This window comes from Pagrus pagrus (assembly GCF_965226575.1).
Source record: "Pagrus pagrus genome assembly, chromosome: 2".
In the NCBI taxonomy this organism is placed as follows: Eukaryota; Metazoa; Chordata; class Actinopteri; order Spariformes; family Sparidae; genus Pagrus; species Pagrus pagrus.
Genome location: NC_140186.1, coordinates 185,950 through 258,038, shown reverse-complemented (window position 1 = coordinate 258,038; position 72,089 = coordinate 185,950). Strand labels below are relative to the sequence as shown.

The window sequence follows — 72,089 nt, the reverse complement described above, 5'->3', positions numbered from 1 at the left end:
TGGTCTGTTTCTGAAATTATTAGAAAAAGGTATTGGAGGAAAAATCTACGACATCATCAAAACAATGTACATAAATAATAAATGTGCTGTAAAAATTGGAACCATGGAAACAGACTTCTTCGCCCAAAGTAGAGGCGTGAAGCAGGGCTGCAGTCTGAGCCCCACCCTGTTCAACGTCTACATCCATGAACTGGCCTAATCCCTGGAAGAGTCCGATATCCCTGGTCTCACCCTCTCTGACAGAGAAGTCAAACGCTTACTATTTGCAGATGACCTCATACTGCTCGCTCCATCAAAGAGGCTCTACAAAAGCAACTAGACCACCTGCAGAAGTTCTGTCAGACCTGGGCCCTGACCGTCAACCTGGAGAAGACAAAGGTCATGGTCTTCCAGAAACGACCTAAGAGCCAGAAACCAACACTGGTTCCACCTGGACTCTACGGACACAGAACACACACAGCTACACATATTTAGGACTAAACATCACATCCACGGGAAACTTCAACCTGGCCATTAAAGACCTGCGAGACAAGGACAGAAGAGCTTTCTGGACAATAAAAAAAACCTCAAACATGGACACACCTGTCCACATCTGGATCAACATATTTCAGTCCATAATCGAACCAATTATATTGTATGGTAGTGAAGTGTGGGGCCCTCTCATGAACCAAGACCTTGAAAAATGGGACAAACACCCAATGGACAGCCGGCACACAGAGATCTGCAGAAGATCCTCAGAGTCCACAGGAACACCCCCAACAACGGAGGCAGAGCTGAATTAGGCCAATTCCCCCTGTTGGATCCAAAAAAGAGCTTTAAAATTCTACCAACACCTCAAAGCCAGCGAGCCCGGGTCATACCACTACAAAGCCCTACAATGCCAAGAGGAGAGCAAAGACAGGAGTCCCCTCAGCCAGCTGGTCCAGAGGCTCAGCTCCAACAGCACCGGGCACCAAGACCGCCCTCACACGATCCGGCCCCACCAAATTATAGCAAAAGAAAAAGACAATTACATCGACTATTGGACATCAACAACCAAAACCCAAAGCAAACTCATTTGGCCCTAAACAGACAATACTCCATGGCAGAACACCTGAGCTCTGGTACCGACCCGAGACTGAGGAGAACGTTGACTACGTACAGACTCAGCAGCCACAGCCGGGCCCTGGAGAGCGGCCGGCACAGACAGACGTGGCTGCCCAGAGAGGAGCGGCTGTGTCGGCTCGGTCCACACAGACACTTCCTGCTGCACTGTGACACACACAGACATCAGAACACAACTCTACAACAACATCACACACACAACCACACATTTACACAAACTCTCAGACACAGAACAAATACATCATCTGCTGGGAGAGAAAAGAGCCACTGCTGCAGACGCAGCAAGAGACGTTAGTGCTGCCACAGAAGAAGAGAAGCTGCCAACACCTGACATGATCTCCTCCACTTACCTGCACACTGACACACACACACATTGATTAATTAATTTTTTTTTCTTCTTTTCTTTATTAATTTATTTGTTTTATTATTAGTAGTATTATTATTACTATTAGTATTATAATTGTTATTACTATTATTATTACTATTATTATTACTATTATTATAACTATTGTTATTACTATTACTATTATTATTATTAATTATATATGTATTATTTATTCTGTAATCTTTTACTTTGACTGTATATTGTGTTTTGATGCTTTGGCAAAATTGTTGAGACTTTCATGCCAATAAAGCTCATTTGAATTTGAATTTGAGAGAGAGAGAGAGAGAGAGAGAGAGAAGCTCCAAACTCTGCTCCTGTAAATATTGTAAATATGTTGTGATCACAATGATTTTCTTCTTTTTTTCCTTTTCTGTGTGTAGATTGATAAATGTCTCAATTGTTAAGTTGCTTATATTTTATTGTTATGTTTATATTTTGCGATTGACTGTCATTAATCATCTGTTTATTTTTATTATTATTATTTTTATTAATATTATTTTATTGTTATATGCTTTGGCAATATAAGCACTGCCTTGTCATGCCAATAAAGCTATTGAAATTGAAATTGAGAGAGAGAGACAGGTGGAAAAGCTCAGACAATCTGATGACGAGCTGCAGACTCAGTTGACACAGTAGGTTTATATATGAACATATATGAAATATATATATATATGTGTATATATATATATGTATATATATATATGTATATATAGCCACTGCTGCAGATGCAGCAAGATATGTTAGTGTTGCCACAGAAGAAGAGAAGCTGCCAACACCTGACATCATCTCCTCCACTTACCTGCACACTGATACGGATACGCACACACACACACACACACACACACACACACACACACACACACAGACACTTAACTTTATTTTTTTATTAATTAAATTTTTTTTTTAGAGCTGGAGCAGAGAAACACCTCACAGTCATGTGACGCGGGAGTGAACGCGCACAAAACACAACGTGAGAGGAGGAGCAGACACACCTGGCGACAGGTGAGACAGGCTGTCTGTCAAACACATGAAGCGTCACACAGCTAGCCTGCTGCTAAGCTAACACAGCCTCGGTACACAGGCTGTGACGTACCTTGTAGACGTCACCATACGTGCCGCTGCCGACGCGCTGGATCAGCTGGAAGTCGTCCTGCGGGTTCCGGCGGGAGATGTCCGGACAGCAGCTCATCTCCCCGGCTGTTCAGACCGAACTGAGCCGGACTCTGTGACTCAGACTGAGCCGGGCCGAACCGGACTCACAGACACTAACAGACGCTGTCAACACAACTTTAACATGGCTTCTTCCGCGAGTATAGCGCATGCGCACTGCTCCACACAGGGACTGACTGGTTGGACGAGGATGCCTTCAGGGGCAGTGGGAGAAGTTGGAATTTCTAAAACAATCTATATGGAACTAACAGTGGGGAATATTAGAGTGACGTCATACAATAATGACCAATTTAAAGCTATGTTTTCCACTGATAGGTTCAAGTACCTCCTGGAAATCAAACTACTTCTGATAGAAACTCACAGTTGGGTTTAATGAGTAGTTATTATTCTGTGATGTTTGGACGGGAAGCTGAAGATTATTGTCACTGTTTGTTTTCTGTTTGATGTCAGTTGTTTAGACTTTAGATGTCAGAACAAAGTAAAAACATCAACAGTTCAAACCTCAGAGATAGAAACACACAATATTCTTCATTTTTCGTGCTTCATGGACTCTTAATAAATGTTTGACTTCTGTTTAAACAGGAAAATACTGGAATGATCTGCACATGACTGTGTGGAGGTGTGGGTCCATCAAGACATTTAGGGCTCATCAGCTGTTTGACTCTACTAAGACTCTACTAGACTCTACAACTGAGACTCTACTAGACTCTACAACTGAGACTCTACTAAGACTCTACTGACTACTGACTCTACTAAGACTCTACTAAGACTCTACTGACTCTACTAAGACTCTACTGACTCTACAACTGAGACTCTACTAAGACTCTACTGACTACTGACTCTACTAAGACTCTACTAAGACTCTACTGACTCTACTAAGACTCTACTGACTCTACTGACTCTACTGACTACTGACTCTACTGAGACTCTACTGACTACTGACTCTACTAAGACTCTACTGACTCTACAACTGAGACTCTACTAAGACTCTACTGACTACTGACTCTACTGAGACTCTACTGACTCTACTGAGACTCTATTAAGACTCTACTGACTCTACTAAGACTACTGAGACTCTACTGACTACTGACTCTACTGAGACTCTACTGACTCTACTGAGACTCTATTAAGACTCTACTGACTCTACTAAGACTACTGAGACTCTACTGACTACTAAGACTCTACTAAGACTCTACTGACTCTACAACTGAGACTCTACTGACTCAACAACTGAGACTCTACTGACTCTACTGAGACTCTATTAAGACTCTACTGACTCTACTAAGACTACTGAGACTCTACTGACTCTACTGAGACTCTATTAAGACTCTACTGACTCTACTAAGACTACTGAGACTCTACTGACTACTAAGACTCTACTAAGACTCTACTGACTCTACAACTGAGACTCTACTGACTCAACAACTGAGACTCTACTGACTCTACAACTGAGACTCTACTGAGACTCTACTGACTCTACTGACTACTGACTCTACTGAGACTCTACTGACTCTACTAAGACTCTACTGACTACTGACTCTACTGAGACTCTACTGACTCTACAACTGAGACTCTACTGAGACTCTACTGACTACTGACTCTACTGAAACTCTACTGACTCTTCTAAGACTCTACTGACTACTGACTCTACTGAGACTCTACTAACTCTACTAAGACTCTACTGACTACTGACTCTACTGAAACTCTACTGACTCTTCTAAGACTCTACTGACTACTGACTCTACTGAGACTCTACTAACTCTACTAAGACTCTACTGAGACTCTACTGACTCTACAACTGAGACTCTACTGAGACTCTACTGACTACTGAGACTCTACTGACTACTAACTCTACTGAGACTCTACTGACTACTGACTCTACAACTGAGACTCTACTGACTCTACTGAGCAGGCACGTGCACACATAGGGCCCAAGGGGTGCTTGAGCCCCTGCCCTTTTTGCCTCGTATTAAAAAGTGCCCTTTTTGTGTGTTGAGCATAGGGATGTAAAAAAATGGCGGTATAAAAACGCCACGGTTATCTACCGTACGCATTTCCTTGTAATACGGTGCTGTGTGTGTTGAGCCACTTCTCTGTCCGCTGCGACTCTCCGTCTGTCTCTCACAGAGGGGAGAGAGAGAGAGAGAGAGAGAGAGAGTCAGAGACAGAGAGGTAGAGAGAGAGAGAGTCAGAGACAGAGAGAGAGACAGAGAGAGAGAGAGAGAGAGAGAGAGAGAGAGATCCACCACGCACATAGATGAGACGCGACAGTGGAGCGACTTGAACCTTTGTGAGTTATAAATCCATTAACATAACTTCCTTGTGGGGGCAAGTCGCCTTCCACTCATTCAACGTGCTTAAATATGAGTCATATTTCAGAAAAGCGCCCATTTGTGCTTGTTAAGCTAACTGCTTGTTAATGAGAGTTCAGAATAATCTAATATGTCAGCTGTCTGTGTAAGCTGTTTATCTTGCCACATATCTTAAACTTCTTCCAGATATTGAGTTTATTGTGACTTTGCTGTTGTGAACATTGCTGTTCCTGCTAACAGTAGCAGTCACAGTAGTAACTTCTTGGTTTTGTCACATTTTTAGATGTATAGCCTGTATTTCTAGTTTGCACTTGCCCTCCCATGATTTTCTTTTTTTTTAACAATGTCTTTTTATTTGAGATTTTCATCAAATATAAAATACAAGCATAATACAAACAGTAACTAATCCCTAGTCACCACCCGCCACCCACCAGACCTATACCGCTACATCAAAGACAGTCATATTGTGTACTTGTTGATAAGGTGAGTCATATGTAGACACATATAGCAGAGACAGAAAGAACATATGTGACAATACCAGTAAGGGGTTCACATGTATTACAGGGTTACATTCTCTGCTTCCATTTGATCCACAAAAGCCAAGAAAGGCTGCCAGGTTGTATACAATTTCAAAACAGACACTTGGAGAGAGTATCCTATTTTTTCTAGCTTCAGATGTTGCATAGTCTCTCTAATCCAGTGGGAATATGAAGGAGGAAGAGGGTCTCACCATCTGAACAGAATTAGACGTCTGGCCAGTGGTGTACAAAAGGCCACCACACTGGACTTAGAATTACTTAAATTCATAGCCTGCGGAGTGACACCAAATAGAGCAGTAAGAGGGGATGGAACTATCGGCTCCATTAATATTTTAGAGAGAGTATTAAAAATTGACTGCCAGAAGTGGTGTAGTTTTGGACATGTCCAAAATGTGTGTAATAGAGTTGCATGAGTTTGCTTGCATCTATCGCAGGAAGGGTTTAACTCCGGTCTAATTTTGGACAGCCTAACCTTTGACCAGTGGAGTCGGTGGAATCTTAAATTGTACAACTGTATGCCTTTGACAAATAGATGATGTGTGAATCCTCCTAATAACTTTCTGCCATACTGTATCTGGGATCTGTTAATTTAAATCCTCTTCCCATTTGTGTTTGAGATAATCTAAAGTTGACAAGTCAAATAGATTGAGAAGGCCATATATCTTACCTATAATCTGCTTTAAGTTTTTCCCCAGCTTGAAGATGGAGTCTAACAAAGTTACACGGGGATATAAGGGGAAGCAGCTGGAATGTGAGGCTATAAAATTTCGCAATTGTAGATATCTAAAGAAGTGGGATCTAGGAGTATTAAATCTATCTACTCTATATTTTCTGCAGATACGTTGATCGGCATTAATTCACTTTTTTGAAGATTTATTTTATAACCTGATATTTTGCCAAAATGTTTCAATGTGCCCAGCAGTTTAGGGAGACTTAACAAAGGATCTGAAATATACAGCAGCAAATCATCTGCATAAAGCGATACTTTACACTGTAATCCCCCTCTATCGATTCCCTTGATATCAATATCCTATCGAATAGCTAATGCTAGCGGTTCTATGGCAATTGCAAATAAGAGCGGAGACATTGGGCAGCCTTGTCTGGTGTCTCTTTGCAGTTTAAAGTAGGGAGAGAGGTTATTGTTGGTACGTACTGCTGCCATCGGAGAGGAGTAAAGAGCTTTAATCCAGGACACAAATTTTGGACCAAGGCCAAATTTTTTAAGAGTGTAAAAAAGGTAGTCCCACTCCACTCTGTCAAAAGCTTTTTCAGCATCGAGAGATAGTAAAATCTCTGGAGTGTCAGATAGAGAGGGACTATAAAGGATATTAAGAAGGCATCTAATATTAAAAAATGAATATCGGTTTTTCATGAAGCCTGTCTGATCAGCTGAAATAATCCAAGGAAGAGCTACCTCAAGATGTTGGGCCAAGAGCTTTACATCTGTATTTAAAAGGGAAATCGGATGATATGAACTACAGTGAAGGGGATTTTTATCTTTATTTAAAATAAGGGACATGATTGCCTCTCACATTGTTGGAGGGAGTGAATTTGAAGAGAGTGATTCCTTGAAGACTGATAAGAGGAGAGGGGCAAGCGTTACTGAAATTGTCTTAAAAAACTCTGATGGATAGCCATCAGGCCCCGGAGATTTGCCACTTTGTATCTTCCCAATCACCTCTGTGACCTCTTTGGCGGAGAAATCATCCTCTAGCATCTTGGCTAGCTCAGGATCTATTCTGGGAGCATCTAAATTGCAAAAGAACTCATCTAATGCGGACACATTCTCTGGTGATTCAGAGGTAGAGGCAGGAATAATATTGAAAAAAAACAAGAATTTATTTCCTGATGTTCTCTATGTTTTAAATCATTTTCATCACTTATCTCAGTTATATACTGATTGGCAGTCTTCTGACGCAACTGATGTGCTAAAATCTTCCCTGCCTTTTCTCCATGCTCATATGCACTATGTCTGGACTTTAAAATGAGGTTCTCTGCTTGGTGCGTTGAGAGGAGGTCAAACTCTGTTTTAAGCAATAGACCCCTGCCACCTAACTGAACACAGCAGCTACAATACCCTTCATAAACACAACCACACATTAAGTGATGGTAATGGGGAACAACTTAGTGTCAAGTAGGCTGGCTCCTGCCCAACCTTGTACTCATTGGAGTAAAAGCGCAACAAGTCTTTAAACGACTATTAGTGCCCGTGGAGCAATGTCTTGTGTAATAAAATTAAAATTAAAATTAAATAGATAAGAGTAAGTAATTAAGAAAAAAAAAAATAAACATATATTGAAAAAATGTAAATAATAAATAAATAAATATCTCTAGGCATGTACCTATATACATGTATCTGAACAGAGATATCCATAGGTGCCACTTAACAGAGGGATCATCTGTATATTGATCTTTAAGTCAAAGAAAATAACCAAAAAACAAATCAAGTTCGGGTGTGAGAGCCACGACATGTAATGTACTGGCAAATGATCTTGCCAACTCATTCATTTTTAAGCAATCGGTCTGGGATTACATGCATAAGCACATATGTAAATGAAAATTAACATTATTCACAAAAATATACAAGTAAAGAAGTAAATAAGTAAATGGTCCTTGAGTGGGATTATAATACCGTCCACACTCTAGTATTTATCCAAAAGCAAGGAGTTGAGAACAAAACCTCACTGCCTTCACTTCGCAACTTCCGCTGCCGGGATAATAGTCTTAGCGTAGGCCATCGCCTTCTCCGGGTACAGGAAGTCTTTGTTATCTCCGTTGTAGGAGATGCGGAGTCGAGCTGGGAACATAATCCCATAGCGGATCTCTTGTTGACCTCGGAGTAGGTTCCTGACATTGTTGAACGCAGCCCGGGCCTTAGCGACGCTCGTGGTGTAGTCTGGAAATATAGCCACTGGGTCTCCCTTGTACCGAAGTGGGCCTCCCTCTCTGGCTCAGCGCAGTACATCGATGCAGTCCTGATAATAATGCAGCTTGGCGACAATGACCCGGGGTTTTCCATTGGGCTTTCTCGGTGCAAGTCCTCTGTGAGAACGATCAACCAGAATATCCTTATCCAAACGCAGAACTTCCTTCAGTAGCTTAGAGATTGAAGCAGTGGAGCAGGAGCCAGGCTCCTCCGCCACTCCCACGATACGAACATTGCACCGTCTCATTCGCCCCTCCATGTCCTCCGTCTTCTCCCTCAGATTAGCCAGCTCCGTTTTGAGTTAACCTCACCTGAAGCTACGTGCACAGTTCAAACTTGCTCCAGGGTGTTCCAGTTACAGAAGTAAATGAAATATGCAACAATTCTGCAGAAAGTGCGCTTTAAAATAATATTTTTCGAAAAGTTAGGGAGGAGCTCCCCTGGTTTAGCTTATTGTCTAGTTAATATAGGTCTAAGGCTACGTTAGCTATGTGTGTGTGTGTGTGTGTGTGTGTGTGTGTGTGACCAAGCAGCAATGATACTGTACCATTTTATATACTGGTTTACTGTAGGGTTGCTTTATTAGTAGTAGTACTAGTAGTAGGCTAGTACTAGTAGTAGTTGTAGTTGCATGAATGCAGAAGTATTCTACTACTGCCACTACTACTGTAGGCTAATAAAATAAATTGCAATTGCATATCACTCACAGCTACACAGGACACACAGCTAAGTAGTTAGCTTTCTATAAGTACTTTGTTTATTAATTTTACATTAATCTACATATTGTGTTACTAAGGCCAGAAAAAAAAATGTGGCGCGCGCTATGCACGCACGCACACATGTTGCCCTTTTCTGACTTTGAGCCCCTGCCCCTCTATAATCATGTGCACGTCCCTGCTACTGTGGCTCTACTGACTCTACAACTGAGACTCTACTGCGACTCTACTGACATTACTGAGACTCTATTGACTCTGCAACTGAGACTCTACTGAGACTCTACTGAGACTCTGCTGACTCTACAACGGAGACTCTACTGAGACTCTGCTGACTCTACAACGGAGACTCTACTGACTCTACAACTGAGACTCTACTGACTTTACTGAGACTCTACTGACTCTACAACTGAGACTCTACTGACTACTGAGACTCTACTGACTTTACTGAGACTCTACTGACTCTACAACTGAGACTCAACTGACTCTACTGAGACTCTTCTGACTCTACAACTGGGACTCTACTGAGGCTCTACTGACTCTACTGCGACTCTACTGACTCTACTGAGACTCTGCTGACTCTACTGACTCTACAACTGAGACTCTACTGATTTTACTGAGACTCTATTGACTCTAGAACTGAGACTCTACTGAGACTCTACTGACTCTACAACTGAGACTCTACTGACTCTAGAACTGAGACTCTACTGATTTTACTGAGACTCTATTGACTCTAGAACTGAGACTCTACTGACTCTACTGACTCTACAACTGAGACTCTACTGACTCTAGAACTGAGACTCTGCTGATTTTACTGAGACTCTATTGACTCTAGAACTGAGACTCTACTGACTCTACTGACTCTACAACTGAGACTCTACTGAGACTCTACTGATTTTACTGAGACTACTGACTCTACAACTGAGACTCTGCTGACTCTACTGACTTTACTGAGACTCTACTGACTTTACAACGGAGACTCTACTGACTCTACTGAGACTCTACTGACTCTACTAAGACTCTACTGACTCTACTGAGACTCTACTGACTCTACAACTGAGACTCTGCTGACTCTACTGACTCTACTGAGACTCTACTGACTCTACAACGGAGACTCTGCTGACTCTACTGACTCTACTGAGACTCTACTGACTCTACAACGGAGACTCTACCGACTCTACTGAGACTCTGCTGACTCTACAACGGAGACTCTACCGACTCCTCTGAGACTCTGCTGACTCTACAACGGAGACTCTACTGACTCTACAACGGAGACTCTACTGACTTTATAACGGAGACTCTACTGAGACTCTACTGACTCTACAACGGAGACTCTACTGACTTTATAACGGAGACTCTACTGACTTTATAACGGAGACTCTACTGAGACTCTACTGACTCTACAACGGAGACTCTACTGACTTTATAACGGAGACTCTACTGAGACTCTACTGACTCTACAACGGAGACTCTACTGACTCTACTGAGACTCTACTGACTCTACAACTGAGACTCTGCTGACTCTACTGACTCTACTGAGACTCTGAGACTGTCCTCAGACCCTTCTGCAGGACCATCATCAGTGATTTTGTGAAAACATTTCTTCAGTTTTGTTTTGTTTTAAATTAAAAACATGTGTAATGTGACACTTCATTAATACACTGTCACCACCGTTATATCTTTCTATCATTAACATGTTTATATTGTCTCTATTCATACATTGTATATACTGTCAGGTTTAAACTGTTATATAATCGTCATTATTATTAGCAATCGGTGTTGGTGTGCAGAGGCTGAGGAGAGAGAGACATAGACAGACAGCAGGAGAGAGAGAGAGTCCACACCCAGCTCAGTGAGGCGCTTCACATAGTCAAGACAGCCGCTGTGACATCACATCAGCACGTCCGGTCTCTGATTTCACAATAAGACTCAATGTTCATGTTGTTAGATTTTGACAGTCACGTGTTTTTAGATGTTCTTTATTTTCTTCTAATTGAGTTTTTAAACTTTTATTTTGGTGGGCATGGACACAGGACTTCTGGGAAGTCCCGGTGGTGTCTGGCACTAGTGGACACTCCCGACAGATCCTTTGAGTCCCAGCTGTTGCCAGGTGGCGTCTACATGGGTTGGACTTTATTTTTTTATTATACTATTTTCATCCCACAAGGGGAAATTCTTTTTATTTTATTTTATCACTCACATTACACACACATGCACACCCACACACAGTGTATAGAGGAGAATGAGTGAAAGGGCTGCCACATGCAACGGCGTCCAACGAGCAGTGTTAGGGGTCGGTGCCTTGCTCAAGGGCACCTAGGCAATGCCCAGGATGTGAACCAGTATTCTCCATTACTAGTCCACATCAAACTTTTTTTTTTTTGGTCCGAGGGGGGACTTGAGCCGGCCACCTTTGAGTCCCCAAGCCAAGTCTCTACGGACTGAGCTATGGCCGCCCCAACTTGTTCCAGGAAGTCCCACAGATGCTCGATCTGATCAAGATCTGGGGAATTTGGAGGCTCGGTCAACACTTTGAGCTCTTTTTTTACATACGATATCGATTACGATACGATTTTGTGGAGTATCAGGGTGCTGATGTTGGGGCTCACTGCCATCAGGGAGGGATGTTGCCATGAGGCAGCATGTCAAGTGGCAGCCACATGAATGAACTCAAAGTTTCCCAGCAAGTCATTGTTGTGGAACAAGATGTTTAATGTTGTTTAGTTGAACTGACAGTGTTTTTAATGTTGTGGCTGATAACTGATCACTGTACATGTTATCACTCAGTGGTCATCAACACTTTCAAGGACTTTAAAAAAAAAACCATAGAAACTCAAAATTGTTTCCAAAAGTGGCATTTATCATTTTATCTGGAAGAATTGAAATCAGAAAATTGACTGAATATGTTTCGGTCATCAGGTTTACTTTTAATCTATTATATCATGTGTATAATACATACACTATGATGACATCATAGAATATGATGATATTTATCTACATTTCTTTACTTTATATTCCAGAGTTTCTTTACTCAGGTTCATTTAAATAAAGTTATCTCAAACTACACATATCATAATAATAATAATAGCAACAACAACAACAACAACAATGATAATAATAATAATAATAATAATAATAATAATAATAACATATTATTATTATCATTATTATTATTATTATTATTATTATTATTATTATCATCATTATCATGTTGTTGTTATATTGCAGTGTTTTCTGTTTTGTGCGTCCATAGCTCAGTTATCCCTGAAGGTTAAACTTTTATTTTGAAGGCTGCCTGAGTGAACTTCCGGTGCTGCTGCGTGCTTCCTGCCGTCACCTTGACGCAGTTCTGACGGACCTTCAGTCGGCATGACAACGCGCTCTTAAGAGCAGCCTGGTCGACGGGCGCGAGGATGGCAGCAGAAGATGCCCAGTAAAGGAAACAGCGGCGGGAACCCTAACCCTAACACCGGGACCTGCTCCGGGACCGGGACCGGGAGCGGCTCGTTCCATGTCCCGGCCATGGAGAGAGCCCGGCCGCTGACGGTGACGGTGTCCGCCGTGAGCCTCGCGCTCAGCGTGCTGTCTCTGCTGCTGCTGGTCACCGCCATCTCCACCGACCACTGGTACGAGACCGACACCCGCAGACACAAGTACAACTGCGACCGCCACGGGTCCGACTCAAACGACCAGAAGAACCGGGAGATGCCCATCTACCACCTGCCCTTGGTGGACACCGGCAGCGGTGGGGCCCGGCAGCGGGACGTCGCGCTGATGAAGCCCGTTCATGTGGGCAGCAGAGAGGAGGAGCTGCTGGAGAACTGGCGGGCCATCCTCGGGATGGGCATCCTGGAGACGGAGTGCGGCAGGCCGCTGTTCTCCACACACTCCGGCCTGTGGAGGAAGTGCTACTTCAAGAGCCTGGACCCGGACATCGACAAGCTCATCGACCGGGGTCAGACCGCCACACACGTCGTATACATATAGAGCGCGCGCGCGCGCGCGCGCGCACACACACACACACACACACACACACACACACACACACGTATTAATGGATTCATATGTTCAGGTCCAACGCTGCTGTAGATAAACAGATACCACAGTACTGCAGTACTGTGTTGAGCAGTACTGCAGTACTGTGTAGTACTGTAGCAGGCTGTTGTTGCTCAGACTGAGCTCATGAACTGTCTCAGGTACACTCAGGTGAAACAGCAGCTCTGTCAGCTGACATCAGCTTTAAAGGGGGTTGGTTATTAATGAACGTATTATTTCACATCCAGAAAAATAAATTAATTAATGTTCTGAGAAATAAACAGGAAAACATCCAGTACCTGTGGCTGTGACAGACGTCTAAGAAACCGTCCAATCATATCATCCGGCCTGAAGGAAATGATCGACCCACCTGTCTGCACCTACCTACCTACCACTGAAGTCTACCTTAACACCAGGTGGACATGTTGTGAAAGCTGTTAGTGAGATAGTCACACATGAACGGCAGAGAAGGGGCAGCTAAAATATCTCAATGCTAACATGCTAACTATGGTTTAACTTCATTATGACAGTGTGGTGTTTTCTTACATGTGAGTGACACAAGATCATTGATGTGGTCAGTGATGTCACCGGTGGCCTACCCTGTTGGAGGAGTGGTGCAGTGGTTCAGTGTTCAGTGGTGCAGTGGTGCACTGGCTCAGTGTTTCAGTGGAGCACTGGCTCAGTGTTTCAGTGATGCAGTGGTTCAGTGGCTCAGTGGTTCAGTGTTGCAGTGGTTCAGTGGTGCAGTGGTTCAGTGGTGCACTGGCTCAGTGTTTCAGTGGTGCAGTGGTTCAGTGGCTCAGTGGTTCAGTGGTGCACTGGCTCAGTGTTTCAGTGGTGCAGTGGCTCAGTGGTTCAGTGGTGCACTGGCTCAGTGTTTCAGTGGTGCAGTGGTTCAGTGGCTCAGTGGTGCAGTGTTTCAGTGGTGCAGTGGTTCACTGGTGCACTGGCTCGGTGGTTCAGTGGTGCACAAGTTCAGTGGTGCACTGGTGCAGTGGTTCAGTGGTGCACTGGCTCAGTGGTTCAGTGTTCAGTGGTGCAGTGTTTCAGTGGTGCACTGGCTCAGTGGTTCAGTGGTGCAGTGGTTCAGTGGTGCACTGGCTCGGTGGTTTAGTGGTGCACAGGTTCAGTGGTTCAGTGGTGCACTGGCTCAGTGGTTCAGTGTTCAGTGGTGCACTGGTTCAGTGGTGCACTGGTTCAGTCTCCTCACAGTAGGAAGGTTCTGTGTTTGAACCTCCTGGTTCTGATGGTCCAGTTTAATCCCTCAGTCGAAAAAAATGCAGGTTAACTGGTGACTCACTCTGATGTTTGATTCTCACTACAGCTGTAACATCACTAGACTGGTCTCAGACTGGTCCTAAACTGGTCTAGGAGTGGTTTCAGACTGGTCTTGGACTGATCTCAGATGGGTCTTAGAACTGGTTTCAGACTGGTCTCACACTTGTTTCAGACTGGTCTCACACTGGTTTCGGACTGATCTCATGTTGGTCTCGTGGTGGTCTCGTGGTGGTCTCATGGTGGTCTCAGACTGGTCTCATGCTGGTCTCAGACTGGTTCAGACGGATCTCATGCTGTTCTCATGCTGGTCTCAAACTGGTGTCACACTGGTCTCATGCTGGTCTCATGCTGGTCTCGGAATGGTCTCGGAATGGTCTCGGAATAGTCTCAGAATGGTCTCATGCTGGTGTCACACTGGTCTCATGCTGGTCTCACACTAGTCTCAGAATGGTCTCATGCTGGTCTCATGCTGGTCTCATGCTGGTGTCACACTGGTCTCATGCTGGTCTCAGAATGGTCTCACACTGGTCACATGCTGGTCTCACACTGGTCTCAGAATGGTCTCAGAATGGTCTTGGAACTTGAAACGCTGACCCGTAGACCCCATAATAAAGCAGATCGTGTGCAGGTGATGGTCACCATGACGTCTGCAATTTGAGCCTCTGCAGTCTCTGGCAGCAAGCCCACCTGAGTGCTGGAGGTCAGAGTGATGGTACACAGAGAGGATCTGGATCCTGACAACACTCAGACCACACATCAGATTACAGCGGTCCAAATCACATTACATTACATTATGTTACATATCATTACACTGCATTAGACTGGAGCCTGAGCTCAGATCAGATTAGATCCATTGATCCCTGCAGGGAGGATCAGACATGGTGACTAACACCTTATTTTCTACAGATGTCTATGTTTAGATCTCTAGGTGATGTCTATACATGTAAAGTGTATTTAATGTTTCAGATCTGAGCAGCGACAGTAATACAAACAATATAAAAGTGTCCTGTGTGTGACAAACCTCCACGATGTCTTCATTTACACACACACAGTCCTTAAAGACTCAGTGACGTCCTGATGTAAAGGTCAGCAGTCAGCCTCTGTTTTTGTTTCTCAACATTATTTTGTTCTTGTCGTGCCACTCTACATACATATATATGTAAGTATATACGACCCCTAGCCCTAACCCTTACACACACAAAAGTACATACATATGTACATTTATACAGGTAGGTATATATATAAATGTGTGTATACACACACCGATCAGCCACAACATTAAAACCACTGACAGGTGACGTGAATAACATTGATCATCTCATCACAATGTGATGTTCTGCTGGGAAACCTTGGGTGCTGCCATTCATGTAAATGCCACTCGACACGCACCACCCATCAAAACACTGTTGTGGGCCAAGTACACCCCCTCATCACAACAACACTACCCGATGGCAGTGGCCCCCCAGCAGGACAATGTGCCCTGACACACCGCAAACACTGCTCAGCAACAGCTCGAGGAACACAATCAATGGCCCAAGGGGTTGACCGGGCCTCCAAATTCCTCAGATCCCAATCTGATCGAGCATCTGTAAGATGTGCTGGAGCAGGTCCGATCCATGGAGGCCCCACCCCCCAACATACAGGACCCAGAGGACCCACTATAAAACGCCCTGGTGCCAGACACCACAGGACCCCCTCAGAGGTCTGAAGTCTATGTCTTGACAGGTCAGAGCTGTTTTGGCTGCACAAGGGGAACCTTCAAAATATTAGACAGGTGGTCATAGTGTTATGCCTGATCGGTGTATAAACAGTAATTATTGTTGTTGTTGATCTTTTTGTTGTTGTTGATGTTGTTCTTGTTTGTGATGTTGTTGTTGATGGTGCTGTTGGTGTTGTTGATGGTGCAGTTGTTGTTGATGGTGCTGTTGTTGTTGATATTGTTGATGGTGATGTTGTTGTTGATGTTGTTGTTGGTGTTGTTGATGGTGCTGTTGATGGTGCTGTTGGTGTTGATTGTGCTGTTGATATTGTTGTTGATGTTGGTGTTGTTGTTGATGTTAATGTTGGTGCTGTTGTTGATGATGATGGTGGTGTTGTTGTTGTTGATATTGTTGTTGATGTTGTTGTTGATGGTGCTGTTGTTGATGTTGGTATTGATGCTGTTGATGGTGCTGTTGTTGATGTTGTTGATATTGTTGTTGATGTTGTTGTTGATGGTGCTGTTGTTGATGTTGTTATTGATGTTGTTGATGGTGCTGTTGTTGATGTTGATATTGTTGTTGATGTTGTTGTTGATGGTGCTGTTGTTGATGTTGTTGATATTGTTGTGGATGTTGGTGTTGTTGATGGTGCTGTTGTTGATGTTGATATTGTTGTTGATGTTGTTAATGTTGATATTGTTGATGTTGTTGGTGATGGTGCTGTTGTTGATATTGTTGATATTGTTGTTGATGTTGGTGTTGTTGATGGTGCTGTTGGTGTTGATGGTGCTGTTGTTGTTGATATTGTTATTGTTGATGTTGTTGATGGTGCTGTTGTTGATGTTGGTGTTGTTGTTAATGTTGATGATGATGGTGGTGTTGTTGTTGTTGTTGATATTGTTGTTGATGCTGTTGTTGATGGTGCTGTTGTTGATGTTGGTATTGATGTTGTTGATGGTGCTGTTGTTGATGTTGTTGATATTGTTGTTGATGTTGTTGTTGATGGTGCTGTTGTTGATGTTGGTATTGATGTTGTTGATGGTGCTGTTGTTGATGTTGTTGCTGTTGATGTTGTTGTTGATGTTGTTGCTGTTGATGTTGTTGTTGATGTTGTTGATGGTGCTGTTGTTGATGTTGTTGCTGTTGTTGTTGATGTTGTTGATGGTGCTGTTGTTGTTGTTCGTGTGTGGTGTACACGGTGTGCAGTTTGTGCACACACCTTTTATAGTGGTTCATTAAGAAAGAAGACAGTAGGAGACATGGACAGTGTATTAAACATCCTGTCCTAGTCCAAAGATGTTAAAATAGCCTTTTATAGTCTGTCACCTCCGTCTTTCTTTCTCTGTCCTTGGTCTTTTAGTAAAGAACACCATTATCTTCTTCATTTTAATTCTGGAAATTAAATTTCAAGTTATTGCATTTAAAGGGGAACTACTGTTTTTTTTACAACCTAGACCTTATTTCTAGCATAAAATATGATCATTTACTCACCCAGATAACTTTGGTGTCATTTGGCGCTGTTCGGACAAAATTAGATCCAGTGGAGCGCCGCGTATATCCATATAATGCGAGTGATCCGGGCACCGAAGCGCAGCTTCTATGAGCATTATCTGCCACGAAACTAGTTCATTTCACCAATATTTTGTTATGATACGCTCATGCTATTCCCCTCTGCTATATAGCGGCGCTACACTGGAGAAAATTTCCTCACGTGGAGGTCTGGAACCTCATAATGTCTGACTTGTATTAATTGAATTGCATACCTTAAACAGTAGGCTATATTGAAGTAGCCTATTAGTTGTGTCAACATCTGTATGTGGTCAACAACTGACAAACTGTCAATTTAAATGTATTAATTAGAAGTACAGTTCTGTATTTTTTTCTTAGATTTGATATATTTTTCAGCAATGTCAGTTTTCACATTGAACTGGAGGGACTGTAAGTACTGCTTAAGTGTTTCTTTCTAGTTGAGGTAAAATTAAATAGGCTACATAACAGAGAGCTTTTGAAAAACGTGACTCTAAAGTGCTTAATGTCAGAAAAAATACAGCTCAACTTGAATTTCCCCTTTTTTTTTCTTTTTTGTTAACTTCACATCTCAACCAGCTGTATCAAAACAATCTCAACACCTCTTAACAACTGAACAGTGTTTCTTTCTTTCTGATGCTTCACTCCCACTTTCTCTTGTTCAGTGAGAGAAGTGAGCTTCAGCTTTTCCTTCCAGAATTTTAAATCTGGGCTGTAATGGTGTCATGGTCGTCCTCATACACGTGTGTGTAGGTGCTCAATGTGAGCCTGGAATGATATTTCGTTTAAATAATGTTCACAGTGGAGGAAGCTGCTTTTATTTTTGGTGCCCTTAACTCGGATTTGAGTGGGTATGTTTGCTTAAAAGACTAGTGCATCGTCTCACAATGGTGCTTTAATTGGCTATGTTGCATCACGTGAGATGATTTACAGCGCATGCTGTTGGTCTGTGGGTTTCTGTGGCCGCTAAACCAGTACTGTAAAGGCTGGGAAAGTGGCACCATTTAATTTAGATTATAGATTTATAGAAACTCTCCTTTAACATGTAATAATTCTCATTAGTTTATTGGTTATAGGTCTAGGTTGGGATTGGATGACATCTGGGTCCTGCCCCATACCGCAGTTTGCCTATTGGTGACCTCTGTTTTAAGCTAAACTAGCTTTAATTACAAACACACATTTGTTTGCCTCATGAACGGTGGCAATTAATCTCTCACCTTGATCTTGTGAATGTGTCTTGTCATTCCCCCGTTACATCCAGCTCCCCACTCAGGAATTTTAAACAAAGGCGGCAGCCAGTAAGATGAAGTTGGTGCCTTTGAGTTGGATAGACAGGGAAAACCCTGCAGGTGTAGTGTGAACCGTGTGTTCACGACAGCTTCACCTTTCAGCAAACTCATCAGTGGGGGTTCCCAACACGTCACACACACAGACCATGGAGTGACACTCCCACACCGACGCACCAACTTGTGGGTTCTGATCTGGTCTGGTCTCTGTTACCTGTCTCACCTGTCTCACCTGTGTATGCAGGTATCGCAGATCGCTGCACAGCTGTCAAGTATCACTTCTCTCAGCCAATCAGACTGAGGAACATCCCTCTGAACCTGACCAGGACCATCCAACAGGACGAGTGGCACCTGCTGCGTGAGTCAACACATACACACACACACACACACACACACACACACACACACATTGATTATTGATGATAGATTAATGATTTGATGTTTCTTGCTGCTTGTTACCGGTTGCCATGGAAACACACCATGACAGTGTTATGTAACGGTATGGAGGGACAGTTCCCACGGCAACGCTTTGTGTTTCCTCATTTACCTCATTACTGACAACCCTGTGTGTGTGCATGTGTGTGTGTGTGTGTGTGTGTGTGTTTCGGTGTGCATGTGTGCTTGTGTGTGTTTCTGTGTGTGTGTGGTCGCTCAGACTTGCGTCGGATCACAGCAGGCTTCCTGGGCATGGCGGCGGCGGTCCTGCTGTGTGGGAGCATCGTGGCGTCGGTGGGCTTTTTCTGGGAGGAGAGTCTGACGCAGCACGTGTCTGGGCTGCTGTTCCTCATGGCAGGTAACACCTGAACATGACCAAGAACATGTTGAACCAACAGACTGAGGAAATTTTGTCTGGTCCTCACTTATACAGAGCTGTCTGAGGGTCAAGACCTGGTTCAGGTTAGATCAGGATTATTAGAGCTGGGTGACCTTTACACTGATATCAGACTCATATCAACATCTGATCTGGTGTCTGTTTCTGATCTGGTCTCGGCTCTGATCTGGTCTCTGTTTCTGATCAGGTCTCAGTTACTGATCTGGTCTCTGGTCTCTGTTTTTGATCTGGTCTCTGGTCTCTGCAGGGATCTTCTGCACCATCTCTCTGTGTACGTATGCAGCCAGTGTGACCTATGACCTCTCCAGAAACCCTCCCTTCATCTATGGTCTGCCGGCTGATGTGGATCACGGGTATGGCTGGTCTATCTGCTGTGCCTGGGCCAGTCTGGGTCTGATCGTGGCCGCCGGCTGCCTCGGTACCACCTTCCCCTTCCTGAGCCGGGCTGGAGCTATGCGCTCCAAGACCGCCCGCGAGTCCTCCGTCTGAGGAGCCGGCTGTCGATCAAACCGGGGGGGAGAAGGTTCAGTGGACCGGGCTGCTCCAGGTTTATGTGACCCGGGTTCTGGACTGATGGAGGCGTGCCCAGGTGGAGCGGCAGGAGTTCTACACCTGTTTGTTCAATGTGTTCAATGAGTTGCACCTTTAATCTCCAGCAAAGTGTTTGTAGACAGAAGAGCAGCACAGCGCCCCCTGCTGACAGACTGCACACACACACACACACACACACACACACACACACACACACACTGGCTGTGTCTCAATTCAGGGGCTGCATCCTTCAAGGACGCGGCCTTTGCGGCCCACGACGGCCGGGTCCTTTGGAGAGACCTTCGAAGACCCCGTCCACCGTTGCTAAATGATGACACAATTTCGCAAAAGTGACGATCTACACCACTTGATGTCGCCATTTTCCTTCTTTCTTTCTTCTGTTTTGGCCGCGCAAAGGATCTTGGGATATGGGAGGCCGCGAAGGATAGTAGCGGTGCGTCCTCCAAAAAGAGGGAAGGGCAGGCTGCATTTTTGGGCTGCATTTGAAGGAGCCTTCCAATTTGGACAGCCTTCGCACAGCGTTGTTTGCATAATTGGCCTTCAAATGCGCCCTTCGAAGGATGCAGCCCCTGAATTGGGACACAGCCACACACACAGCAGTTGAGTCCGAGTCAGTCTGAGACCAACAGGTGATGATGATGTCACAGTGATGTCACAGTGATGCCAATCAGCATTTAATAATAACAATAATAATACATTTATTTTACTTTTCACTTTTCAAGGTACACAAAGACACTTTACGGGTTAAGAGGCAGAATAATAAAAACATAAAAAAGAGACAAAAATTCTTCATTACAAGCAGTTTTTAAAAAGGTGAGTTCTGGTGAGTGTTTTGAAGGTTGTGAGGTCCATACAGTCTCTGATGTGTTTGGGGAGGGGGTTCCAGAGGGAGGGGGCAGCTGTTGAGAAGGTTCTGTCATCCCAGGTCCGGTGCTTAAACCAGCATTTTGATCTCATCTGCAGTACTTTGTGGATGAGCAGCCCCACCCCCCCCCACTCTGATTGGCTGGTTAAAGTCCAAGCAGCCTGAGGGAGGCGGGTCAGTTCATGACAGGAAGTGAACACGTCTCTACACGTTCCACATAGTCATGAATGAGGAGGGCGATGACGACTCAGGACCAGAACCAGGATCAGGACTAAGTCTTGTACCAGTGTGGATGTGGATCCAGACATCACCTTGATCCCCTCACACCTTCTCTGTTTACCTGCAGACACGAAGTCCACCTCTGCTCAACCTCAGTCCAGCCCCAGAGTCCAAAGGGTTTAAAACCAGAACTAGTCATGAGATCAGACTGTCTGGACAACGTGAGAAAATAAAGGACCACAGCTGGTCCTGGTCCTGGTCCTCCACAGCTGGTCCCGGCCCTCCAGGGTTCATGGTACCTTTCATGTTCATGATGTGAGCAGATCAGAGAGGTTTGTGTCCTCACTAACTTCATCACTACTTAGTCACTTCCTGAACTTGTGTTTGGAGGTCTCAACCAAGCAACACAGAATGAACAACGTAGAACCACATATAACCACACAGAACACAGTGAGGCGACAGAGGACCCGGTGTTCAGCCTGATATCAGACTTGACTGCTGCAGCTCAAACACTGAACCCGATGATCCAAACACACACTGAAGGTCTGATGATGATTCTGTTCTCAGTCACGTCCGTCGGAAGCTGCAGGTCCATTTATTTAAGATGATTTATCATTGATGTAAAAACATCCTGACAAGGTTTCTTCCATCAGAACTATGAGAGAATCAGCCTCCGAGAAGTTCGTCTGTAGACTTCATCTTTCCGTCACGCGTTGATCATACTGTCAATAAACTAATTGGCAACAGCAGTATTGAATACTTACAGCAAATAGTATATTTAATTAGATCAAATATCAATAAGGTGTCAATTTAAAGTCTAAAGCTTGACATTCAGGTGAGTGTGTATGTCAATATACAGCAGCGCGTGGTACGAGCACTTTATCATTTAGCTCTGACGTCACACGCGTTACATAAGTCACGTTACATACCCACTCTAGATAGGGTTAGCGTTACATATGTCACACGTTACATACGTAGCGGTGCGTCACACACAGTGATGAAAACAGTTAAGTGTCAGCTCTACATTCTCTGGACTCAAAGTTGTGCTGTGACGGATGAAGGAGCAACAGGGTCAAAGTTCACGGTGCACTGTCATGATGAAGTCGTATGTCCCGACTGATATTGTAAGGGAGCTTCAGTACGAACTAAAGGAAAAATTAGTATGAGATTCAGAACTCACCCATTTTATTTTTTTAATCCTATTTTTAATTTCTAAACTGAGCTATCTGCAGGATGCATGGTGACGAGGCCATGGATCTGCTTGTGTCCGTCACATTAATAACTAATTTGACGATGGTGAAACTAAGTAAACGTTGTTTTGGTGCCGTACTACCAGACTACAGAGCAGCTTCTGTCCTCAGTTCAGCCTCAGCGCTCCAACAGAACAAACGATTTAATTTTATGATTTATCCGATCAGATACGTCTGAATCTGAGCCGGTCACAGAGGTTAAGAATAAATGTAATAATTATATAGAAAAAGACGATCTCCTCTCTGATGGTCTCTTAATTTATCTGTCAGCTGTCACTGGAAGATGTTAAAGTTTGTGATCGGTTCATCCACACACACACACACACACACGTACATGTGTATATAAAAGTATAGTGTTTTCTACCTGATGCATATGAATGAAATGAAGAGTTGTTTGTTTAAATGTATTCAGCCATCGGCCTGCGAGCTGAGCCACAGACTGACTCTGACCTGGAGTTCATAAAACCATCGCGCTGAATAAGGAACATCATGTATGTGTGGAGAACATGTGGAACATTTACAACAGAACATCTGGACCAGATGAAACCAGAGTCCCTTTACTCATCAAACATAGTAAACGTCAACAATCAATGGACCTGATTCAGCCATCAGCTGGTCTGAGATCAGAGTCCTCTCACGCACAGGAAGTCCAGGTATGAACAGGTAATCCAGGTGTATCGACTGATGTGTCATGTGACTGACTGCTGCTGCTCGGTGCTTTAGTATTTATTGAACTTAGAGTAACACCTCTGAGAAACATGTTGAGTCATCCTCAGCTCCTGGTTCAGATACTGCAGCAGGCTGGATGACACGTCTTCACCCTCTGTCAGTACAGGCTGAGGGAGGACTGAATGTTTCTGATCAGATGACCTCTCATTGCCTCTGAAACTCTGATCCCCCAACATGCCCCTCTGATCCCCCTAATACCCTCTTGAACAATATTGAATTCTTGGATGCCTTCTAAAATCTTCTTGTACCCCTCCTGTACCCTCTCATACCCCATCATGCCCATCCTATACTCTTGGATCAGCCCTCATACTCTCCTAATGCTCAAATATCCTCTCGTATGTTCTGATGCCCTCTGACCCCAACCGTCCTCCTCCTGTACCTTCTCATACCTTCTTTATTACACTCTGATATCCCTTAATGTCACCCTCCCCAAAGCTGTGCACTGACAGCAGTGAACCACCACTAGCATAAGACAAAATGGACACCTTGTGGTCTCCAACACACGTTACTGTAATGAAGGTAGAAAACCAGCAACACAAACAGACCAGACAAACTGGGGTGCCACACCCTTAAAGATCCACTGAGCTGTGGTGTACCTCCATCCAGAACACAAAACTAATGAACTGTAATGAAATACACAACAGTAACACACGTGACGACAGCAGAAGTGGACTGCAACAACCACACAAAGGCGTCACTCTGTAGTCACCACTACACACAAGTGTTTCCAGCTTACACCTGAGCTGCAACCACAGGTGAGCCGCCAACAGTGGAGTTCAGTTACTGCACACAGTGTCATTACAGCGACACATCAAAGTGACCAGAACAAAAAAAGTGTAAAACTGAGGGAAACAAAGTATTTCAAGTTTTATTTAAAAACACATTGAACACAGAAAAAGCTGCTGCAGTGGAGAGAGGAGAGCAGGAAGTGGGAGGAGCCGACCTTTAACCTGCTGACTCCCCGGGACTCGATCAGACACACTCACCTGGAGCCAGTCACACACTCACGCAGGTACCAACACAGATCGGGATCAATCAGCACATACATTTACACCCTCTTAAACCCTCCAAATACAAATATAAGTTTTCTAATACCGTCTGACATCCCTCTCTTAACACTCTTATGCCCCATAATACCCCTCCTGTATTGTCTGATACTCTTGAATACCCTCTTACCTCCCAGTCCTACTCTCTGGTTCTCTGATACCCCTCTTTGAGTCTGATCCGATCCCCATACCCCTAATCCATCCCGCTTAAACCATCAGATATCTTTTTATGCCTCGTAAACACCCTCTGATCTCATCTGATACCCTCTGAAACCCCATCATGCCCCTCCTCTGCCCTGTTAAACCCTGTGCTGCCCTCTGCTGGACACTCACAGTGTGTCTTCAGTCTTCTGATGTTCAGCTGTAAATAAACAATATTAACATGTCAAACTGATTCTCCTCTTCTGTGCTTTTATTTCTGCTTGTTTGATATAATTTCCATGAAGTATTAAAGACAAATATGATTAATATAGAAATAGATAAAATATGAAGATGAAATATCATTGGAGTCAATGGGGAGCTGCCACTGAGTTTGTCATAAAAAGGAACATGTTTGTTTAGTTTTCATTTTAATGTCAGTTTTATCAAACACATTGATTTTATAGATGTGGTGTTGATGCACAACAGCAGCTTTAAGGTTTTATGATCTTTGAGTTCATCTGATGTTTAACTGTCACACAGTTGGTCACATGACAGCGACGCCTTCGTCAGCCTGCAGACGTGTGAATTACAGTCAGTGTGATTTCATACAGTTAGAGACGCTTCAACTGAACGAGATGATGAGCCGACAGGAAACGCCTCAGCAGGGCGTCGACAGCAGCTCACAGCAGTCTGCAGCTTTATCCAAAGAAACTGAACGCAGCATCGCTGAAGAGCTCGTCCACCTGCCACCCCGGATTTAGATCAAACTAATTCTGATCAATATCAAACTTTCAATCACTTAATTCCAACTGTGCTCAATAAAGCAGCTGCTGTTGAACAACAACACACTGCATGTTGACGGCTAAAGTCATGAAATAATTCATTTTAAATAATTCAAGTTCTTAACCCAGTAATAATCACTCACTCAGTCACTCAGTTCTGTTTGGATATGTGGCCAGGGGACACCATAGCGCCACCTAACGTCGTTTTGTCCGTGCGAAAACATTCTTGGATTGTCATGAAATTTGCAGGACTCATAGGTCTCACGGACTTTGAATGGCGTGCGGCGATTTTCATTTTTCCAAATGCTGTTTTCAGGTCTTTAGGATGGTTGCAGACTCACCAAATTTACCACGTAGCTTCTAACCCATGAGTACGTTAATTCGATACCATAACTGCCCTCAGACGCGGCACGACAGCTCAGTAGCCCCAGTAACCCCTAATGGCTTTTCCCATTTCATACGTACAGACAAACACCTGCGGACACCAAATTTTGCACACGAATCATGCACATTGATATCTGATATGGGTCTGGCCCCAAAATGGCTCCATAGCGCCCCCTGGAATATTTCAGACATTAAGCCCCGCCTCCTACATGCACATACATGAATGAAATTCGGTATGCATATGTATCTTGACCAGACGCACAAAAACCCTCTTGGACCCATACCCTCAGTCCAACGGGAAGTCTGCCATTTTGGTTCAGATTCTGAGATTTCTCCGCCATTTTCACCCACAGCCCGACGTATGTGGGTCGAGGGCCCTTTCATCACTGCTTGCAGTTTTAATTATTATTATTATTATAACATTTATTATTATTATTATTATTATTATTATTATTATTATAACATTTATCAATATTATTATAACATGTATGATTATTATTGTTATAACAGTAATACATTTTTTATAACAGTTATTATTATTATTACATTAGTTATTATTATTATTATTATTATTATTATCAGTAGTATAAGTAGGTGCAGTACCGCTGATGGCCGCCGGGGAGCAGCAGTCGTCACTCCATGAAGCACACACTCCCACTTAGGAGCCCCGCCCATGTACGTCAGGACGTGCCCACTGCGCATGCTCAGCCGCTGCACTGTCTACGGTACCGCACACTGAAGTCACAACAACCGACAGCCGTTCACCGTGAGCGGCCGTTAACTCGGTGACTGTCCGCCTGTTAGGAGGCCGGGGCCGGATTTACTTTCTGAGAGAGTTCGGGGGACAGAGTCGGAGGAGCGGACACACAGTGGAAGAGTGGGGGTTAAAGTACCGGAGCCGCGCCGCCGGAGAGTCGGTGTGTTCGGTTAGAATGATAGCAGCGGAGCGGAGAACAGAGCAGCGAACAGCCCGCTGATTCACACCGACAGCCCGGGTAACCCCCACAGCGCGCGCGCACACACACACACACACACACACACACACACACACGGTAACTAGCAGCTGGTAATCTGTCAGCTCATCAGACCTGATGGATCCATCCGCAGGCTGCTAACCCTGCTAACATTAGCCACACAGGCTACATGCTAACAGGCTAACACATACAGCAGCCAGCTCAGCACCGTTAGCTAACTGTCTGTCACAGGTCCTGGTACTGTCGGTTAGTATGGACCGGTTAACGGTCACCATGCTATCATCCCGGTGAACAGAGCAGCACCCGACACTTAGCCGCTAGCCGCGGAGCTAACCGTTAGCAGTGAACATCTGGCCGCAGACAGCTCTCCGTGTGGCGGCCGAGGATGGTCGCGGTGACAGCAGCTGTTCTGGAGGAACGGCCTGCCCCCGCTGGATGCTCTCCCCGCCCTGCTGGACTCAGGCTCGGGCTTTCAGCGTTCATGTAAACCGGTGAACCGTGCGTGTCAGTCCCGCAGCAGCAGCAGCAGCAGCCATGCAGGCGGCTCAGCTGCAGTACGACTTCTTCAACGAGGAGAACGCACCGAAGTGGAGAGGCCTGCTGGTGCCTTCACTGGAGAAGGTACACACACACACACACACACACACACACACACACACACACACACCTGAACCTGACTCAGGTCTGAATCCTCCAACAATCCTCTGAAGGAACTTACAACATGTCCTCTCTCTCTCTCTCTCTCTCTCTCTCTCTCTCTCTCTCTCTCTCTCTCTCTCTCTCTCTCTCTCACACACACACACACACACACACACACACACACACACACACACACACACACACACACACACACACACACACACACACACACACACTCTCACTCACTCACTCACTCACACTCACTCTGAAGCTCCAGGTGTGTCAGCCTGGTGTGGTCCTCAGACTGCAGGTAGAAACAGGAAGTGGTCTCTGAAGGTCACATGAGGCTGAAGTGGTTCTGAAGTCTGGTGTTTGTCAGGATGATTGGACTGTCGGCTGCAGGTCCCACTCACTTTTCTCTCCCAGTGGACTCCTGGTCCAGGTCCATGTCCTGATCCAGGCCCTAATGCCGATCCTGGTCCAGGTCCTGGGATTGATAAGGTCAATTCCATTATTGACTATTGTTATTGGGCTGACTCAGGTGCAGGCAGGCGACTCAGGTGCGACCTCAGTAACAGACCTGCGGTAACCATTAGTCCGTAATTGATCAGTCAGTCGATAAAGGTTGGATTGTTAAGTATTTTGATGATTGATTGATTGATTGATTGATTGTTCCAGTCACACATCCTCTACTTCACTGACTCTCTGAGAATTTGAACAGTTTTCTCATTTTTGGACATTTTATAGATTGATTGTAACAATAAGGTTCAGATCAATAATGTAAACAGCGGCTGCTCTCTGCAGCTTCACTCCTGCTGCTTCACAGAGACGCAGCAGCTTGACGTCACTGTTTTTAATGACAACTTCACCTGATTGAGACAAACTGCAGTGTGATGAACTGAATCTTCATCTGGAGTGAAGATGATTCGCTGTGAGGTCAGGTGGAAGAAGAACAGTGGATTCTGGTTCTGTTCTGGCTTGAGAACATCATCACATCACATGTCCTCCTGTTCTCCACATCAACACAGAAACTGAGCAGAAGTCCATTAAAGAAACAGTTGAAATAAGAAGACAGAACAAGATGGAGCTGTGTTTACATTCATCACTGTGTGTGTGTGTGTGTGTGTGTGTGTGTGTGTGTGTGTGTGCACGCGCAGAGGACAGGTGAATGTGCAGCTTCAGCTGGTTGAAGTCAGTTTGTTGTTGGTTAAACAGAAACATGCAGGTGAGTGTGTTCAGACACAACTCACCTTCTGTGTGTGTGTGTGTGTGTGTGTGATGTAGTAAACAGTCCTGCAGCATTAAAGGAACAGTCTGTTTTTACAGCTCAGATCTCTGATGTGTTCAGTGTACGACCATATCAATCAATCACTGTGTCGCTTCCTGTTTGCAGTGTGTTTTGGTGCCTTAGATTATTATTTTTGGGTTTCCGACAACTGAGTTTTGGATTACGGTCATTGGACTACCTGCTGAGAGACCCGGTTTGACCCCTGCCTGATCCAAGACTATGCGAGCTAACTGGCGGCTGAGCTAACAGCTGACTAAGCTAACGGCTATTGCGCCAAAAAACATCTATCGATACTGACGAGGCCAAAGAGGCACCGAACAGCCCAGGAAGTGGATGACATTAGAAAGTCGCTAGAGGAGGTCTCTGCTGTCAGACTGCAGCAGAAGGACATCCTGGACCTGCTGGAGGAGGTGAAGATGCTGAGACTACAGAATGAGGAGGAAGACAGGCGCCTCGCCTACCTTGAGAGCAGAGTGGATGACTCGGAGCAGTACAGGATAAATAACTCAAGGGAACAACAGGTGGCTGCCTTCTCCACTGCAAGGGGATTAAAGTGGACGGCGACAACATGACAAAACCGCTCTGTTCAAACAAGGAAGGAAACTCAAAGAAACATCTTCATGAAAAAACATCTGACAAAACGAAACGCCGACGTCGCCAGCAAAGCACGCTACATGTAGAACCAGAACAAAATTCAAAGTGCAAAAGTAGTGCAAAGTATTGATCAAGTTAAATGGCACACCAGAGGAAGCTCATCAGAAACATCTACGAGTGAACAACATCAACTGGACTGTATGGTACCATCACAGTGACACACACTGAAAGAACTCACTCAACTTCATCTGGAGACAGTAATCACCTAACTCTGGATCCTTGATCAGGATCAACTAAATACTCTGACCATATAAAATGATATTGATCCGGACAATATTTTTTTCTGTAACACAAATGATTATATCTGCTACTACGCACAGCGACAATATAATGAAACCATCAAGGCGGATAACACTTTATTAATAATCCACTTCAACTGCAGGAGCCTGTATGTAAACTCCAACAACATCAAGGATCACTGAAGTCCGTTAACAAACATTCAACAGAACCGTCATGTCTGAGACTATGATCCACATACGTTCAGTTATATAAACAGAAACAATAAGAGAGGAGGAGTGAATTATATTTATTAATTATAACTGTGGTGGACAATTTATTAGAGAGTAGAACAACTGAAATCTGAAAATCTAATAATTAGTTCTGTATACAGGGCACTAGAGTTGGGCGGTATCCAAATTTTGATACCGTCAAACCTCCTCCCTATTTTACCAGGGTATACGGTATTACCGTGACTAATTAAAAATTATGACGTAAGGCTCAGACGGCGTCACCAAACTTTTGGCTTGTGCCGACACCGTTCAGAAACTGAATACCAAACACTAATACTGAAACAATAACAACATAACATGCACAATATTAACAACTTTTATTAGCAAGAAATAGCAGTTTATAAAAAAGTGCAAATACAACAGTCAAACAGAATTAAATTAACAAACATCCAGAACAGTTCACACACACAAACCATTTAAACCCGAACAACTTTTAATAACAACAAAGAGCAGCACTTTTTCGGGCTTTAACAGGGCACGTTGTGGACTGACAACTTTACCTGCGGTGCTGAAAACCAGCTCCGATGGTGCGCAGTATTGGCGAACAGAACCAGTGTGAACGGATAAGCCGGCGGCGCGGAGCAAGGGTGTGTCGGTTCTGATGGTGTTCACTGTGTGATAACTAAACAGGTCCATCACTCAACAAAATATAGAGAAATGTCCCACAAAGCAGCGTTACAGGACCAAACAACGGTAACGTGGTAACTGGTCGTGTCTTTGGTAACTTATGAGGAAAAAGTACAGCAGTTATACGTGGAGAAGTGTCGGCCTGTCGGTCCGACCGACTCTTCGTCACATTTCTGCCCGAAAAACAGCGTCTGTCCCCGGCAAAAAACTTTAACTCGCCAACTGTTTGTCGTGGTGATTTTTCAGTGAACTTTCCCCCAGAAAACAGCCTCTCTCCCCGAGTGACAGAGTCAGACAGCGTCCTGTTGACTGATGGCGATTATGTAATTTAGAGAAGAACATAACTTTGTAACTTTCCAGGATGTTTGGTGGGTCAGGATCTCATCACAACACATTGTAACAGCATCATATGATTATAAACAGTCAGCAGGTACATGTTTAGATTACAGGTGGACACCGGGGAAACACGTTGAATAAAACACACGTCATCACCATTCGTGTACCGTCACGCCTCTTTTGAAGCCGCGGCGCCAGCTTGCTGTGTGAATTACACTCTGGTTCACCTTTTACTCCGGAGCTGCTCGGCTCTGTGTGAACAACCAACGGCGGAGAATTGGAGAACCGCCGCTGCGGCGATAATGCGGCGTCTGTGTGAAAAGGGGTGCGTTGTTGTTTCGGAGATGCGTCCTTATTGCACAATTTACAAATTGCCTTGTCAGTATTTACCGCCTCTCCCTTCTCGTTAGCTCGGAACCGAAATACTGCCACTAAATAAATTATATTCAATATTTAATCCTTATCTCCTATATAAGTACATTGTTTTTTGTTTTTTTTTAATGACGGTATTGAAACTGATACCGTTGCTATTTTTAAGACCCCGCAGTATACATTATTACCGTATTACCGCCCAACCCTATGGCACCAGGGTCTAGTATTGAATCTTTCAGGGACTGGACACACTGTAAAGTAAACCAAACATGACCAGACCCAGTTGAGTAACATCCCACTGCGATCACATATTCACTAATGACATAGAAATCAATACAATGAGCCGACTATTAATAAACGATATCAGTGACCATCTACCAGTTTTCACAGTCTGTGACCTTAAACACAAAAAAGATCACCTGGACAAGGAACCAGAATACAGAGCAATGAGGATGGAGGATGCACTAAAACATGATCTACTGGCACAACATTGGGAAATATTAAATAAAGAAAAGGACATTGACAGTGCAGATGACAGCAGTGGAAAGAAATTATAGATGGTGTTAAAAAATGTTAAAAACAAGACGTCCACTGACTTTAATGAAATGGACGTGGCGGCAGTGAAAAGCTTATTGTCACTGAACAACACTGTGAACAGACTCCACTTCACAAACTACACACGTTTCTTTACTTCCATAATAAAACGTTTTTAACGTCAGACTGGACAAATTTATTGATAAACACAAATTACTTACCGACAGTCAGCACAGACCCAACAACTCAACATCATCGGCATTAATTGAATCAATTGAGGAACTCATGAACTCCATAAAATGGCCATAAAAAACATGCTTGTCGGGTTCTTCTGGACCTCAAACAATCAATCATGAAATACTGATTAACAAACTGGAATGATACAGCACCAGGGCCAAAGTGTTGATCTCAGTGGCAGCAACAGGTTGTGAAGTTAGGAGAGTACATTGCTTGTGGCGTCCCCCAGATGTCAGTGTCGGGTCCCAAACGCTTTGTTCTCTAAATTAAAGTGTAAATCTAGCCAAAATGCAACCTAGGCTTTTTTTGGGAATGTACCCGAATGAAACCTTTGTGTAAAAAGCATAATTACAACAAAAAAGCCACTTTTAAGATTTACCGTAGTTTCGTTTTCAGGTCAAAATCAGTCGATCCCTGAGTGCGGCGTAACATGGAGGAGAGTAAAGGTGGAAAGCTCCATGTTACATCGCACTCGGGGATCGACACATCCCGACTGGCAGAACGGCAACGAGCGGAGCAAGCTACTGCTAACGTGAGTTGTTCAAAAACCTTCTTTTTAGTAAACTCTCTGTACACAATGTTCGCAATGCTCGTGTTCATGTGAAGAGACCCTGGTGATACTACGAGAGAAGTTTCATGTCTTGTCGAGTTTTCTTAGTGTTTAAAAAATAGCGATTTTGATGCTACTGTAAAGTTGCATGTAGCACGCCATTGAAAATGATTTTGACCCGAAAACGAAACTTTGTAATTATGCTTTCACACGAAGATTTGACTCGGGTACATTCACAAAGAAAGCTTAGATTGCATTTTGGCGAGAGTTTCACTGTAATGTAAAGTATCCAAAATGTTGAAGATGATATTATTTGCTGTTACAAATATTTGTTCAGGTGAGAATCTACAACAATTATTAGAAGTGATCGATACAGAAATGGAAAAATTAAGAAAGCGGTTTGATAGAAATAGATTATCATTAAATTTGAGTCAAACCAAAATCATTTTATTTGGTAATTATAAATCAAATATGTGTGTGTGTGTGTGTATGTATGTATGTATGTATGTATGTATGTGTGTGTGTGTATATGTATATATATATATATATATATATATATATATATATATATATATATATGAATATGAATATGTACAGTATATCAACCAGTTAAACAAACTGTTTGTTGAACAGTGTTCAGGGATCAATGTCTCCACTGACACAAGAGGAGGTCTGATCCTGGACCGTGTGTCTGATGACCGGGGAGGTCAGAGGTCGCTTACAATTGAATATGTTTATTAAATGTTCTTGTTGTTGTGTTCTCAGTCATATTGATAGTTGTGAACTGAAGCAGCAGATCACATGATGCCTCTCTGCTCCTGTAGTGACCAGAGGTCACATCGAGGACTACAGCAATGAAGGAAGCATCATGACGAACTACAGCACAGCCAGTCAACCTAAACATTTCAGTAACCGTGGACACAGAGACAACACGCACTCCATGTACGTCACTGTCAGGATATTCCTGTCGGTGCGCCATAACTTTACAATATGTTCACATTGAGCTCCGTGTGCCTCACATCCTGCTCCACCCACTTTCAGCACAGCCAAGTGATTTTCATCCACCTGTGTGTTCCCTAACGTGGAAACACTCAGACTGACCAATGTTATCAGACCTGCCTCGACCAATGACAACTCACTCAGCCACTGGGCACATCCCATTTCCCTTATTTGTTGTTTCCTCTCACCTCGCGTGGCTTCCTCACGCCTCTCCACAAATCGTCGATGGGAGGGACTAAGACACCAGCTGATCGTCTGATGGCTGTTTGATGATTCCTGTGACAAACTGAGTCTGTTACATTGAAGGTGGACTCTGTGTGTGTGTGTGTGTGTGTGTGTGTGTGTGTGTGTGTGTGTGTAGCTGCTCTCTCCACCAGGTGGCAGCTTCACTACGACCTGCTGGATGAACCGCAGAACAGTGCATGCTGGAACTGTCTCCTGCAGCCAGATTGTTTGTAAACACAGATGATGTCATAGATCTGTTCTGATCCACAAAGTTTATTAAAATTATTGATCATCGTTTTCAGCCTCATGGTTTCTCAGCTGTTTGAACTTCACTGTGACGACAATAACTCCTCATATTGTTTCTGGAGATCAGCTGTGTGTGTGTGTTTGTGTGTATGGTTAACCGTGTGTGTGTGTCTGTGTGTTGCAGGTGCTGCACCAGGTGCATCCTAACCTGGTGTCCCAACAGGAGGCACTGCAGTACATTGAGGAGCTGATCCTGCTGCTGCTCAGCATGCTGTGTCAGGCTCAACCACGCACTGTACAGGATGTAGAGGTGACACACACACACGCACACACGCAGAACAAACCTTAGCTCACCTGTAATCTATCTGATGACATCACTGTGAGGGTGACGTGTGATTGGTCTGGTTTGCTTCTTCTTTCAGCTGATGGAGGCTGCAGTGAGATAATGAGGTGCTGTCTGATAAAAGACCAGACTGCTGGTGTTTTATCACACTGACCCCCCTCCCCCCACCCCTGTGACCTCTGACCCTGAACCCCCCGACCCCTCACTGCTCCTCTGGCACAGATCGTGTGTGTGTGTGTGTGTGTGTGTGTGTGTGTGTGTGTGTGTGTGTGTGTGTGTGTGTGTGTGTGTGTGTGTGTGCGCGCGCGCCTGTGTGTGTGTGTGTGTGTGTGTGTGTGTGTGTGTGTGTGTGTGCGCGTGCGCATGCGCAGTGTTTCCTGTTTGGTGATGTGTTGAGTCAGTTGATCACACTGAGACAACTAATCAGACAGGGTCACTTGACCTGCAGGTGTGCCCCTGATACTGGATACAGGTACTAACAGGTAATCAGGCCTGTTGGACACCAAACAGCCAATCAGAGAGAGAGACACCTCTTTGTAGTGAATATAAACACTGCGACAGTTGATGCTCCAAGTGAACTTTATTTATACAAACAGGAACCATCAGTCCCATTATGAAGACATGTTCATGTCCATCAGTCCGTCTTTATTAGTATTGTTCACAACAGAAGTCGTCTCATTTCCACAAGAAACTCCAGAATGAACCAAAGACAAACTTGTTTCAGGTGAACTGGTCCTTTTAATGATGACGTCAGCTGTACTCACACAGGAAGTGACAGAAGACGATAATAGACTAATATCTGAAATTAAAACTACGACTGAGCTGTGATGTAAGAGTCCAGACAGCAGCTGATTGGCTGCAGTTAACACCTGAACACAGAAGAGCAGCAGAGACATGTTTGACTAATCTGTCCAATGAGAGCAGAGCCACAGGTGTGTCCTGCAGTGTGTCCTGCAGTGTGATCAACAATGACTCTTTAAAACAGAATTCTGTTGACATTTAGAACAGAGTCAGACCAGATGTTTGTAGACCAGGGTCAGACCGGATGTTTGCAGACCAGGGTCAGTCCGGATGTTTGCAGACCAGGGTCAGTCTAGATGTTTGTAGACCAGGATCAGACCGGATGTTTGCAGACCAGGGTCAGTCCGGATGTTTGCAGAACAGGTTCAGTCTAGATGTTTGTAGACCAGGATCAGATCAGATGTTTGCAGACCAGGGTCAGTCCGTGTGTTTGCAGAACAGGTTCAGTCTAGATGTTTGTAGACCAGGGTCAGTCCAGATGTATGCAGACTAGGCCTGGGCGATAAACCGAAAATTTGCCGATACCGAAATTTACGACGATAACCGACGTCATTTTGCCCATGTCGGTATATTCGGTGTGTAAAAAAAAAAAAAAAAAGACGTTTTTGTCTTGTTTGGCTGTGTGTGTAGGTAGGCTACCGGTATATTCACGTGTGTAACTGTTGCCAAAATGCAACCTCGGCTTATTTTGTGAATGAACACGAGTCAAACCTTTGTGTAAAAGCATAATTACGACAAAAAAGCCACTTTTAAGATTCACCTTAGTTTCGTTTCCAGGTCAAACTCATTTACAATGGAGGTGCACGGGTCAACTTTTCTGTAGCATCAAAATTGCTATTTTTAAAACACTAAGAAGACTCGACACAACATGAAACTTTGCTCGTAGTATCACCAGGGTCCCTACACCTGAACACGAGCATTGAGAACATCGTTTGTGGACACGAAGTTTGCTAAAAAGAAGGTTTTTGAACAACTCACGTTAGCATTAGCAGTAGCAGTCCTGCCAGTCGCGATGCGTCGATCCCCGAGTGCGGCGTAACATGAAGGAGAAAGCTCCATGTTACATCGGGGATCGGGGATCGACGCATCTCGACTGGCAGGACGGCTAAGCTAACGCGAGTTGTTCAAAAACCTTCTTTTTAGCAAACTTCGTGTCCACAAACGATGTTCTCAATGCTCGTGTTCAGGTGTAGGGACCCTGGTGATACTACGAGCAAAGTTTCATGTTGTGTCGAGTCTTCTTAGTGTTTTAAAAATAGCAATTTTGATGCTACAGAAAAGTTGACCCGTGCACCTCCATTGTAAATGAGTTTGACCTGGAAACGAAACTACGGTGAATCTTAAAAGTGGCTTTTTCGGTTCTGGAGGAAACATTGTTACATGCCTCAGATCCTGCCTGAAGCCTGAAACGGTAAACATGCTAGTGTTTCTTAGCAAGAACCTGGAGTAAACACTAGTGTGTAGAGTAGAGTGATCACATGCAGCCACGAGTCAGACTCACATCTACAACACTCGTCTGAGGGTTGTACTTATCGTTCATTTATCGTTATCGAGGTGAGTTGCTCAATATATCGTGATATTGATTTGAGGCCATATCGCCCAGCCCTAATGCAGACCAGGGTCAGTCCAGGCCTTTGCAGACCAGGTTCAGTCCAGGTGTTTGCAGACCAGGTTCAGTCCAGGTGTTTGCAGACCAGGTTCAGTCCAGATGTATGCAGAACAGGTTCAGTCCAGGTATTTGCAGACCAGGGTCAGTCCAGATGTTTGTTGACCAGATTCAGTCCAGATGTTTGTTGACCAGATTCAGTCCAGATGTTTGTTGACCAGATTCAGTCCAGATGTTTGTTGACCAGATTCAGTCCAGATGTTTGCAGACCAGGTTCAGTCCAGATGTATGCAGAACAGGTTCAGTCCGGATGTTTGTTGACCAGATTCAGTCCAGATGTTTGCAGACCAGGTTCAGTCCAGATGTATGCAGAACAGGTTCAGTCCGGATGTTTGTTGACCAGATTCAGTCCAGATGTTTGCAGACCAGGTTCAGTCCAGGTGTTTGCAGACCAGGTTCAGTCCAGGTGTTTGCAGACCAGGTTCCGTCCAGGTGTTTGCAGACCAGGTTCCGTCCAGGTGTTTGCAGACCAGGTTCAGTCCAGGTGTTTGCAGACCAGGTTCCGTCCAGGTGTTTGCAGACCAGGTTCAGTCCAGATGTTTGCAGACCAGGTTCAGTCCAGGTGTTTGCAGACCAGGTTCAGTCCAGGTGTTTGCAGACCAGGTTCCGTCCAGGTGTTTGCAGACCAGGTTCAGTCCAGATGTTTGCAGACCAGGTTCAGTCCAGGTGTTTGCAGACCAGGTTCAGTCCAGGTGTTTGCAGACCAGGTTCAGTCCAGATGTATGCAGAACAGGTTCAGTCCAGGTGTTTGCAGACCAGGTTCAGTCCAGATGTATGCAGAACAGGTTCAGTCCAGTTGAGTCTGGTCCCTGTCCTCACCCGTCTTCCCCCTCTCTCTCAGGAGCGAGTTCAGAAGAGTTTTCCTCACCCGATTGATAAGTGGGCGATCGCTGATGCTCAAGCCGCCATCGAGAAGAGGAAGAGGAGGAACCCACTGGCTCTACCTGTCGACAAGATCCATCCACTGCTGAAGGTACACCTGTCCTCTTCATCATCATCATCTAAATGCTCGTTCACACGTGCAGTCTGTCGCTGCAGGGAGTCAGGTGTGATTTGGATCAATAATCAGGGAAGTTTGATTGATCACCTCAACACGACCAACATCAGATAAATGAAACCAGAAACCCGCAGAGACAAACATGTAGCGGGTTTATGTCCCGCTGACGACACTTTCTCGTGGATCGGGTGAACCAATCACAGGTCTGATGTTTGACTCTTGTTTACAGTCGAGATTAAAACAAAATATATCTCACAAACTTCTTAAAGCTCTGGTCTACGATCTGAGAAAGTTTTGTAAAAAGCATCCCCCCACACACACACCCCTCCCCTCTGTGCTCCTTAACCCCTCCCCTCCGAGCTCGTATCGCTCTCCCCTCGGAGTCCCGCGACACACCCCCTCCGGCTACAAGCTTTTTTTTTCTCTTCAACGAACTTTATACGTCCCGCAACAAGCACCAAGAGCAACAAGCCGGCAGAAACCAAATACAGCCCAGCTTTGAATGCGGAGTAACGATGTCGGATTCACAGATAAAGTTATTACAATGCACGTTGAAACTCACGTAAATCTTGTAAGTCATTACAATGTCCACAGCTAAGCTCCACAGCCAAGCTAGCGTAAAATCATTAGCATGCTACAGCTACGTTACCTTACAGCTACGTAATCAGCTACAACAGCTAAGTTAGCCACTTCTAAAAGTTACTGAGGGCCAAGAGACTAACAGATGCTGCCGTCAGCTTTCATCACAACGATCGCTTCCACATTGTGGCTGAAAAACAAACCTATGTGAGTCTCAGAGCAACTGTGTGTGTCCCAGCTGCTGTCTGAGCAGCACCAGACCGCAGCTAGGACACACACAGCTGCTCTGATACTCACACAGACCGCGACACAAACGTGTCCGTAAACCGTAATCTCTTGTTTATGACAGATAAGACACACAAATACACACATCGTAACGCGTTTATGATAATCCATCATATTGATTTAGCAAAGGCTTCGTTGAAAACAAACGGACAGGACCGGGAGGAGGGTTAGCAAATCAGTTGAGTAGTGACCGGGCGAGAGGTTGTTATGGAGAAATAAATCCGGACAAATAAGATAAAAATCAGGAAATAAATCCGAAACCCCTCTGCTTCGCGTTGGGGTTTCATCCATCCCTTCATTCATCTTACTTGCTGCTTCATTTAGCTGCCACCAGCAAATAAATAGGCTGATTTGGTGTAAACATGTTAACAATGTTAGCTTGTTGTTAGCTTACAATGCTAGCATAGAGGCTAACGTCTCCGTCGAACAAGTAAACAAGTGTTGACAACACTGCAGAGACAGACACCGTCTAATAACACAGAAACAAACTAACGGCAGCTTTCACAGTCATAAGCAGCATCGGCATGAAAGTTATCTGTGTCACAACATCCACAATAAAGACGAAGGTTACCTGCTCAACAGAAACGCCGCTGTATCAGCACCGGGTCCATCTCTTCACGGACCTTTCGCCACCATTCAAATGATGACCCGATGTTTATTCGGTTTGAGCCCTCTTTGTTTCACATGTCCGCTTTGTGTCTTTTCAGTGACAGACTTTCTTTCTTTGACTCTTTGTCGGTGGGGCAAGCAGAGGCAGCTGAACTGCTTAGGGCCAAACAAACCTCTTGTCTGCTTGTAGTTTCAAATGCGGAAGTGGGTCGGGACCAGACGTGAGCAGTAGCAGGAGAGTGAGCGAGGATTGGATCGGAAAATTGATCCAATAGGAGCCATCCGGGCCGGATGGTTCCTATTGGTCAATTTCTTTTCAGTTTTACAGACACTAGAGAGAATGGATTTTTTTGGTTCCTTTTACTCTCCACATTGTGTAGGTGGTACTATTGGGTCATAACCACCATGTAAATGATGTTAATAATAATAACAAATCTTTCAAATCGTAGACCATAGCTTTAAATGTTAAATCGTATATGCTGAACAAAAACATCTCCTTCTGCCCAGTTTCTTCTTCTTCTGTTGAGTTTTATTGTGTTGCATTGCTGCCTCTGCTGTTCCTGGTCCCATGTGTGACAGTGCAGTTGACAGTGATCGCAGTTATTTACTGTGAACTATGTGTGAAAGTAACACACACACTCTGTTTCCCATGATGCCTTGTCTTGTCAGGAGGTGCTGGGTTATAAGATCGACCACCAGGTGTCAGTCTACATGGTGGCTGTGTTGGAGTACATCTCAGCAGACATCCTGAAACTGGCAGGAAACTACGTCAAAAACATCCGACACTTCGAGATCTCCCAGCAGGACATCACTGTGGCTATGTGTGCTGACAAGGTACACACACACACACCCCTCCTGGTCCTCCTCTTCCTCTTTCTCCTTCTCCAGGTCCTCATCCTCTTCCTGCTCCTCCTCCTCCTACTGCTCCTCCTCTCCCTCCTCCTCCTCCAACTCCTGCTGCTCCTCCCCTGGGAATCGTCTGACCGTCTCACCATTGAAAGATCAAAGATATGTCTGTCTGTCTCATCTGTCTCACCTACCTGTCTGTCCAGGTGCTGATGGACATGTTTCACCAGGACGAGGAGGACATCAGCGGCTTTCCTCTGATTGACGAGGAGCCGTCAGCCAATGAGGAGCAGAGTTACTATGAGCTGGTGCGGAGCTTCATGTCAGATGGTCGTCAGTACCTGAGACAGCTCAACCTGCTCATCAAGGTTTTCAGAGAGCCCTTCAACTCCAGCCCCATGCTCTTCTCTCAGCACGTACGTCTGCTTACCTGTCCTCACCTGATCACCCGTCTGCCTCCTGTCTGTCTGTCAACTGTCGTCACCTGATCACCTGTCTGTCTCCTGTCTGTCTGATTGATTGAAGGTCTAATTGATCACCTGTCTGTCTGATTGATCACCTGCCTTTCTGATTGATTGATGGTCTGATTGATGATCTGTGTGTCAGGACGTGGACACCATCTTCAGTCGGATAGTTGATATCCACGAGGTGACAGTGAAGCTGTTGGGATTGATCGAGGACACGGTGGAGATGACCGATGAAGGCAGTCCTCATCCTCTGGTGGGGAGCTGCTTCGAGGACCTGGCTGAGGTCTGTACCTGTCTGTCTGTACCTGTCTGTCTCCACCAGTCTTTATCGGTTGTGTGATTGATCAGCTCTGGACCTATCTTAATTCACAGGAGTTGGCCTTTGACCCTTATGAGACATATGCTCAGGACATCCTGCGCTCTGGTTTCCACGAACACTTCCTGGGTCAGGTGTCTAAACCAGGAGCTGCCTTCCACCTTCAGGTAAGCCTCACCACCTTACCAACAGGCTCCGCCTCCAGCAGGCTGCCATGCAGAATCCATATTAACTGTTATCTGTGTTATTATGATGATGCAGTCAGGTTGGTCAGTAAAGGCTTTGCTGATGACCAGCTGCAGCAGAGGCTCATGGGTATTGTAGTGTTTAGAGAAGGAATAAAACACTAAAATCAAAATTAAGAACACATTGACGAGAAACACCTCAGGTACCAGCAGCTCTTGATGATGATGATGACAGCACAGGAGTAAAGCTGCTGTCTGTCTGTCTGTCTGTCTCTCTCCAGTCCATCTGTGAAGGTTTTAAAGAGGCGGTTCAGTATGTTCTGCCCCGACTGCTGCTCACTCCGGTTTACCACTGTCTGCACCTGTTCGAGATCCTTAAGGTGAGACTGAAGCACCTGGTCACAACACCACATCACATGACAACTGTGACATCTGGAGCCTGTTCAGAGAGCCAGTTTATAAAGTCTGAGTTGAATGATCCTGTTCAGGACAGCTGATCAGAATTAGTTAAAAGAACAAAGTACATGTGTGATGAAAAGCCAGGGTCAGTATACCAGGACCCGTACTGCAGACCAGGAAAAGTACTGTGGACCAGGACCAGTACAGGACTGGTACTGGATAACAGGACCAGTATCCTGCAGGTCCGATCCTGGTGTCTGGCAAGTATCCTGAAGGCCTGGTCCTGGTCTACCTGGTGCCCCTTGACCTGGCTCAGATTAAACCTACAGGTCCCGGTCCTGGTATATGACATCAGTTTAATCCTGCTCTAAAGTCCTGGTCTACTGTCTTAAAATGTTCTGTGTAGTGTTTGGTGCCTCACCTGTCCCTGCAGGTGATGTCACTTCTCAGGTGTGATAGTCTGTTGACCCATCTGTTTCTATAGCAACTGGAGGAGAAGAGTGAGGATGAGGAGGATAAAGAGTGTCTGAAGCAGGCCATCACCGCTCTCCTCAACCTGCAGAGCAGCATGGAGAGGATCTGCTCCAGGAGCCTCGCCAAGAGGAGGCTCAGGTACATCACCTGCACACACCTGTGTACACCTGTACACACATACACACACCTGCACACACATGTGTATACACCTGAGGCTCAGGTAGGTCAGAGCTCTGCCCTCCTGATTGCTGCACCTTATATACAAATGTTGCTTTCAGACTGCGCTAACACTATCCTTTTTTATCCAGCCTTTATGCTAAGCTAGGGTAGGCTAACTATTTGGCTTTCCTCCAAGGTCCCAAAAGGAACCTTTGTGAGTCTTTGATTATTTTCAAGGGGTCCTTGAGTAGTTTCAAGGGGCCGATGAGGAGATATTGTCATGTGACTGTCAAAGATCGAGAACAAGTGGAACAGACATATGTACAAACATACAGACACACACACGCGCACACACACACACACACACACACACACACACACACACACACACACACACACACACACACACAGTCCAGTGTGTTGGACTCCTCCCATCCTCCCTGTTTCCCTCTGGACATAAATAGACTGGGGGGGTTAGGTCACAGAGGAGGGGTTGAGGGTGGAGGGGGGTCAGAGTGGTGTTGTTGGAGGGAAATGTCGTCAGTATCTGGGCGGTGCTGCTCTGCTGCTTATTGTTCTCTGTTTGTTAGAAAGAAAAGAACACAGAGGGGAAAACTGCTGCTAGTGTTTGATTAATTAAGTTTGGAAAGCTTTGATCACCTGAAGAAGACGAGGAAGAAGAAGACTACAGGAGGGGGCAGACGGTTGGGTGATTGGCATGTGGAGATGAGGACGTAGGTGATTTCAGTTTCTCCTTCCTTTGTGTTTTTAGCAGCAGGTTAGAGTTTAACTTGCAGACTGGAGGCTGATGGTGTGTTGTTGGAGGCTGGTGGTGTGTTGTTGGAGGCTGGTGGTGTGTTGTTGGAGGCTGGTGGTGTGTTGTTGGAGGCTGATGGTGTGTTGTTGGAGGCTGGTGGTGTGTTGTTGTGAAACAGTGTGTTAACATACCTCAGAGGTTTATGTTGTAAACTGATTAGTGAGCTGCTGCTCTCAGCTGTTAAAGGAACAAAGCACTCAGTTTAATGTTTCAACAGACTGGAGACACACAGTCTGTCCTCTTTCTTCATTTTAATGAGAATCAACCTGCTGGCAGACAGACCTCCGTCACAGACAGACAGACCTCCGTCACGGACAGACAGACCTTAGTCACGGACAGACAGACCTCCGTCACAGACAGACAGACCTCCGTCACGGACAGACAGACCTTAGTCACGGACAGACAGACCTCCGTCACGGACAGATCGCCGTCACAGACACATTTGTTTTTGCCTCTTTTCCGTCGTTCCATCAGTGTTTGTTTTTATAAATATGAACAATGTGTACATGTAGTCTGTCTGTAGGTTCTTTAAACTGCATTTCCCTTTTATCCAGCTACACCACTGAATGCTAATGTGATGACAGTAATTTAGCTTATGAGGCTAAACAACATGTGTACTTACATCAGGCTAACCAAAGCTATCATTACTAACGAACTCTGAAACACTGATGCGTCAAAATGAAAACATCAGCCATCTCGTTTCAGTGGTTGTTAATCGCGTGGACGCGGCTGTTGCTGCGGTTGTTGGTTGCTGATCTTAAACATGGATCAATTTGACTTGATTTACTTTTATTTGAATTCTGGAGTGACTTCAGACACTGAGTCATTCTCAGCACCAAGGGAAACAGTGGGGAGAATATGTTGGTTCTGACAGTGACATTCATGAAGGAATGAAGAAGTCATCCAGACTGAACTTCACTGTCAGGTGACCGGCTGTGAGTTTCTGACTGTGACAGTCTTTTCACTCACATTCTTGATCTTTTACATCCTGTCTGTGCCCGTCCCTGCAGCTGCTGAGCAGCCTGGATGTTGTTAATCCAGTAGGTTCAGTAGCTGAAAAAAACTGCCTGGTGAAATAATGGAGAGTGGGAGGCTCTCCTCCAGGGGAACGGACCAGAACTCCCACGGCCATTTCTGTTGCTGCATATAGACGTGAGGCTCTCTGGCCTCAGTAGTGATGTCACTACACACACTGACATCACAGAGATATTTAACAACACACCCTGACATCACAGATATTTAACAACACACCCTGACATCACAGAGATATTTAACAACACGCTGACATCAGAGATATTTAACAACACACGCTGACATCAGAGATATTTAACAACACACCCTGACATCACAGATATTTAACAACACACGCTGACATCAGAGATATTTAACAACACACGCTGACATCAGAGATATTTAACAACACACCCTGACATCACAGAGATATTTAACAACACACGCTGACATCACAGAGATATTTAACAACACGCTGACATCAGAGATATTTAACAACACACACTGACATCAGAGATATTTAACAACACACCCTGACATCACAGAGATATTTAACAACACACTGACAGAGATATTTAACACACGCTGACATCAGAGATATTTAACAACACACGCTGACATCACAGAGATATTTAACAACACACGCTGACATCAGAGATATTTAACAAACACACGCTGACATCAGAGATATTTAACAACACACACTGACATCACAGAGATATTTAACAACACACGCTGACATCAGAGATATTTAACAACACACGCTGACATCAGAGATATTTAACAAACACACGCTGACATCAGAGATATTTAACAACACACTGACATCACAGAGATATTTAACAACACACGCTGACATCAGAGATATTTAACAACACACCCTGACATCACAGAGATATTTAACAACACACGCTGACATCACAGAGATATTTAACAACACACGCTGACATCAGAGATATTTAACAACACACCCTGACATCACAGAGATATTTAACAACACGCTGACATCAGAGATATTTAACAACACACGCTGACATCAGAGATATTTAACAACACACCCTGACATCACAGAGATATTTAACAACACACGCTGACATCAGAGATATTTAACAACACACGCTGACATCAGAGATATCTAACAACACACACTGACATCACAGAGATATTTAACAACACACGCTGACATCAGAGATATCTAACAACACATGCTGACATCACAGAGCAGGAAGTTCCCACCTGTCTGAACAGCAGCTACAGGTGTTGCTGCTCTGTTACCACTGCTGTCCTTAATTAACAGTTCCGTTCTTTGTTTTATTGATCCACATGCTTAAGATGCTGTCTTCACATCACAAACACACACACACACGTCCGAAATGTTTCTACTTTAATCACTGATAAAGTTTTTCACGTCCTGACGTATCAGACACTTCCAGAGTTACACAAACACTCCTGGGAAACAAAAAGAGGAAGAGTTGCCTCATAAATAAACTTAATCATCATCATCATCATCACCACTTCCTGTTTAGCTGATGAAGCTTCATGTTGACGTCAGATAAACTTCCTGCACTGAAACGGACTAGCAGATAGCTGTATGTGATGGTGTCACGGTGATGATGTTGTCACAGTGATGATGATGATGTCACAATGATGATGTCAATGTGTCTTTGTGCAACAGTCCAGCTGTTTGTCCAAGCTGAGGTTGGAGGTCTTCCTGCTGTGACCTCACTTCCTGTTGGAGCAGCCTCACTGGTTTGTAAAGACCCCGACGACGTTGTCCAATCAGAACTCACTCCTTTATCACATGAGCATGTAGAGAACCAACCCAATGATGAGTTAAAGGAACAGTTCACCTTGAAGGTTACGTGTTTACATGCTGAAGTGAACCAAGAAGTAGATCTTTACCATGTTTATGTAAACATTTCACAGGTGTGACAAAACAACTCCAACCCAAGGTCCACTGACGAGCTGTTTCCAGAGCTTTCAACCACAGACAGTCCTCATCAGCAGAAAAAGATTTTAGTCCGTTGTCATGGTGATGGTGGGATCAGAGATGTCACAGGGACGTTCAGTTGGATTGTTTTTGAATATAATTTTATATAAATCCAGCGAACATTACGATGAAACTAGTTGTTTTTCATCCCAAAATAACATAAGAAAATGTAAATGACTTATTAACGAACTAACTCTGAAACTTTATGATCCAAAATGTTTGTATATTTACTGCATCACCAACCAATCAGAGCTGCCTGTTCCCTGACAGGCAACACTCAGGGCAGCAACAGTTCAGACAGTCTGACGTCATCAACACAGTCAGTCCATCATCAGTCATTCAGTCAGTCAGTGAGTCATCAGTCAGTCGTTCAGCGAGTCATCAGTCAGTCAGCGAGTCATCAGTCATTCAGTCAGTCAGTGAGTCATCAGTCATTCAGTCAGTCAGTGAGTCATCACTCAGTCAGTCAGTGAGTCATCAGTCAGTCATCAGTCAGTCACTCAGTGAGTCTTCAGTCAGTCAGTCATCAGTCAGTCAGTGAGTCATCACTCAGTCACTCAGCGAGTCATCACTCAGTCAGTCAGTGAGTCTTCAGTCAGTCAGTCATCAGTCAGTCATCAGTCAGTCAGTCAGTGAGTCGTCAGTCAGTGAGTCATCAGTCATTCAGTCAGTCAGTGAGTCTTCAGTCAGTCAGTCATCAGTCGTTCAGTCAGTGAGTCGTCAGTCAGTGAGTCGTCAGTCAGTGAGTCATCAGTCATTCAGTCAGTCAGTGAGTCTTCAGTCAGTCAGTCATCAGTCATTCACTCACTCAGTGAGTCATCAGTCAGTCAGTGAGTCAGTCAGTGAGTCGTCAGTCAGTCATCAGTCAGTGAGTCAGTCATCAGGCAGTCAGTGAGACAGTCAGTCAGTCAGAACTAGTGAACTGTTCCTTTAAATTAAAGGGCCGTTCCGGTCGTGCCACTAACTCTTTGGTCTTGAATCGATTGCAGATCTGATGGGTTTTTCCTTCCCGACCTCACACTCCAGGTTCTTCATTAACCCTGTCTTCTTCTCCTGTGCTCTCTCTCTTCTTCTGTGGTGTGCAGCGAGTCAGCGTGTCGTTTCTACAGCCATCAGATGAAGGGGAAGCACCTCGCCATCAAGAAAATGAACGAGATCCAGAAGAACATTGACGGCTGGGAGGGAAAGGACATCGGCCAGTGCTGCAACGAGTTCATCATGGAGGGCACGCTGACCCGTGTGGGCGCCAAACACGAGCGCCACATCTTCCTGTTTGACGGCCTGATGATCTGCTGTAAGTCCAACCACGGCCCGCCGCGGCTGCCTGGTGCTGGCTCCACTGCAGAGTACCGGCTGAAAGAAAAGTTTTTCATGCGCAAAGTCCAGATCAACGACAAGGACGACAAGGAGGGCGAGTACCGGCACGCCTTCGAGATCATCCTGAAGGATGGGAACAGCGTGGTGTTCGCCGCCAAGTCCGCTGAGGAGAAGAACGGCTGGATGGCGGCGCTGATCTCGCTGCAGTATCGCAGCACGCTGGAGCGCATGTTGGACACAGCCATGCTGCAGGAGGAGAAGGAGGAGCAGATGAGGCTGCCAGCAGCAGAGGTGTACAGATTTGCTGAAGCGGACTCTGAGGAGAACGTTGTGTTCGAGGAGAACGTCCAGTCCAAATCCGGAATCCCCATCATCAAAGCAGGGACCGTCCTGAAACTGATTGAGAGGCTCACCTTCCACATGTACGCAGGTAAGAAGTGATGTCACACAGGTGTTTACTTCTCAACCAGGTGAGACTTGATGTGTCTGTGGTCTGTAAGGTGGACACTTTCTGACATCTCCTCCATCAAGTAATTACAATAACATTATTAAAATAGTAATCAGACAGGTAGTCATGCTCTGCAGGTCGAGGTGAAGTCTGAACAAGTGAGTCTTGAGTCTTTTGCAGTAGATGCCGAGTGACTCTGCTGTCCTGACATTGGTCGGGAGTTCGTTCCACCACTGAGGCACCAGAGCAGAGCAGAGAAGAGTTGCGACTTCGCTGGGAGGCCTTTGTTTGCTCTCAGCGATGGCGGTACCAGCCGGCCAGCTGATGTGGTAGAGCGAAGTGCTCGCGCTGGGGCGTGATGTCTGACCAGTGCTTGGAGGTAGAGGGGTGCTTTTCGGTAGAAGGCCAGCACCATGGTCTTGAATCTGATGCGGGCCACGACAGGAAGCCAGTGGAGGTCACGGAGGAGGGGGGGTCACATGTGAGAAATGGTAGAGTGAGGATGCACCTGTGTGCGTAGAGTGAGGACGTGCGCAGTGAGAAATGCGTGCACGCATGTGTGTAGAGTATGTTGGTGGAAACGTGTCATATTGCGTGCGCACGTATTACCTGAACGTGTCACACGCGCATGCTTTGATGCCTGTGCAGCAAGCAGCGCCTGACGTGTAATGTAGTTTCCTCATTGACTTATAATGGTCCCCCGTTCACGCGTGATGACTGCTGCAAGCCGATAATCACTACATGTAACATTCATGCGTTTTTTTGCGAACGCACGCATTAACGCTCGCATGAAGATAATTGAACATTTTTGTCACGCGCTCACATGTAGGCGGAAATGACGTGCGCAAACTACGTCACGCGTAACAAGAAGCTGCGTGCGTATGAAGCAGCATGCGCACGTCTGTCTGTCACTGTTTGACAAATGTTGTTACGCGTTCACACACACGTGCGGTCGCAGATTTTGATGTGCGACTGGAAGTTGATCTGCACCGTGCGCAACACTCCGCGTACATGAAAGCCTCCATAGTTGTTGTGTTCCACTTTCATCCAGTAGATGGAGCCATCGATCAATACGAGATACAGACATACAGGCTCACACACACACACACACACACACACACACACACACACACACACACACACACACACACACACACTCTCTCTCTCTCTCTCTCTCTCTCTCTCTCTCTCTCTCTCTCTCTCTCTCTCTCTCTCTCTCTCTCTCTCTCTCTCTCTCACACACACACTCACACACACACACACACACTCTCACACTCACACACACACACACTCTCACACTCACACACACACACACACACGACATGATTCATGTGTTCAGTGAAGACAGAGAAAGAGTTCTGCTGCTGTTTCTTTACTTTGTTTCTCACATAAGACACAAAATCAATGACAAACATTTGTAAGTTAACCACGCCCCCCGCAGGTGATCAGTTCATTGAGGACTGCTGGGACCGCTGGAGAGGTGCGTTAGGTTTGTGCACCTGAATAGCTGCAACACACTCCCGGCCGATGAGAGTCTAATTGTATATATATTATTAGATGTAGCCTAACTTGGAAAACACGGGCAGAAACTTAGTGACCTTGATACTGTTTGTTTTTTTGTTAGCTGTGCACGTCCCGTGACGGGCATGCAGTTCTTAGCAGGCAGGCACTTCTCGGCATAACAAGTCTGAAGCCTAATTTTGTATTTACTTCAATATCAGCCATTTTTAAAGAAAATATCTGAGTGAATAAATTATGGTAAAGCTCACCAGGCAAGACAAGTTTATTTGTATAGTACATTTCAACAACAAGACAATTCAAAGTGCATTACATAAAATATACAGCAAGTAAAAGCAACAGGCATCATAAAAAAGACATTAATCACATTAATGTAAGTACAATTAAGTATATGGGACAGGAGACAGATATAAAAACTAAACAAGGCAGATAAAACAGAATAAAAGTTACAGTGCAGTGTGAGAAGAAGGCTCAGGTTTGATTTAATCAAAGGCAGCAAACAGAAAAGTCTTCATCCCTGATTTAAGGAAACTGTGAGCTGCAGCAGACCGACGGTTTTCAGGGAGCTTGTTCCAACGTGGAACATAAAAACGAAACGCTACTTCTCCATGTTTAGTTTTGACAGAGAGCAGATCCCAAATGACCTGAGAGGTCTGGACGTCGGGACTATTTTCTGAGAGGTGGGGCAGGATTTTTGTTGGGAGGGGCGGGGGAAGCACGCACTTTTATCAATGATTAATAAGCTTAATGAGCTTCTCCACCTCCGACAGCATGGAGCGGGTTTGGGGCTGCAAGGTGTGCAGGATGGACACATCCTGGATGGTGCTAACTTCTCGTCCCTACACACATCCCTCAGTATGTCCAGCTCAAGGCTTTGCCGCTCTGGTGGAAAGGGGGTCAGTTCCAGGGAACCCACATCCACTCGTTTCCCCTGAGCCGCCTCAAGAACTGCCTGCTCTCGCCCTGCAGCTATGCGGAGTCCTTCCTGATCAAAACGCCGCTCCACCTCGGAGCGCACCAGGTCCATGTGCAGCCTGACTCCTATGCCAGATGCCCAGGCTACTGTATGTAGTCAGGCAGGCTGCATTTCACATCAGAAGCATAGATCTATGCATTAATTATATGAAAGAGATAAATGTAAGTCAGAGTCTTTATTTTTTTTAAGCGTAATGCAGTGGGTAGGGAGGCTGATGGGGTGCGGGGGGGCGGATGCGGCCGACAGACAGGGAGACAGTCCAAAGATCTGATGACTGGAGTGACACGATCCACCCTCCTGGTCCCGCTGAGGACTCGAGCAGCAGCGTGGCAGTGTCTGGCTCGCTGCTGCCTCCCCTGGTTGACGACACTTCATGTACGCGGACTGGTGCGCGCGATGCAGATCAACTTCCGGTTGCGTAGCATCAGAAACTGCGACCGCACGTGTGTGTGAACGCGTAACATCATTTGTCAAACAGTGACGGACAGACGTGCACACGCTGCTTCATACGCACGCAGCTTCTTGTTACGTGTGAAATACAATCTGTGTGTGTGTGTGTGTGTGTGTGTGTGTGTGTGTGTGTGTGTAAGGATAAAGGTGTTTCCTGTCTAGACCCCCAACACCAACACACACTCTGTTGTGAGAACATGTTGACTCCCATGATGCATCTGTGTTGCAGTAGGGGGCGGGGCGTCTATTTCAGGACTGTTTCCTGTCCCATTGTTTGTGAGGCCACGCCTCCTCTTTCCTTTCTCTGTTTTCAGTCACATGACATCATTGACCAGTCAGATCAGTGTTCATCACTGTGACTGAAGATACACACACACACACACACACACACACACACACACACACACACAGTTGTGAAGAATAAATGTTCTTGTGTGTTTTTTCACTCAATAATTTAACTAAGAAATTGATTATAAACAAGTTGAGAATCATTTTCTGTGAACCTATTAATCCATGAATCGATTAATTCATTGACCTTTGAATTGATGGATTCATAGAGGCATGGATCGATGGATTGATTAATTAATGAATTGATGGATTGATAATCAAAGTAAACACAGCTGATTGTATAATATCTGTAACGGTTCGGTGATCAATCTGCTGATGCTTTGGTTCCTTTCTAAGAATCGATTGTTCTTGTTGTTCTGGAGTCTTCTTTCTGTTTTAACTGTGATTATTGATTATTGATCTTCAGTCTGCTTCCTGTCTCTGTTTCCTCCATCAGATCCAAACTTTGTGCGAACTTTTCTGACCACCTACAGATCTTTCTGTAAACCTCAGGAGCTGCTCGACCTGCTCATGGAGAGGTGAGCTCACCTGTCTACACAACAGGGACCAATCAGAACGTTTCACACATCCAGTCACCATGGTTAACGCCACTCTCAAACATAGAAGATAGAAGATTATTAAATAATTTAGACTTTTTGCCTCCAGTCATAATATTTAATCGGTCTAAAAATGAATTCAAAATCAAATCATTCAACTCCTAAACAGCAAATCAAAGTTTCTATAATTGTATAGTGTAACCTCCCCAGAACTCGCACAAGGGAGGGACATCTGTTTTACCCAGCATGCATTTGTATCTCCGGTCTTAGGAGGCCTGAGACTGTTTATACGAAGAAAACATGAAGTTTGGTTTGTGATCGGATCCTTAAAATCCTCATCGACATCACGAGTATCAAACTTATCACCACTTAATGCTGACTGTCAATCAATCTGTGAATCCTTCTGTTCCATCAATAACTGACTGTTTACACACATTATATTATTATTATTATTATTATTATTGTTATTATTATTATTATTATTATAATTGAAAATCATGTTCAGTTTTTACACTTCCGTCAATCAGCTGTTACTTGATCATTTATCAGCAAATCATTGTTTCTACTGGACACAGAAAAAAACTGTACAGTATTGAAGAGAGAGAGACAAACACATTGTTCTGTCCTGTTTGATTTGTGTCATGAATCCATGAGTCCTCCATGTACAGACGCTGTGTCCTCCATGTAGAGAGGCTGTGGTCTCCATGTAGAGAGGCTGTGTCCTCCATGTAGAGAGGCTGTGGTCTCCATGTAGAGAGGCTGTGTCCTCCATGTACAGACGTGTGGTCTCCATGTAGAGAGGCTGTGATCTCCATGTAGAGAGGCTGTGTCCTCCATGTACAGACGTGTGGTCTCCATGTAGAGAGGCTGTGGTCTCCATGTAGAGAGGCTGTGGTCTCCATGTAAAGAGGCTGTGTCCTCCATGTAGAGAGGCTGTGGTCTCCATGTAGAGAGGCTGTGGTCTCCATGTAAAGAGGCTGTGTCCTCCATGTAGAGAGGCTGTGGTCTCCATGTAGAGAGGCTGTGTCCTCCATGTAGAGACGCTGTGGTCTCCATGCACAGACGCTGTGGACTCCATGTACAGACGTGTGGTCTCCATGTAGAGAGGCTGTGTCCTCCATGTAGAGACGCTGTGGTCTCCATGTACAGACGCTGTGGTCTCCATGTAGAGAGGCTGTGTCCTCCATGTAGAGAGGCTGTGTCCTCCATGTACAGACGTGTGGTCTCCATGTAGAGACACTGTGGTCTCCATGTAGAGAGGCTGTGGTCTCCATGTAGAGAGGCTGTGGTCTCCATGTAGAGAGGCTGTGTCCTCTATGTAGAGAGGCTGTGTCCTCTATGTAGAGAGGCTGTGGTCTCCATGTAGAGAGGCTGTGGTCTCCATGAAGAGACGCTGTGGTCTCCATGTACAGACGTGTGGTCTCCATGTACAGACGCTGTGGTCTCCATGTAGAGAGGCTGTGTCCTCTATGTACAGATGTGTGGTCTCCATGTAGAGAGGCTGTGGTCTCCATGTACAGACGTGTGGTCTCCATGTAGAGTGGCTGTGTCCTCCATGTAGAGAGGCTGTGTCCTCCATGTACAGACGTGTGATCTCCATGTAGAGAGGCTGTGGTCTCCATGTAGAGAGGCTGTGTCCTCCATGTACAGACGTGTGGTCTCCATGTAGAGAGGCTGTGGTCTCCATGTACTCTGCCCTACAAAGGCTATGCGCAGTAACTACGTATTTTGTCAAAAATGAGTTTAGACTGAAAATGGGCTTTATAATACCTCCTGTGTCTTATGACAAAACCTCTTGAACCAACTGTGTCCCATTTTAGAGAAATCAATATGTCAAATTTGCAGTAACTACAAAATCCAACCTAATATCAGGGCTAAACGCAGTAAGTGAAGTTACTGCGTTCAGCCTTCGTTCACCCGGCTTTTTGACGCAGTAGATACTGCTGTCTGCCTTACTAGACCCATCCGCCACCATCAATAAGCAAACAAGCTGCTATACGCTATTAAAACTGATCATCATGGCACAATCCCGAGAACAACTCATGGTGGAACTTGCTTTGAAACGCAAGTATCCAGGCAATGGTAAGGACGATGGAAAAATATCAACAACTAACCTGTCAAATGACCTAAATAAATTATCATAAGCTAGCCTCGCGCTAGGCTACAAGCTAGCGAGCTGCTAGCGTATTAAACCATTTTAGCCTACCTGCTCCCTTGAAGCCTTCAGCATATTTCCATTTTGGAAACGTTGTCATAATCCAATTACGATCCCGTCGCTGCTTTGTTTCTTGTCTTCATTTCTGAAACTATTTTCGTTCTGGGACAGCTAGTCCAACTGACTCCAGGAAAGTCACTGTTAATTTAGCATTCTCAAGTTAGCTGATCTCCTGAGGAGCGCTGTGCAGCGCCTGCTCCGTTGTTTACTTCTCACACGCTAACAGTTCAAGGGTTGCAAAACCACCATCGAGATAAGCGACTTCTCCGGTTCATTTATATTGTAGGCGCCCTATTATATATATATATATATATATATATATATATATATAAATATATAAATATATATATCAATGTAGGTGCCTCATGAATTGGAAGTCACTCTTTTTGAGGTTAAATCTAGTTTGGGATATACAGTAATTGCCAAGAGGCATTTGTTTTGGTGTGGATAGATAGTCAACGTTCTCAATATCTGATTTGCAGTTGTCACTGTAAGATAAAATGCTAATAAAATAATCGTCATCAATGTTGACCCAGGGCACACGGTCTCACGCAACAACACAACGTCTTCTCATGCAAACGCATTGGCCAAATATTATTTTTCTAATATAGGATAATTATTTAAGATGGCAATCCTGAAGTTATTACGCTCCAGACCGAGTCCGCACAAGCCATAGGATACTTGCATTTGTTACTCACAAGACGCAATAGCGCTCCCTGCAGGCACAGGAGCGCACATAAGCCTACCAGCATGCCATGTTGATGCAGCTTTCTGATGGAATTAGGGTAATTTAATGATGGCGTATAACTTCAAGGGAGCAGGCGACACACAGATATTCTATTTTAATGAATGTTGACAATGGACTATATAGTAATCTCATGAATAGCCTACAGCCTATTATGTAATACCATTGAGATCTATGAACTTATATGTAGTGAATAAAACACTTGCATGCTAATTATGTGGGAGAAAAACAAATATTTACTAAACAAATTTAAAGTTCATTATGAAAATCACATTCTTCTTTTTGATTTTGCAGTATGTCATGAGAGAGCCCAACTTCATTCAGATGGATAGGATGAGACACTGAGGGAAGAGTACCTTTAAAAGCTTGTTTGACTTAATGGAGGCAGAAGTTGAGGACCATTCGACCCATTCAGAAGTGAATTATTTTACACCTAACAGGGAAGAACAGTGCATGGTGAAGGGAGATGGTTGTTATGAGGATGAGAAGGAGGAGGATGAGGATGAAGGTGATAAAATAGATTTAACGTATGTGCCAGAAGATGAAGGTGATGAGGATGAGGATGGTAGCGATGATGTTAGCAGCAGCATTAACTGTCAAGAGCCATCCTGGGCTGACAAACAAAAGAACCCACAACTTAGGAAGCCTTGTGGCCTAATATGCAGAAAAAAGTGTACGACCAACATAACAGAGAGCCAGAGGAGTGATATATTTGGTGCATATTGGAAGATGTCCTATGCAGATAGGAAAGGCTTTATATTCCATATGTTGTCAAAAGACAAGACAAAGCAACTCACCACAGGGGGCACAAGCAGGCGCAAGTGGTCATACAAATTCCACCTCAATGATGACCAGGGCCAGCGACATGAGGTTTGCAAAGTCATGTTTTTATCCACCCTAGGGTACCACCCGAAAAATGACCGACTGATAACGACAGTTTTGGGTGGTGCTGACTCCTCAGGTCTGGGCCCACCACAGGAGAGAAGGGGAAGGCATACCCCCGCCAACAAGATCGACTTGACTCCAATGTACGATCACAGCGAGTCGTTCCATCCATCTATAAGCCATTATAGGCGAGAGCATGCCCCCAACAGGAGGTATCTGCCGAGTGACATCAACATCAAGTCTATGTTTCAGGACTACAGGCAGAAGTTCGCGAAAGGCTCATATGAACCGTACAGGAAGGCTGTGAAGGAGCTCAACATCAGCTTCACAAAGCTAGGGAAGGAGGAGTGCGAACACTGCCTGCGGCACGAGGTCCACTTGACAGAAGAGCACCAGGCTGATGCCATGACCCCATGCCACGGCTGCCTAGAGTGGGAGGACCACAAGGGGAGAGCGGAGAGGGCAAGAAACCACTACCGGATGGATGCAGAAAAGGAGCAGGTGGATGAGGTCATCCGTAGTGTCGACTTGCAGAAAGTAATCATGCTGCCCCGGATGCCAGGAGTGAAGGCAGCAGTCTTCACTCGTCGAATCACTGCATTCCATGAGACCTTTGCAAGTGTTGGAAAATTCGCACCATCGAAGAAGAAGACATTGTCTGTGGTTTGGCATGAGGGGATTGCAGGAAGATCAGCAGCAGAAGTGGCATCTGCATTTGTCACCTCCCTTCATCAGGAGTGGGATGTGCGCTCTGTGACCTACTGGGTGGACAACTGCATGGCACAGAACAAGAACTGGACCCTTTTGACCACTTTGGTTAAAGTAGTCAATCACACCGCAAACAACATTCATACAATTACCCTGAAATATTTTGAGCCAGGACACACTTTTATGAGTGCGGATAGCTTCCACCATGGGGTGGAAAAGGCAATGAGGAAACAACCTGGAGGTGTCGTCTTGGACTTTGAAGACTTCGAGGGAGTAATTGCGTCATCCAATTCTGGCAGAGTGAATGTAGTGGAACACCAGTGCACAAACATTCTTGCCAGGAGCAGCGGCCACTCAGTGACCAAACTGAAAAAGGTGCCAAATCTGTCTGGAATGGCCATCATCCAGCTGAGAAGGGGTTCCAGGAACATGTTCATTAAAATGGCTCATGATGAAGTGGAGTACACAGAATGTGACTTCCTCATGAAGAAGGTAAGAAAGCATAAGATATCACATGAAGAACTTTAAACATTGTACAACTTGCAATTATAGGCAAGTGAGGCAATTATGAGTGATTTGATTTGATTGATTGATTTTGACAGGTGACCTTGGAGTATCCTGGGCAGATGAGGCCTGGAGACAAGGGGGTAGAGAGGGAGAAGAAGATGGACATCATCTCTAAACTCTGCCCACTGATGCCCCCACACCGTCGTCACTTTTGGGAGAATTTGGCTGAGGAGGAGTGAAAAGTAGCGAAAAGACATGGACACGCACGCGCACACACACACTATGCATTCTCTCTCTCTCTCTCTCTCTCTCTCTCTCTCTCTCTCTCTCTCTGTCTTTCTCTCTCTCTCTCATTCTTGCATCTGTTCTCCTCACAGTATCTGTAGTCCTTATGGTTTTAATAGTTCAAACTAATGTAACTGAGTGACCTCTATGAATTGTTGATTGTCTTTTGCTACTTCTTGCCAAAAACTGTAATATGAATTATTTCCAAGTGCAGTTTTGGAATTGAATGAATTAACTTTCTAATTAAAATGAAAATCCACAAACCAAAATACTATTGATTGTGTGTAAAATGTTAAGGATGTTTGGAAAAATAGTGACAATGCAATTGAAGGGTTTGATTTCAAATCCATTCTTCAAAATGCTAAATCGTGTATTTTTTATTGTGCATCTCCAGTGATAACAACAAAATAGCATTTTTTTTAAAGATACATCACAGAACACTATCCCAATTGCAGGTTCACTGATATAACCTAAAACCTTTTCATATAACAAAAATGATTCATGAAAATTCATTAAAATGGTGGATACAGTGAGTTGGAACCAAACTATTCAATTGTTTAGGGCTGCGATGTGAGAGGGACATGAGGACTAAAGTAGATTATTGAAGTTTACAAGCAATTTCAATACTCTCAACTTATTATAAAGAGTCATACACAAAGTACAAGCCAAATACATGAAATAAAAATGCATAAGTAATCCAAAAAAGTTATGTTCAGAACACATCTAAATTGTAGATACTGCACCTAGCCTTTGTAATAGTGCTCTACTTGTTCGCGGTAATACAAAGGCAGAGTGCGGTATTTACAATTTTGTGGTCAAAGGTCATATCATTGGTCTTTTTTTTTCTATACAATTTCCCCCCCTATAAAGGTATTAATTGAAAGTATCACCACTATTGTACCTGCAACGTGTTTGGCTGGCCAGTATGAAAACTTTGAAGGCATTTTTCTCATGTAGAGTCTCCATTTAGAGAGGCTGTGGTCTCCATGTAGAGAGGCTGGTGGTCTCCATGTAGAGAGGCTGTGTCCTCCATGTACAGACGCTGTGTCCTCGATGTAGAGACGCTGTGTCCTCCATGTAGAGACGCTGTGGTCTCCATGTACAGACGTGTGGTCTCCATGTAGAGAGGCTGTGTCCTCCATGTACAGACATGTGGTCTCCATGTAGAGACGCTGTGGTCTCCATGTACAGACGCTGTGGTCTCCATGTAGAGAGGCTGTGTCCTCTATGTAGAGAGGCTGTGGTCTCCATGTACAGACGTGTGGTCTCCATGTAGAGAGGCTGTGTCCTCCATGTACAGACGTGTGGTCTCCATGTAGAGAGGCTGTGGTCTCCATGTAGAGAGGCTGTGGTCTCCATGTAGAGACGCTGTGGTCTCCATGTAGAGAGGCTGTGTCCTCTATGTAGAGAGGCTGTGGTCTCCATGTAGAGAGGCTGTGTCCTCCATGTAGAGATGCTGTGGTCTCCATGTAGAGAGGCTGTGGTCTCCATGTAGAGAGGCTGTGGTCTCCATGTAGAGAGGCTGTGTCCTCCATGTACAGACGCTGTGTCCTCGATGTAGAGACGCTGTGTCCTCCATGTAGAGAGGCTGTGGTCTCCATGTACAGAGGCTGTGTCCTCCATGTAGAGATGCTGTGGTCTCCATGTAGAGAGGCTGTGGTCTCCATGTAGAGAGGCTGTGGTCTCCATGTAGAGAGGCTGTGTCCTCCATGTACAGACGCTGTGGTCTCCATGTAGAGAGGCTGCGTCCTCTATGTAGAGAGGCTGTGTCCTCTATGTAGAGACGCTGTGGTCTCCATGTAGAGACGCTGTGGTCTCCATGTAGAGAGGCTGTGTCCTCCATGTAGAGAGGCTGTGGTCTCCATGTAGAGATGCTGTGTCCTCCATGTAGAGAAGCTGTGGTCTCCATGTAGAGAGGCTGTGGTCTCCATGTACAGACGCTGTGGTCTCCATACAGACGCTGTGTCCTCCAGTACAGGGACAGTATTTGTCTCTCTTTGTTACGATTGGATGTATTTTTTTCTGAATAAGGTGGTCCCATGGTGGTCCATCGGGGGGGCGGGGCTTTGCCTCTCTTTTGATCTCTGTTCAGATCACTGATGTTGATTGATCACCCTGGAGACAGATAAGATATAAGATATATTAATAAAGTTGTATGTGAGACAATGAATTGTTGACTTGTTATTGCCATCGTCACCAACATTCATCAAACTGTATAGCTGAATATATGGAGCTCAGCAGAAGTAAACGTATTTATTGCCTCTATTCAATAACTTTTGTTTGATTGAACAGCGGATGGATTTAATACAGTCTGATGTTGGACGTACTTCAAATGTCTCTTACATGAATGAACACAGTTTATTGCTGCAGGATACACAGAATGCTTCTATTGGAGGATCAAACCTTTAACCTTGAGATCTGTTTGACACTCTGATGAGGTTTTCTTTTGAAGGTCTAACCGAGCTGTGACGATGAAGTTTTTAATAGTTTAAAATAGATTTTTATGTCTCCATGTTGACTCCTCCGTATGACAGATATGTAAAAGTGAAACGTAAAAGACAAAACATGAACATTTAATTTATCTGAGGATCTTTTAAAAGTTCTTAAACATAGTGTCAGGAGGACAATTAAAGCAGAACCGTTGACTCTGCTGTAATTTCCCTCGTTAACGAGGCTGTGAGCAGCTCTGAGACTGATCTCAGGTCTGTGATTTGGTTCAGGTTTGAGATCCCGGAGCCAAGGCCGAGCGAGGCGGACCAGATGGAGGGAGGAGAGCAGCCACTCAGTGCCGAACTCAAACGCTTCCGCAAAGAGTTTGTTCAGCCAGTCCAGCTCAGGTAGAGACTGCTGCCCCCTGCTGGAGGCTCACACACACTGAACCAGGTTCAGATGAGTCACATGACCTGCAGCAGTCTGGAAACATCATCATCATTATTATATTATTATTATATCAACTTTATTTTATGAGGAAGTCCAATCAGCTACAAACATTCATGTGCACAATCACATATAGACACATACTTGTACTGTACACACACATATACACACATACATGTGCATGTACTCTCAAGAAGAAGAAGTTACTCAGTCAGTTAGTTACCTGGATGTAACTCCAGTTGTATGAGTACATGCTCTGCCCTCTAACAGGCTTCACACCGCCGACCCGCAGCTTGAGGTCTGCAGCTGAAGTCCAATTCAAAATGTCCTCCATGTTTTCATCATCTGTCAGTTTCATTTTGACGTCCATTTGCAGGTTTTTTTGGAACAAAACAGAAAGTTTTATTTTACATCATTGCAGTTTACAAACAGAGAAGAGCCGATGTGACTGATGACGTCAGTGATGTAACAATGATGTCAACCTTGCGACATCGTTGATCATGTGACCTGTGATAACTCCTACTCCTGCAGAGTGCTGAACGTGTGTCGTCACTGGGTGGAGCATCACTTCTACGACTTTGAGAGAGACGCTCAACTGCTGAGACGACTGGAGGAGTTTATCGCCTCCGTCAGAGGTACACACCTGTCAGAACACCTGTGCTGATAACATCTGGTCTCTTGTCCAACATCTATAATTCTGCAGGAGATGTTTGTATCAGTGAAGAATCGTCCAAATGTGCTGTATGTTTGATCCATCCTGCATCAGAAATCACTCAGATCTGACTGCGGATCAGCTAATTAATAATGTCACATGCTGCAGGTAAGGCGATGAGGAAGTGGGTGGAGTCCATCACAAAGATCATCCAGAGGAAGAAGCAGGTTCAGGTGAGCGTGCCCAGTCACAGCATCACCTTCCAGAACTCTCCTCCTCCAATCGAGTGGCACATCTGTAAACCAGGAAACACTGAACAGTTCGACCTGATGATGCTGCACCCCATCGAGATCGGCCGCCAGCTCACCCTGCTCGAGTCTGACTTCTACAGGTAAAAGGAGGTCACACCTGTCTCGCACCTGTTCTGACCAGTCACACACCTGTTTCACACCTGTGTGTCTCCCGCAGGGCGGTGCAGCCGTCAGAGCTGGTCGGCAGCGTCTGGACCAAAGAGGACAAAGAGATTCACTCCCCCAACCTGCTGAGGATGATCCGACACACCACCAACCTCACCCTGTGGTTCGAAAAGTAAGACCTCACTCTGACACCATGCTGATCTGACATCATGCTGACATCATGCTGACATCGCACTGTGTGTGTGTGTGTGTGTGTGTGTGTGTGTGTGTGTGTGTGTGTGTGTGTGTGTGTGTGTGCAGGTGCATCGTAGAAACAGAGAACCTGGAGGAACGAGTCGCTGTGGTGTCACGGATCATCGAGATCCTGCAGGTGTTTCAGGAGCTCAACAACTTTAATGGAGTTCTGGAGGTCGTCAGCGCCATGAACTCGTCTCCGGTCTACAGATTGGACCACACATTCGAGGTAACCACAACAACACTGATGATGTCTGCTTCTGAGACATCAGCTGCTCTGAAACTGGCACATGTAACACACACACACACACACACAGCTGATTGGCTTTCAGATGAGTCACTGCTGTGTCAGTGTGAACCGACCCGTCTCAGCTCGACTCAGGCCGGCTGATGATGTCACCAACTTGCTGGTTCTAGAAGGTAATGCAGTCACCTGTTTCACCAGCCAATCAGCTCCTCGTAGAGAAGTCAGCCGGTTCACTGGCCTCACGATTCGACTTGATTTAAGATTCAGCTGTCAACGATTCAAATGCAAAACTCATCTGGATGCATCTCAGCGTACGACGTCCTCATGATCTATGTCACTGCACACGGCTACTTTTCATCATTTAAATTCCCCTTTTATTCAGGAAGTCCTTCCAACAATCAGACTACAGCAGGCTACAAAATAAAAGCTGCATCTTTTCAATACATAAACTTTACAACAACAAAACACTGATCCATCTGCAGTGTCTCACACGTTTGACGTCATCTACAATAATATTGTTTTCAAATGGCAGCTTTAAGATAAAGCATGTTGACTCTGCTGCACACACCTCTCGGAGTTGGACTGCAGAGTTGACAGCACCTCCACAGATCTTGGCTGATTAGCTCGGCTGCTGTAGTTATTATTTGTGGCTGCAGGTGAAAATGGCTGACGTGATTAATGATTGTTGTGAGGCAGAAGTCTCGTCCAGTTCGTGCTTCATAGCAAGTTTATAAAATCTGACATGTGCCCCAAGATGCCCGTTTAAAAAAATACTCTGTGAGTTTGTTATCACTCTCACATGATCTCTGCCTCCCTCTAACATCCCTCCTACATACGTAACGTTAGCCTAATGTCCGCCCACAGTTCAAAGCATTGGAGCAATTTCACAACGTAACTTTATTGTCCAGCTGAGGACGATCAACCAACAATCAACATGAGCTGCAGACTCTGGATTATGATCTGTCTCTGCATCGATGCAGAGTCTTATAATCAAGACATTTCCACAGCTCTAGAAAACACGAATCTTATTGTTTGAATCTCTGCTGCTCGCTCCACCATACACTGGCTTCCCAGCGCACACACCTTCTGTTTTTCACCTGCAGCAGGTAACTCCGTTATAAAACACTTTCAGTGAGAACAAAGTGCAGAGACTCGTCACTGTAGTTTGAGATCCAAATCATTGATCACATTTTTTTCCATTCTTTTAATAATTGACTAAAATGTTTTCAGCAAACAGAAAACGTTGTCAAACTCCATAAAAATAATTTTAATTGATTTGATTTTGTTTTCTGTTTGCAGCAAATTCCGAGTCGTCAGAGAAAAATCCTGGAGGAAGCTCACGAGCTGAGTGAAGATCACTACAAGAAGTATTTAGCTAAACTGCGCTCCATCAACCCCCCCTGTGTGCCCTTCTTCGGTACGCTGCGACACACTGACGGTTTGTAAAGGGTTAAACATGAAGGGTCAAAGGTTAATCAGTCTGTCTGTGTGTCTGTCAGGAATCTACCTGACCAACATCCTGAAGACGGAGGAGGGTAACCCCGACTTCCTGCGGCGACACGGCAAAGATCTGATCAACTTCAGCAAGAGGAGGAAAGTGGCAGAAATCACAGGAGAGATCCAACAGTACCAGAACCAACCGTACTGTCTAAGGGTGGAGAACGACATCAGGGTCAGTGTGGCCATGAGGTTACTTCCTGTTGACAGTGTGTGTGTGTGTGTGTGTGTGTGTGTGTGTGGTGTCAGAGATGTGACGTGTTCTCTGTGTTTCTGGAGCAGAAGTTCTTCGAGAACCTGAACCCGATGGAGGACATGTCCGAGAAAGACTTCGCCGACCATCTTTTCAACAAATCTCTCGAGATCGAACCTCGACACGCCCGATCGTTGCCTCGATTCGTAAGTGTTGCCATGGTAACACAAACACACTGAGACGTGACTATGAACTAATGAAAGACTTTTTGACTGCGTCTGGTATGATGATGAATTTAGTTGTTTTGTTTAACAAGACTTTAATTAAACAGTTTTACTTGTATGAAGAGTTCTTCAGTGAACCGTCATCACAGTTTAAAACAGCTGATCAACATCTGAACTCGTAGTTACTGAATGATTCCTCTGTGGAAATAAGCTTGTTGTTCTGAGATAAACAGCTTCTTCATGAGATGATCAGATGTCAGCTGTCGAGTTCACAGACTTCCAGCTGAACTGTTTGATTGGCTAAACCCAATCAAGCCTTGATGGTCGAGCTGTCAGAAAAGTCTCGTTAGAATAATTATTTTAACGTCATTTTGTTGCTTTTGGCAATAATGGCCTGTTTCTGTATTTTCAGTGTAAACAGAACCACGTGGGTTCAAACTAACCTCAAACACATTTGTCAGCTGTGGAGCTCAAACTGTTCAAACAGCTGTCAGTTGTGTTCTGAAGAAGAAAAATTGAAATGAAGAAGATGGAGTTTTCTTGAAGCTCACATCACTGTGTGCCTCCTCTCTGAAGCTGAACATGGAGCCACTTCAAGGCCCGTGTACACAAAACAGTTCTGGCAGCGAGCTGAGGAGTGCTGGGATGAAGAGAAAAAAACACTTCACGTTGGTTGTGATTGACAGTAGGGGTGCAACGGATCAAAAAACTAACAGTTCGGATCGTTTCTCGGATCAGAGTCACGGATCGGATAATTTTTCAGGTCAGCAAAAAAAAAAAAAAAAAAAGATGACAAATACAGGACGGGATGTCGTAACGTGGCTCAAGCACTTTCAGCACGTGTTTAAAGTCCTCGTTTTATACAACTGAATATGGCCTCATGTCTGCAGCTATGAACACACCGATAGCGTTTGTGATGGCTTTAGCCTGGTGAGAGGCAGCAGCAAGGGGCTGCTTCAATGCCGCGGTGATAAGCGGTTGATGAGCAGCCTTCGTTTTCACTCCTGTCAGTGAAACACCGGGGTGATGTCGCTTCAAATGTGTGGCCGTGCTTGATGTGTTTCCACTGTCATATGGCTTTCTTGTGCCACAGTGCCTACATGCCGTCACGGTTTTATCCACTAACCTCTTTCCTTCATCATTATATTTGACAGGGAAGCCAAAAATGCTCCCATACAAGGGATTTAAATGACGCGGGGCGTTCACGCTCCTCCGTTCCTCCGCTCGCCATGACCATGCTGCACTTGACAAGTGTGTGGATTGAACATGCGCACAACTTTTTTTTTTCATAAATCAATCCGCTGATCACGTGTGTGCCGAACTGAAGATATTGATCCGAACGGATCACGGATCAATGATGATCCGTTGCACCACTAATTGACAGCCAACGGTATGCTAACGCTAACAGAGGGCCGACCACAGCTAAGAACAAGCTTACACTCACAGGGAGATAACAACTCAACACTCGGCAGCAACATCTTGTGTCTGACCAATCTGCTCCCACAAAGTGTTCGGACCTTAACGAGGGATGAGGAGTTGGTTACCTCACAGAGAAGTGGCAGCTGTTGATCTATCAGCTGCTTCCTGTTGCATCACAGCCTGAATGTTGTTTGACAGCAGTGCTCACTGAACACGTTGCATTTCCTGTGGATAGCCTACTTCAGATTAAAAGTCAACTTGCGTTTCAACAGTTAAATGCTGTTAATGTGAAGGTGCAGCAGCAGACAGCGTTAGTTGTCAGTAGTGAGCGACTGTTGGGTGTTGTCAAGAGGTGGGAAAATGTAATCACCATGGCAACAACTGGGACGCAAGCCTCTCCTACATTTTTCTTGGTTACCAGGGTGATGGGTGACGAGTCCCACCCCATCCAATGAATGATTGGTTGTCTGAAAAAGAGCTACAGTGGCGACACAAGTGCCTTTCTGAAAAGTTGATATATTTTCAGCTGCATTGCATTCTGGGTAAAACCCTTGAAGAAGAACTTTAAAACAGTTCAGCTGCAGCGACTAACATCCTGAATGTTTGAATCTGTGGACGATCCCTCCTCCCCCTCCTTCTCCACCTCTCCTCCTCCTCCTCCCCGTCCCCCTCCCCCTCCCCCTCCCCCTCCTCCTCCGTCCAGGTGAAGAAGTACAACTGTACTTTGAAGTCTCCGGGGATCCGTCCGACCTCTGCAAGGCCCGGCACTATGCGACATCCAACACCGCTGCAGAACGAGCCCAGGAAGATTAGTTACAGCCGCATCCCTGACAGTGAGGCTGACGGTGGGGCCGCCTCCGCCCCAAATTCACCCCGCACCCCACTGACTCCGCCCCCTGCCTCCGCTGCCTCCAGCTCCACAGATGTAGGCAGCGTGTTCGACTCGCCGCAGGGTCCCAGCAGCCCCTTCCACTCTAGTAAGACCCGCCCACTGACACTGTCCCCGCCCACTGACACTAACCCCACCCACTGACACTGTCCCTGCCCACTGACACTGTCCCCGCCCACTGACACTTACCCTGCCAGCTGACACTAACCCCGCCCACCGACACTAACCCCACCCACTGACACTAACCCCACCAACTGACTCTGTCCCCACCAGCTGACACTAACCCTGCCAGCTGACTCTGTCCCCGCCCACCGACACTAACCCCACCCACTGACACTAACCCCACCAGCTGACACTAACCCCACCAGCTGACTCTGTCCCCGCCCACCAGCTGACACTAACCCCACCAACTGACACTAACCCCACCAGCTGACACTAACCCTGCCCACTGACACTAACCCCACCAGCCGACACTAACCCCGCCCACTGACACTAACCCCACCAGCTGACACTAACCCCGCCCACTGACATTAACCCCACCAGCTGACACTAACCCCGCCCACTGACACTAACCCCACCAGCTGACACTAACCCCGCCCACTGACACTAACCCCACCAGCTGACACTAACCCCACCAGCTGACATCGACCCTGCCCACTGACACTGTCCTAACATGCTCGTTGGAGATGAGACCAAGTGTCTGATTGATTGAAATGTGATCAGACACATTGATCAGTGTTCAGTTGTTCATTCTGACACCACAGACTGTTAAAACTCTGTTCACGGATCATTTTACATCACTTCTCACATAAATCAGCTTCAGATCAGTTTATGATCGTGTGAGCAGACCCGCCCCTCTCACACTACATTAATACTTCAATACATTAAAGTCAAACATACGAGACAATAGTTTCATTATTGATCTGTCACATATTGATACTGTTCTCCTCTGAATCCTCACATCACACTGACCACAAGTTTGACTGTTGATTTAAATGAGTCACATGTTAATAATTATTTATTGTCCTGTTTATAATCTAATGTGAGATATTTAGTCTTCTGTTGACACAATAATCAATCCTACCAATCACAGGTGTCACACTGACGGCTGTAGCTCAGGAGGTAGAGCGGGTCTTCTAGTGATTGGTAGGTCACTGGTTCGAATCCCGGCTCCCCCCAGCTACATGTCGAAGTATCCTTGAGCAAGATACTGAACCCCAAATTGCTCCTGATGAGCAGCTGGCGCCTTGCAAGGCAGCCTCCGGCATCAGTGTATGAATGTGTGTGTGAATGGGTGAATGTGGCAAGTATTGTAAAGCGCTTTGAGCTGTCCGAGAGGACTGGAAAAGCGCTATATAAATGCAGACCATTTACCATTTACTGACCCCGCCCACTGACACAGTGTCCTACCAATCACAGGTGTCACACTGACCCCGCCCACTGACACAGTGTCCTACCAATCACAGGTGTCACACTGCCTCGTCTCAAAATATTCTGAAAATGAAAAAGAAAATTAATTCAAAGTTTAAGTGTAATAAATTATCTGCAGAAAGTGTGTGTGTGTGTGTGTGTGTGTGTGTGTGTGAGAGAGAGAGAGAGAGACAGAGAGAGAGAGAGACACTAACACTCACACTAACCTCCATTTCTCTACACAACATCTGGACCTGCTGAAACCACACACACACACACACACACACAATTAGCTTAGGTAAAAGACTGTGAACAGCTGCTCCTCCTCTTCCTCTCTCTGTCCTCTCCGTCCTCCCCCTCTCTCCTCTCTCCCCCGCGTCCTCCCCCTCCCTCCTCCTCTTCCTCCTCTCTCTCCTCTCCGTCCTCCCTCCCTCTCTCTCTCCTCCTCTTCCTCTCCCTCCTCCTCCTCTCTCTCCTCCTCTCTCTCCTCCTCTTCCTCTCTCCTCCTCCTCTTCCTCTCCCTCCTCCTCCTCTCTCTCCTCCTCTTCCTCTCTCTTCTCTCCTCCTCCTCTTCCTCTCCCTCTCCCTCCTCCACCTCCTGGTCCTCCTCACAGTGTTTTCTCCTCTTTACTCCTCAGCCTGCGACAGTATCTTCTCTGTGGTCTCTTTGCCTCATGGTCCACGTTAGTATTGACCCTCCTGACTCTCCGTACATCTGTCATCACTGACATCACACTCACCTGTTCACTGACTCACCCGTTCACTGACTCACCTGTTCACTGACTCACCCGTTCACTGACTCACCTGTTCACTGACTCACCTGTGTCATAATCACCGACATCACACAGCAGATGATCACTGATCTGATTGATTAATGACAAACTGTGACCTCATCAGTTCATCTGTATCTCACCTGTCCGAGCCACAATCACTTGTTCAATAGCTGTTTCTGTAGTAACAGTCTGTCTCCATGGAAACCATCAGATGACAGGTCACTATGTTATAATGTTTATGTTCTGAACAGTTTGTGTGTGTGTATGTGTGTGTGTGTGTGTGTGTGTCTGTCTGTCTGTCTGTCTGTCTGTCTCTGTGACTGTGTCTGTCTCTGTGTGTGTGTCTCTGTGTCTGTCTGTGTGTGTCTCTGTGTCTGTTTGTCTCTGTGTCTAACGTCTGTCCTCTCTGCTCTCAGGGTCGTCCTCGGTCTCCTCTATGGTGAGTTTCAGTCGTGTTTCTGAGGAGGTTCCGGTTCCTCCTCCTGTTCCTCCTCGCAGACGTCCGGAGTCAGCTCCTGCTGAGTCATCGCCCTCCAAGGTAACAGAGAGATCAATAAATTCATCCTGTCATTATCAATACTTATTGATCATGTCAGCTGTTATTGCCTAATCTCAAACTGTATTCTGCAGTAACATAGAAGGGCCAGAAGATGGTAGCAGCTTTTTAAAGTATTAAAAATGTCACAATAAAAGCATTGTTTGGAAATGAAGGCATACAGGAAGTGTTGGGTTTGTGTTGAAATGTAGTCTAGTGCAGTATGACACAGTATAATATAGTAAAATGTGGTATAATGCAGTATAACGCAGAATAATACAGTAAAATGTAGTATAATGCAGTATAACGTAGAATAATACAGTAAAATGTAGTATAATGCAGTATAATACAGTAAAATCAGAACTCCTTTATTAGTCCTACAAACAGGGACATTTGTGTGTCACAGCAGCCAAAGGACAGTTCAATATAACAATAAACAATAATAATAGTAAAAAATATAGTAAAAAGGTAAGAAGAAGAGCAAGAGCAGGAATAGAAATAGAATCGTATATACATAATATGTGCAAATATAAACAGTGTGGGCAGTGTATTGTTATTAATAAATAATAATAAATATGAATAAAAATGTAGTATAATGTAGTAAACGCAGTATAACGTAGTGTAATTATGTACCGTAATGTAGTATTATGTAGCGTAATGTAGTATAATGTAATATGACGCAGTATAATGTAGTATAACATAGTATAACTTATTATAACACAGTATAACATAGTATAATGTAAAATAATGTAGTATAATATAGCATAGTGTAATGTACTATAACATAGTGTAATGTAGTATAACATAGTATAATGTACTATAACATAGTATAATGTAGTATAATACAACACAGTATAACGTAGTATAATGTAAAATAATGTAGTATAATATAGTATAACACAGTATAACGTAGTATAATGTAAAATAATGTCGTATAATATAGTATAACACAGTATAATGTAGTATAATGTAAAATAATGTAGTATAATATAGTATAACACAGTATAATGTAGTATAATGTAAAATAATGTAGTATAGTATAGTATAACACAGTATAATGTAGTATAATGTACAATAATGTAGTATAATGTAATATAACACAGTATAATGTAGTATAATGTAAAATAATGTAGTATAATGTAATATAACACAGTATAATGTAGTATAATGCAGTATAATATAACACGGTAGTATGTGTGTTTACAGAGAACATGAGAAGGTTCACCGTTCTAATGAGAACTATAATGTGATCAATACGATCAGCTGCGTGGTTCCTCCCACAGCGTGTCTCACCCCCTCTCTCCCCTCCCTCCCCCTCTCAGATGATGTCGAAGTTGGACAGCCCCCCTGCCGTCCCCCCTCGTCAGCCCACCTGTAAGCTCCTCCCCCCTCGTTACTCCTCGTCGCTGTCGTCGTCGTCTCCCCCTGACAGCCCTCCCTCCCTGCCTCCTCGGGAGCCTCTCAGCTCCCCCCTGCACCTCCTCCCCCCCCCTCAGGGCCGCCCGCGCTGTGACCTGCTGCCTCAGGCCTTCTTTCCCTCCTCCACCCCCTCTGCCCCCAACATCAGCTCTGCCTCCACTGCCTCCTCCTCACCCCCCATTCCGCCCCCCACCACTGTTACCCCCAGCCCCACCCCCACCTCTAGGAAAATGCCCCTCCCCTCCCCACCTCTGCCCCTCCTCCCCCTGGATGGCCCACCTGTGCCGCCCCGACACGGCGTCCCCAAACTTCCCCCCAAGACCTACAAGAGGGAGTCTTTGGGCCACGCCCCCCTGCTGGACACACCCCCCGCACTGTGACCGCCTGCAGTTCCAGAAGGGGAGGGGCAGCTTGTGGAGGAGGCGGGGGTAGATGAGCTAACACTACAGCTGATTGGATCAGAACAAACAAAACAAAAGATGGATTCAAAGACAAAAAACAAAACATCTGATCGACCAATCAGGACGTTCTGGTCTGATCTGGACTGAGACAAAGTAAAGATCATGTGCCCTTATTCTGAAAAACTCTTGGAGAACATTTGTGTGTCATTTCTCTGTGTGAGCGAATCAGACCTTGTGGTGTCTCCAGCAGAGAGGATTGTGGGTAATGTAGTGCCCCACAGACTGAAGTGGACTCTGTGTTTGAGGCCTTCAGGTACCGGACCAGAACCAAAGAGGTACTTTACTGGTTCTAGTGACCTGATGTTGTTTGTGTCTGATTGTTAATGAAGATGTAAGTGATGATTGCCTTCTTTCAAACAAGGGAATAAACATGTTTGTACCACTGAGCTGGCTGGACAACAGAGACCTGCGCTGCACTGTCTTTATTTACCTTTATACACTGTCTTTATTTACCTTTATACACTCTTTACCTTTATACACTGACTTTATTTACCTTTATACACTGTCTTTATTTACCTTTATACACTCTTTACCTTTATACACTGACTTTATTTACCTTTATACACTGTCTTTATTTACCTTTATACACTCTTTACCTTTATACACTGACTTTATTTACCTTAATACATTCTTTACCTTAATACACTCTTTACCTTTATACACTGTCTTTATTTACCTTTATACACTCTTTACCTTTATACCTGTCTTTATTTACCTTTATACACTCTTTACCTTCATACACTGTCTTTATTTACCTTTATACACTGTCTTTATTTACCTTTATACACTCTTTACCTTTAAACACTGTCTTTATTACCTTTATACACTCTTTACCTTTATACACTGTCTTTATTTACCTTTATACACTCTTTACCTTTATGCACTGTCTTTATTTACCTTTATACACTCTTTACCTTTAAACACTGTCTTTATTACCTTTATACACTGTCTTTATTTACCTTAATATACTCTTTACCTTTATACCTGTCTTTATTTACCTTTATAGTCTTTACCTTCATACACTGTCTTTATTTACCTTTATACACTGCTCCAGCGGTTTAATAGTAATAAAAATTACTGTTCTTTTCTTAAACCTTCAAAATAAATAATAAATGTCCCCTTTCTTCAGGAAAACACTAAATGAATTCTCCCTCTTCTTTAAGGAAAACACTAAATACTATACCATATATAAATGCACAGACAACAATAAAAACAATTTTAACCCTCAAATGGATTAATTCAGAAAACCTCAATTTACCAACTTCAAAGTCACTTAAATACAATTTCTAAAGCCGGCAACTAAAATTATTACAAAACTAAAATACAGTAGCAGGCCTGATGCGGTGCTCGTGTTCGTTGTGGCCCCAAAACTTAATGGCCGCTTCACTCGTCAGTGAGCAAAATAAATTGGATGATTCCTGAGGTAATGTTCCTGTCCCGTCGTTCCTCCAACAGTCACAGGTGAAGGCTCAGCCACAGATCAGCATCTCAACACGGGCTCCGTCGGTTTCTCTTTTCTCCTCCCACGTTGCCAGAAGAACTCACGGGCGAAGTCCTGGTTGCTCCAAGCTCTGTCTGGGTCTCTTCTCTGTCGTCAGGTCGAAAGCAGCAGATAAACCCCTCAAACTGTTCAACTGAGGGAGTCAAACTTTAACTAGAAAATGTCAGTTCACTTGTAATGAACTAGCTCAGTCCTGTACTTCCAGGTGGCTAAGCGTTAGCAACAGTAGCACAAAACGTAAACAGTCTCTGAAGTTCGTGTAGAAATTCCTCCCGTTTCTCAATATGCAGCTTGTCGCTCTTCTCACTGGCTGTCGTGCAGACAATCATAAGATACAAGTTACACACTGGTTTGTGCACTTCTAACTCACAACTTAAAGCTGGAGTGTGTAACTTATTTCTGGCGTCATTTAATCAAAAATCAATAACAACCTTTCAGCATTGTAATTCACAGTGTTGTGACAGAACACTGGACTTCTGTGTCTCCTCTCGGCTC

The 72,089-nt window shown here is 44.8% G+C and overlaps 3 protein-coding genes across 7 annotated transcripts in view; 2 read left to right on the top strand and 1 right to left on the bottom strand.

Moving 5' to 3' along the window:
- The window catches only part of LOC311264691 (mitogen-activated protein kinase kinase kinase kinase 3-like), a 70,612-nt gene extending 67,835 nt beyond the window's left edge, over window positions 1–2,777 (bottom strand). Inside the window, exon 1 of the mRNA XM_084365777.1 lies at window positions 2,583–2,777. Coding sequence (XP_084221903.1) covers window positions 2,583–2,678 — 96 coding nt within the window. The 5' untranslated portion in view covers window positions 2,679–2,777. The remainder of the gene's footprint in view (window positions 1–2,582) is intronic.
- Window positions 2,778–12,499: 9,722 nt separating this feature from the next.
- On the top strand, window positions 12,500–24,862 carry tmem178a (transmembrane protein 178a). The gene is made up of 4 exons (XM_084344509.1): window positions 12,500–13,104; window positions 19,220–19,333; window positions 19,631–19,768; window positions 20,055–24,862. The coding sequence occupies exons 1-4, from the start codon at window positions 12,576–12,578 to the stop codon at window positions 20,294–20,296; spliced, it is 1,023 nt and encodes a 340-aa protein (XP_084200635.1). The 5' UTR covers window positions 12,500–12,575; the 3' UTR covers window positions 20,297–24,862.
- A 1,620-nt stretch (window positions 24,863–26,482) lies between these two features.
- Window positions 26,483–70,498, top strand: sos1 (son of sevenless homolog 1). 5 transcript variants are annotated; one of them, XM_084382635.1, is made up of 23 exons: window positions 26,483–27,370; window positions 34,150–34,275; window positions 37,617–37,748; window positions 39,915–40,079; window positions 40,298–40,507; window positions 40,698–40,841; window positions 40,931–41,041; window positions 41,341–41,439; window positions 41,943–42,070; window positions 46,995–47,656; window positions 51,403–51,484; window positions 59,568–59,684; window positions 60,256–60,359; window positions 60,545–60,767; window positions 60,845–60,964; window positions 61,093–61,255; window positions 62,573–62,690; window positions 62,773–62,945; window positions 63,053–63,169; window positions 65,310–65,583; window positions 67,544–67,588; window positions 68,095–68,216; window positions 69,536–70,498. In XM_084382635.1, exons 1-23 carry the CDS (start codon window positions 27,284–27,286, stop codon window positions 70,010–70,012), a joined length of 3,999 nt encoding a protein of 1,332 aa, XP_084238761.1. In that variant the 5' UTR covers window positions 26,483–27,283; the 3' UTR covers window positions 70,013–70,498. The 5 variants fall into 5 exon arrangements, 4 of the variants coding, with proteins under 4 accessions (XP_084238761.1, XP_084238762.1, XP_084238763.1 ...); XM_084382637.1 differs by lacking the exon at window positions 26,483–27,370 and adding an exon at window positions 34,388–34,415 and having other exon boundaries at window positions 34,153–34,275; XM_084382636.1 differs by lacking the exon at window positions 67,544–67,588.
- The last annotated feature ends 1,591 nt before the right edge of the window (window positions 70,499–72,089 follow it).

What these genes read in the sequence shown, in the direction of transcription:
- tmem178a (XM_084344509.1), top strand. Translation starts at nt 12,576, where the DNA reads ATGCCCAGTAAAGGAAACAGCGGCGGGAACCCTAACCCTAACACCGGG. An exon ending in CGACAAGCTCATCGACCGGG is followed by an intron (nt 13,105 to 19,219) that starts GTCAGACCGCCA and finishes CTGTGTATGCAG; the next exon opens with GTATCGCAGATCGCTGCACA. An exon ending in GCTGCTGTTCCTCATGGCAG is followed by an intron (nt 19,769 to 20,054) that starts GTAACACCTGAA and finishes TGGTCTCTGCAG; the next exon opens with GGATCTTCTGCACCATCTCT.
- sos1 (XM_084382634.1), top strand. Translation starts at nt 36,922, where the DNA reads ATGTTTGTTGACCAGATTCAGTCCAGATGTTTGTTGACCAGATTCAGT. An exon ending in CTCGACCTGCTCATGGAGAG is followed by an intron (nt 51,485 to 59,567) that starts GTGAGCTCACCT and finishes GATTTGGTTCAG; the next exon opens with GTTTGAGATCCCGGAGCCAA. An exon ending in GATTGGACCACACATTCGAG is followed by an intron (nt 61,256 to 62,572) that starts GTAACCACAACA and finishes TTCTGTTTGCAG; the next exon opens with CAAATTCCGAGTCGTCAGAG.